Source organism: Micromys minutus, assembly GCF_963924665.1.
Source record: "Micromys minutus genome assembly, chromosome: 18".
Lineage (NCBI taxonomy): Eukaryota > Metazoa > Chordata > Mammalia > Rodentia > Muridae > Micromys > Micromys minutus.
The window spans coordinates 24,291,842-24,363,930 of NC_137953.1; the positions used below are offsets into that span (position 1 = coordinate 24,291,842).

At 37.3% G+C, this 72,089-nt stretch overlaps 3 protein-coding genes and 1 pseudogene across 4 annotated transcripts; 2 read left to right on the top strand and 2 right to left on the bottom strand.

The window, feature by feature from the left end:
• Positions 1-1,918: 1,918 nt before the first annotated feature.
• Positions 1,919-2,830, bottom strand: LOC308432224 (putative vomeronasal receptor-like protein 4; the record flags this gene model as incomplete). Its single annotated transcript, XM_080931994.1, has 1 exon — positions 1,919-2,830. The coding sequence occupies one exon, from the start codon at positions 2,828-2,830 to the stop codon at positions 1,919-1,921; it is 912 nt and encodes a 303-aa protein (XP_080788120.1).
• Positions 2,831-20,416: 17,586 nt separating this feature from the next.
• On the bottom strand, positions 20,417-21,361 carry LOC308432576 (vomeronasal type-1 receptor 90-like; the record flags this gene model as incomplete). Its single annotated transcript, XM_080932367.1, has 1 exon — positions 20,417-21,361. One exon carries the CDS (start codon positions 21,359-21,361, stop codon positions 20,417-20,419), a length of 945 nt encoding a protein of 314 aa, XP_080788493.1.
• Positions 21,362-57,451: 36,090 nt separating this feature from the next.
• Positions 57,452-58,397, top strand: LOC308432577 (vomeronasal type-1 receptor 90-like; annotated as a pseudogene). Its single transcript has one exon. The product of its transcript is annotated as a vomeronasal type-1 receptor 90-like (transcript).
• Positions 58,398-68,338: 9,941 nt separating this feature from the next.
• On the top strand, positions 68,339-69,250 carry LOC308432226 (vomeronasal type-1 receptor 90-like; the record flags this gene model as incomplete). The annotated part of the gene is made up of 1 exon (XM_080931996.1): positions 68,339-69,250. The coding sequence occupies one exon, from the start codon at positions 68,339-68,341 to the stop codon at positions 69,248-69,250; it is 912 nt and encodes a 303-aa protein (XP_080788122.1).
• Between the last annotated feature and the right edge of the window lie 2,839 nt (positions 69,251-72,089).

Below are 72,089 nucleotides of genomic sequence, written 5' to 3' on the forward strand. Positions count from 1 at the left end.
TGAGGGAGAAGGTGGTGCAGATAGAGAGGTTGTCTTGCATTTGAAGTCATTCTCAATGTTCAGTGACTCATAATGGTCTGTAAGCAAAAGGTCCCATCCAAAGAGGAACATCATTATGTGAACAAAGGTGAGTTGACAGGAGATCACATCTGCAGGCTTAGGTGTGTGACCTAGGATTATGATAATATAGAAAAAAGAATAAAGATATTTGCTAGAACTCCAAATCCAGCTTGTAAATAAAGAACATTCTTGAATGAAGACATAAGTGCAGAATGCATTCATCTTAACAACATAGTGAAAGTTTATTTTCATATATCTTAAAAAGTAATACAATATACATCAAGATTCTGGTACACTGAAAACTATGTCCATACCACCATTCTATTATTCTATTTTCCATACTAATTGTTGATTAGCCTATCCCTTTACTTTTGAGGTTCTAGACAGTACATCATAACCTACATATGTATATGCCTCCCATGCATCTCTCATATTTATAGGATATTATAGATAATAAATGAATACATGCACACATATTATACAGAATTTACAATTTGTGAACCTGAAGCACCTAAATCTCATGCAGGGGAAATCCAATCCTGTTCATTTACATTACCTCATTTTATACATAGCACTTAAAACAGTGGTTTTAAGCAAAGAATATTATTCACATTTGTACAACTGAATAAAACACATATTGATTTTGAAAGCAGTCACAAGAAATATACATAAAAATTGAGGTGATTCTCTATTTGCAGATGATATATGACAGTACACTTAAGTAACTCAAAAATTTCCACCAGAGAAGTTATAGAGCTGATAACCAACTTCAGCAAAGTGGCGGGTTATAAAATTAACTCAAACAAATCAGAAGCCTTCCTCTACTCAAAGGGTAAGTATCAAACAATGCAAAAGTATCAAACAGAAAAGAGTAGGTGAGTTGGAAACCTAATCAGAATGTATTGTAATGTCAAATTAATGGAAGATGGTGGTAAACACTTGTGATCCCAGAGATGGAGAGGAATCTCTGAGACTACCATCTTGGTCCCAGTAGCAGAGAGAGATATCCTAACAAGAGACTGTATTAATAACATATGAATAACAATGGCCAACATTGTCTCCTGGACTTCACACACACACACACACACACACACACACACACACATATACATACATACATACATACATACATACATACATACATATAGATACACAATAAACACATTGTACAATAATCACATGTATATAAAAAATTTTATTTGTCACTAAAATTTTAATAAGAAGATAAAATGAAGTACAAATAAACAATCACATGAAATTTTCCTAAAAGACTTATTAAATAACTTTAGTAAAAATGAAAACTTAAAAATTCTCATTTTTTGTGGATTCACATAAATTATTATTAAAGGAAAAATAAAGTTACAACATAGTACTTAAATTATTTTTGATGAATGAGTATAAATTTAAAATAAATGCTTAAAATTGTATATCAGTGACAATCATCTTCTGAGTAACCTTGGCATCAAAGTAATATTATATAAAGTAAAAAGGAAAAGAGAATTCATGTGAAAATATTAACTTATTCCATACAATTAACTTAAGAAAATACTACTACTTGGCAACAGAAATGTTGTAAGAATGCACATGTGTAATAGCTTAAGTTTTATTTAAATCATATGATGAAACTTGCTTTGCTACTCAAGCCATAAACGTTTAAAGAAACTTTATTTTGAAAAAAACAACTAGAGCTGCACGGGATGAATTTTTATAAGCAGCAGTAAGTCCAGTTCCAGGGGATCCCATAACACCTCACTCGGTGGGTACCAGGGGATTGCCCACATTCATGCAGTCTGGCACAACACTTGTATGTCTAAATAAGAAATGAATAAATAGCTTTTAAACAAGAGAAAAATCGCTTTTAAAAATATTTATGGTAGCATTTTGGCTGCATGTTTTTCAGCATAATGATTATTCTGTTATCAATGCTGATTTGTACCAAAGGAGTAATTGTGGGATAGGCATTCATCACAAACTTCTGAACTGTCAGAATGACTGGGTCATACATCCATAACAGTACTGAGGTCATTGTGATGGCGAGGTCCACCCAGTACATGAGCACAAAGAAAACCACCAGCAGCAAGACAGTCTGGGTGGCCCTTTTTTCAGGGGAGGCTCTCAACTGGCTGATGCTATGAAGATGCTTGCATTGCTTCTGATGTCTGAACAAGATAATCACCATGTATACACTTGTGCTCAGCATGATACCTACAAGAAACATATCTCTGGAAGTTGCCACTGTTAAAATAAGTGCACTGATGATGTAGTGCATAGGAGAGACTGAACAGTATTTATTGACCTTCATCTGGTTGGTCCCACTTACATTGGTGTAAGAATCAACATAGAAGATCCGGTTACTACTGAAAGATATGTTGAAAGACCATATACATAATAAAACATATATTTTGTATTGTTTTAGTTTTTGTTTAAATTTTACCAACAGTGAGGTATTGGGACTGATAGTGACAGCCTGGAACACACTTAGGAGGCTGGTGATGCAGATAGAGAGGCCTCTCATCACCCTGTTTATGTAATACTTTGCTTTACATTTGAAGTCATTCTCAATATTCAGTGTCTCAAATATGTCTGTAAGCCAAATGTCCCCTCCAGTGAGGATCATCATTATGTGAACAAAGGTCAGTTGACAGTAGATCAGGTCCATGGGCTTAGGTCTGTGACCTAGGATTATGTAAATGTAGAAACAAAGAAGAAATGTATTGGCTAGGACTCCAAGCCCAGCTTGAAAATAAAGGACATTCTTGAATGAGAACATGAGTGGAGAGTGTGTTCATCATAAGAGCATAGTGGAAGTTTATTTGTATCTGAAAAAATGATAGAGCATACATAATGTGTGTGATACAGTGACTATATTATTATTCTATTTTCTAAGCTAACTCTTGAATAGCCTGTGTCTTTAACTGTTGATCTTCCAGACTGTACATCATAACTTACATTTCTATATGGTCCATGTGTCTTATGTATATGTAGAAATTATAGATAATAAACACAATTACAATCATATCTGTACAGAATGCTTACATTGTGGCTTTGTATTGTACCCAAGTCTCATGCATCAGAATTTAAATCCTACTGATTTAATTGCCAATTTTATCATTAAAACCTAAAACACTAGGGATAAACACAGAATATTAATAATATTTTACAACTGTAAAAGTTACATTAATTTGAAATACTATTCATAGAAAAAATCTGAAAAACAGGCTATTCATTCTCATACTCTAATTTTACTATGCTTTAGTTTGTAGCTAAACATATTTTGACTTGTAATTCTAGTGTAATCACAGAGATAATTTGTGATAATCCCACTATTTTAATCAGCAAAAAATCTTTCTCAATTAATCGATTTTATTTTCCTTTTTCCAAGAAATCTTGCTTCCCAAGAATCTGATTTAAAGAGAAAGATATAGCTAGAGAACTTTAGTTTACTTTCCACATTTTATGACCAATAATTATGGCTCTAAATGGCCCTAGGCCTCTCCTACTATAGGTTCCTTCCCAGCACCTTTTCTGAAACTTCGTATTTAGAGAACTAACCTCCAGTTACTAAGACAAAGTGGATTTTTCATTTCTTTTTGGAGGTACAGTGTAATTAGTTAATAGAATGAGTAGTTATGGATTTTCAGAAGTCCATGTTGATATTTTGCCTACCTACCTTTTTCTTCCGCATTTATTCCCATCCACACTCTGAAAAGCCTCCCTTTTCCTAGTTCACTGATGAGATCATTTGTGCACTGATGTTCTGATCTCTGTTGCTTCCATCCTACCCATACATGGTCAGTGTTCCTCTTTTACTTTCCTGTTTTCTGTGGTTACTGTAGATTACATTCATCTCTACCACAGGAGAGAACTTGGGATGCTACGACAAACACTATTATCAATGCAGAATGACAAACATGAACTCATTGAAGATAACCAGATAAAGATCCAGTTTGTATGTTTCTGCTTCACAATATATCCCTTTCAATGTAGTGGAAAACAGGGTCCCCAGTGTTACCATACATCATCAGAACCTTAACATTTCCCACAGTGTCACTCAACAGTTGTACATTTACTGCCTATGTTAAGTCATTTGACCTGATGACCAGGATCATTGTATTATTTAATTAAGTTAATTCATTATTTTAAATCAGCTTGTCATAGAAAAATAAAAAACAACCACTCTGAATCAGATTCTTGTGAGAAAAAAGTGTCTAATTAAATTTTGGAGTTTATGCACATGTTCCACATTCATGCATATTTGGAAATAATTCAGAAGTTAGAGCCTGAGAACATCCTATAAGTTTTCTATAAATATGACACTATAAGTCACAATTTAATTTTTACATTATTTTGTTCCTTAAAAGCTTAATCGAGTAAAGGAATGGATTCATTTCAATTGTTGAAGCCAAACACCTTATTCTCTCACCAACAGACATTTACAGTAGCTGCAAAGTGGTGTCCTGTTTATAAAAGCTCCAGAATATGGGATGGAAATATACCTCAGTGGTCCAGAGCATGATTTGCTTTTTAAAAAACCTGGGTTAATATAAGTAGAAAAATATCTAGACATATATAAAATTAGATTAAAAAATAAAACTCCAGGAAACTACATAATTCAAACCTTGGTCTGCAAAGTAAAAAACCTATAACCCCATTCTAATATTAAACTTACAAATGGACAAACCATATACATATAATAATTTATAATTAATTATACTTATAATCACAAATATTAAAATTAATATAAAATGATAATATAATAAGGTAAAAGATAGTTAATAAATTTTTTTTCATATTCCAAAGTGATGTACTTTAAACTCTCTACTTCATATCCACTGCTTTGTAAAGGTACATACATAAGTACAGAAAATAACACACCTTCTAATTCATAAATTGATATCATTATTTGAGGCTCACAGGAGCTGAGGTTGGCTTAAAAAAAAAAGACCATAGATATCACAGTTAAAAACTGTTTGCTAACAGGTTTATATACTGAAAAAAAATACCTTTTACTTAAAAATTGCAATTTTGGCTGTCCACGTTAAAGTTGCAATATTTAATTCTAAAGACTAAAACCCAAAGTATATCCATAAAAATTTATAACAGTTGAAAACCACCCCATTGAATTGTCCCAGACCAAAAGTCTAATTATTTTATAGCCATATCTCTGAATTCTGAAGAAACATGTAAGACAGGAAAAAAGAAGGAGAAAGAGAGACAGAGACACAAATATAAAGAGACAGAGAGAGGCAAAGGCAGAGGCAGAGACAGAGACAGAGGACACTTCATGTATAGGTCTCTGTTCTACTGTGACCATCATTTTGCCTCTTTCTTATCAATATTTGATTTTAGAACAGTATTTAATGTATATACTGTGATCTTTGTATCCCGTTTTTGAATATTTAATAATATAGGGAACTTTATGGGAAATCATTGCAATAGATTAAACCAATCAATATAAAATATTTAAAATTATATGAGGTTAAGTAAATTTTATGCATTATTATGTCATCAATTGATACTTTCCTAAGAAGTCACCTGTATATAAAAATTTAACACACTAGAAATTACTGATGAACACTGTATTAGTTAACTTTGTTTTATATTTGTAGCTTAAGTCTCATATAATAAATGCATACTGTCAGTTAACTTGAGACGAGAGTAAAGTAGTAAAATACAAAATACAATTCAAATGCATCGATATTATAAATCAATCCCTGAAAAAACAATGAACAGTGGTAATTTGGTTTTCACACTCTAAGTCAACTCATATTTTGTGTTAAAAGGATAGAAAACTAACACAGATAGTTACACCTAGGTGGATTGGTGATTTTAGAATTATGAGAACACAAACTCAGTGCAATCCTCTGTCACATAGGCTCCTTAAAGATTGAGATGGAGTTACTTTTTAAATGTATGTCAGTGTACATCCATTACAAAAAGCAATGTGTGTTGTGATATTTTGATTTAATATATAATATTCACCAATCATCTTCAGCCTATTAGCATTTCTATCTATCATTTTGCTAGAACCTGTATACTATTATATATAAAAGATATCAAATTGGGTGAAACCTGTGGGTTTTTTTATTAATCATTATAGTGACATTTTTATGTCTGAAAGCATCTCTGGTTTACTTATGAGTTAATATAGCACAAAAGTAAAATTATTAGCAGAAAATTCTCTAATCATCACAGAATCTTGCGTCATTCTACCACGTACTGCTCTCAATGTAATGAAGAGGATTTAAACACTCACCATATGGGCCTCCCATAAACACCATTGTAGACTGAGACCCTAAGAAGTAGTTATAAAGAAGAAATGTCATCAGCTCATCTCCCTTTAGACCCACAGTTATCATGTCATCTGGAGAAGGCACATTTGATCTTGAGGTTGTGACAAAATGGTACCATCAAATGGAAGAGTGAAATTTCCTAATTCCAGGAGACAAGCAAACTTGGAACAGCTGAGCTCTAGGTATCCCATGTGTGAACTATTCTCTCCAGACCATATATGTCTTGGCAGATTAACTGATCTCAGTCCTTGTGAAGAAAACAAAACTAAGAATAGGGGTATTCTATTTTTTTAAGGTGGAAAAACAATTTAGATTCTCCATGGTATCCACCCTGCTTCCAAAGAATTTCTGGTGACATCCATACTCACCTAAGACTGACTTCAGTGTCTCTCCTAGAAATTAACAGCTTTTTTTGCAAAAAGTAGGTAATGTCACCTCCTCCAAATAGACTAAGGGTAATGTTTTTTCTAACAGAGCACATGGACAGGAGTGAATAAACTGCATTACCATCGGGAATTGGGCTGTGGATATGGAAATTCAGATGAGCTGACAGAGTGTATGCCTAGAAAATATTGTTTATGTGAAAAACCATGAAATAAACCAAATTTTCAAATTGTAGGTAAGGTGACAGAGAATAATCCCAAGTCAATGGTAAACACAAGAAATTCAATAAAGTCATAGAAGAAAACTGCCCCAAAGGTACAACCATATGATTTAGAAAGCCCACAAAATACAAAAAAAAATGAGCTAAGAGCACAACAAAAATTTTCATTCATCTTATAGTTAAAACCCTAGTATATAAAAGAATCAACAAACCAAAAAAAAAGAGAGATTCAAAAGCACTAAGAGAAAATGTAAGTCACAAATAAATGAAACCTAACAAATAGAAAAGTGAATTTCTTTAATTATGGCAAAACATTGGATTAAAAACAGCTGATTTTGATCCCCTACCAGGAAGAGCAGAGTGAGAACAGGTTCTGACTAGCCAGGGGGAAGAGAGATCTCAGAAGAACACACAGAAAGTGTGTGCCTGCCCGGCTTGATCCAGGGACGCAGGGACCCAGAAACCCAGCATCAGGCACTCTGTTCCTAGCCAGCAGCTTTTGGGGAGCACAACAGGCACTTGTACCATCCGCCACCAGAAACAGCAGAGATCCAGTGACACAGGCCAGGTACAAGGGAAAGGCAAAAACCAATCACTGACAACAAGATGACAAAAGAAAAGCAAAAGAACGTATCCCAGGGAAACCAATAAAATGTGGCAACACTAGAACCCAACTCTCCCATCACAACAAACAGCAGAATGCCAAACTCTACAGAAAAATAAGACTCAGACCTGAAATCCTACCTCAAGATGATGATAGAGATCCTTAAACAAGAACGAGAGGAAAAACATAACGAATTAGAAGTTTTTAAAGAAGAAACAAGAAAAACACTCAAAAAACTAGAGGAAAATAGAACCAAAGAGATGAAGGAATGGAGGAAGGAATTTAAAATGGAAGTGGACACAATAAAGAAAACACTAAAAGAGACAATGCTAGAGGTAGAAATCCTAAAAAAGGAATCAGGAGTTACAGATGCAAACATTTCCAACAGACTACAAGAGATGGAAGAGATAATCTCGGGGCCAAAGACAACATTGAAAACATAGACAAAACAGTCAGAGAAGATGCAAAAACCAAAAAGCCCCTAACCCAAAATGTCCAGGAGATCCAGGACACAATGAGAAGACCAAACCTAAAGATAATAGGAATACAAGAGGGCGAAGAATATCAACTAAGAGGTACAGTAAATATTTTCAACCAAATTGTAGAAGAAAACTTTCCTACCCTTAAGAATGAGATGACCACGAGCATAAAAGAAGCCTACGGAAATCCAAATAGATTGGACCAGAAAAGAAATTCCTCCCGACACATAATAGTCAAAACACCAAGTGCCCAAAGCAAAGAAAGAATACTAAAAGCAGTATACAAAAAAGGTCATGTAACATATAAAGGCAGACTAAATCGAATCACACCCGATTTCTCAACAGAGACTATGAGAGCTAGAAGAGCCTGGACAGATATCATGCAGACCCTAAAAGAGCACAAGTGTCAGCCTAAGCTGCTATACCCAAGCAAAACTATCAATCACCTTAGATGATGAGACGAAGATATTCCAAGACAAAACTAAATTCATACAATATATAACCACAAACCCAGCACTACAAAGAATTACAGTTGGAAAACCCAATACAATGAGGGGAACCACGTCATAGTAAAAACAAGAAAATTCCTAAGCTATAAAACCTTAAGAAGAAAGACGTATAGGCACAATTCAACCTACAAAAGCAATAATAGCAGGAAACAGCAACCACTATTCCTGGATATCTATTAGCATAAATGGACTCAACACCCCAATAAAAAAGATATAGACTATCAGACTTGATACATAAACAAAATCCAACATTTTGCTGCATACATGGAACTCATCTCAGAGAAAAAACAGACACTATCTCAGAGTAAAAGGTTGTGAGAAAACCTTCCAAGGAAATGGCCCCAAGAAGAAAGCTGGTGTGGCCATTTTAATATCGAATAAAGAAGAATTTCAAACAAAAGTTATCAAAAAAAAGGGGGGAAGGACACTTTTTACTCATTACAGGGGAAATCTGTCAGCAGGAACTCTCAATCCTTAACATATATGCTCCAAATACAAAAGCACCCATATTCTTAAAAGAAACCCTACTAAACCTCAGAAAATACATTTTACCCCACACAATAATAGTGGAAGACGTTAATATGCTACTCTCACCAATGGACAGATCATGGAAACAGAAACTGAGCTATGAAACTGTAAAACTAGCAGAGACTATGAACCAACTGGAATTAATAGATATCTACAGAACATATCATCCTAAACAAAAGAATACACCATTTTCTCAGCACCTCATGGTGCCTTCTCAAGAACTGAACACAAAATTGGACACAGAATGAGGTTCAATCAATATAAGAGGATGGAAATACTACCATGCATCCTTTCAGAACACCATGGTCTATAAAGCTTGTTTTTAATAACAACAAAGACAACAAAAAACCCATATACACATGGAAACTAAACAATGCTCTATTAAACCATTGCAGTATCAAAAAAGAAACAAAGATGAGAAAGTAGGGAAAACCTTATAACACATAGGCAAAGGAGAAAATTTTCTGAACAAAACACCAATGGCTCAAGCTCTAAGGTCAAAGATTAACAAATGGGACTTAATGAGATTGCAAAGTTTCTGTAAGGCTAAGGACATTGTCAAGGAAACAAAATGGCAGCCAACAGAATGGGAAAAGATCTTTACCAACTCCACATCAGATAGAGGCCTAATATCCAAGGTATACAAAGAAGACACCAGAGAATCAAACAACCCTATTAAAAAATGGGGTACAGAGCTAAACAAAACATTCTCAATTGAGGAATATCGAATGGCTGAGAAACATCATAGGAAGTGCTCGACATCCTTAGCCATCAGGGAAATGCAAATCAAAACAACCCTGAGATTCCACCTAACATCAGTCAGATTGGCCAAGATCCAAAACTCAGATGACAGCAGAGGCTGGCGAGGCTGCGGAGAAAAAGGAACACTTCTCCACCCTTGGAGGGGTTGCAAGCTAATACAACCACTCTGGAAATCTGTCTGGCGATACCTGAGAAAATTGGACATAGTACTACCTGAAGACCCAGTTATTCCACTTCTGGGCATTTGCCCCAGAGACACTCCAATATACAACAAAAATACATGCACCACAATGTTCATAGAAGCTCTATTTATAATAGCCAGAAGCTGGAAAGAACACAGATGTCCTTCAGTAGATGAATGGATACAAAAATTGTGGTATATTTACACAATGGAGTAGTACTCAGCCATCAGAAGCAATGACTTAACCAAATTCTTAAGAAAATGGTGCAATCTAGAAAATATCATCCTGAGTGCGATAACCCTGTCACAAAAGAACAGACATAATATGCAGTCACTAATAGTGGGATGCTAACCCCAGAGGCTCGGACTGCCCCAGAAACAACTCACAGACTGTGTGAAGTTCAAGAAAGAAACAAAACAAAACAAAAATAAAGAAATGTCATACTCAATCCTTACACACCAAGAAAACGTTGACTAATTCCGGGTTACACCCTGTTTTACATGTACTTTTTGCTCATTGTAAATAGTAAGACCTTAATGCAGAGTATCAATCCTTAAAAAAAAGAAGAAAAAAAAAGGCAAGCACTGACTCAATTGTATTTGTATACATTTATGCAAAATCGTTTAATATTTTTTCTTTTATTTTTGTTTTTTAAAATAAAGTTTTAAAAAATGTTACAATTATATTCATCCTATATGGCCAATATGCTCATATTCTTCCTTTAAATCTCCCTCCTAAAATTTTATTCATTTTAAAATGATTTTGGCTCCAGCTGCATATGTAGCAGAGGATGGCATTGTGTGGCATCAATAAGAGGAGAATCCTTTGGTCCTGTGAATGCTCATTTTCCCAGAGTAGGGGAATGCCAGGGTGGTGAGGTGATAGTGGATGACTGGAAGTAGAGCATCTTTATGGAAGCAAGGGGAAGGGGGAAAGAGGTTGGGAGGTGATAAAGGGATAACATTTGTATTGTAAATTCATAAAATATTCAATAATAAAATTAAGAAAAACAGCATTGTGATGTGGACAAGAGTCAATGTGAAGGATGGATTGCTTTTCGTTAGGCTGAACTCATACATTGCTTTCTAAAAGGTTTATTTATCATGCTAATTAGTTGATGAATATGCAATCATTGTGCTACTGTTCAGAAGCTGGCAGTTATTAGAGGTCATGTTATCCTGATGCTTTTGCTTTTCAAATGTACATTTTAATTATGATTCTGTTTGTATTTACAGTAACATATTAATCATTTAATGGTAATGTATTTAAAAAGCTTATGATATATTAAAAAAGAGAAATTAAAGATTTTCTACAATTCAATGAAAACAGAAACAAAACATTCCCAAACATGTAAACATTCAATGAAAAAAGGACAGCCTATTCAACAAATGCTGTTGGTCCAACTGGCACTCAGCATGCAGAAGAATGAAAATAGAACTTTTATATCTCCTTGTACAAAGCTCAAGTGCAAGTGGATCAAAGATCTCCACATTAAACTAGGTACACTGAAACTATTAGATGAGAAAGTAGGGAAAACCTTAGAACTCATAGGCACAGGAGAAAATTTCCTGAACAGAACACCAATGGCTCATGCTCTAAAATCGAAGATTGACAAATGGGATTTAATGAGATTTAAAAGTTTCTGTAAGGCTAAAGATACTGTCAAGAAAACAAAATGGCAGCCAACCGAGTGGGAAAAGATATTTACCAACCCCACATCAGATAGAGGCCTAATATCCAAGGTATACAAAGAACTCCAAAAGCTATATGCTAGAGAATTAAACAACCCTATTAAAAAATTGGGTACAGACTTAAACAAAACGTTCTCAATCGAGGAATATCAAATGGCTGAGAAAAATCTAAAGAAGTGCTCAACATCCTTAGCCATCAGGGAAATGCAAATCAAAACAACCCTGAGATTCCACCATACCAGTCAGATTGGCCAAGATCCAAAACTCAGATGACAACAGATGCTGACAAGGATGTGGAGATAGAGGAACACTTCTCCACTGTTGGTGGGGTTGTAAACTGATACACCCACTCTGGAAATCAGTCTGGCGATTCCTCAGAAAAATGGACATAATACTACCTGAAGACCCAGTTATTCCACTTCTGGGCATTTACCCCAGAGACACTTCAATATACAACAAAGATGCATGCACCACAGTGTTCATTGCAGCTCTATTTATAATAGCCAGAAGCTGTAAATAACCCAGATGTTCTTCAGTAGATGAATGGATACAAAAATTGTCGTACATTTACACAATGGAGTACTACTCAGCTATCAGAAACAATAACTTAACGAAATTCTGAAGAAAATGGATGCATCTAGAGAATATCATCCTGAGTAAGCTAAACCAGTCACAAAAGAACAGACATAATATACAGTCACTGATAATGGGATACTAACCCCAGAAAGCTCTGAATACCTCAGAAACATCTCACAGACTGTGTGCAGGTCAACAAAAAAAAAAGAATATATTTTAATTAAAATAGAACTGTATCACATCCCCCTTTCCTGCCTACCGCCCCTCCCAGTTTCTCTCCTATCCACTCAAATTAATAGCCTCTTTTCTTATATTATTGTTACATGTATACATATGTGTATGTATATGTACCCACAAATACTTAATTACAACCTTAAAAAATGTATTCATAAACTTTCATGCAAAAATGCTGAAAATTTGTACATTTATCTTTGTTTTATAAAATAAAAAATATAAAAAGTTATGGTACACATAAACAAAAGGAAATGGATGCATATAGAGAATATCATCCTGAGTGAGATAACCCAGTCACAAAAGAACAGGCATAATATGCAGTCACTGATAATGGGATACTAACTCCAGAAAACTCTGAACACCCCAGAAACAACTCACAGACTGTGTGATGTTCAACAAAAAAAAGAACATATTTTAATTAAAATAGAACTGCATCACACCCCCATGTCCTCCATACAGCCCCTCTTAGTCTCTCTTCTATAGCCCCAAATTAATAGCCTCTTTTCCGATATTATTGTTACATATATACATATGTGTATATATATGTACCCACAAATACGTAATTACAACCTTAAAAAATGTATTCAAAAAATGAATAAATAAATAAATAAATAAAATAATTTTTATTGAAATAAAAAAACAGCCGATTTCTCAAGGTAAACTTTCAAAGCCAAAAAAATCTGTCGCAATAAATACCAAGTTTTTAATGGCAGCAAATCTATAATGATATGCCCACCAATGCTACTCATAGAAATAAAAAGAGAACCGGTTTTTACAACATAGCCTAAAAATTTGTATGTTCCACAGACAAAACCTAAAGTAATACAAGAAGCATACAGTTTGGGCTGAAAAGAAGAATTAACACAGCAGAGAGACAGAGGAAAAATATGAGACGATAGTCATCAAAACAAAAATGACCACTAAGATCACAACACCAAAAATAAACAATATGATAGCAAACAGATTTGAGTAATAATTCAAACATGAATGGCCTCAATTCTCCACTAAAAAGAAGAAGAGTGAGTGAATGGATCAAAAAACAAAAAAAAAAAAAAAAAAACAGCTGTCTGCTGCCTACAAGAAACACACCTTAATATTAAAAGGCAGGCTCCAGCTTTGAGTTAAATGATAGGCAAGAGTACTCATATCAGGTGGTGAAAGCAAGAACTGATATGCAAACATCTGCCAAACTAAATCACATTCCCAGAGGAATTACAGAAATCAATGGCAGCATCAAGGGTTAAAGATGTATATAGGTACTGATTACCCCTACATTCTGATATATATAAAATTTGGCTGGTATAAAACACAAGTGGAGAACTCCAGAATGGAGCATTTATTCATGAAGAATGACAGTTGACTATGATTAAACCAGTGTGGAAGTTTCTAAAATTGCACTTTTTATACAGGATATTTTTTTTTCTCAAGCAGATTAATGTATTTTCTGTTACCTGTAAGCAGATAGTGACCTCACAAATGCTTGTAAAATATACATGTCAATATAACCCAACAAAAGCAATGTATTTTCATTTGGCAATGCCAGGGGTAAATCTTTACATTTCTACCTCAAATTATACTAATTTTCCTGTTCTGTATAACGCAACAGTTTAAAGTGATCATAGTCTCCTGTATCTTCATCAAGATATTATTCTGGTTCACTATATTGATGGCAGTATAATGCTTGGTTCACGTAAGCATACAGTTGCAAACTTTTGTGTCCTGTTCACAAAACATATGCACATTAGAAGACTAATTCTTACCAAACTTCAAGGACTTTTCTACCTCAGTGAAATTTCTAGGAGTCTAGCGATGTAGTTCATGTGAAAATATCCTTCCTAAAGTATAAGGTAATTAGCTCCACCTCGTCTCTCTGCATAACAGAAAAGAAATAGAATGCTAACTAGCCTGATATAGATTCTGGAGACAGCATATTCGTCACTTCAATAATTTACTCTAGCCTTTATACCAAAAGTAAGTTGGAAAACTGCTAGTTTCAAATAATACTGCAATAAGATAAGATGCTTTGACAAGTCCATACTATGTTGAAGGCTGTCTCATAAGGGCCAAAATTCAAGCAGACCCAATTTATCTGAGATTTCAGTAGCAGATAAGGATCATGTTTGGAGTCTTAGAAGACTCTATATGTGTGGGGCGCTGCCTGCACATTCTCCATTACAAGATGGCGCTGACATCCTGCTGGAGTTAGCAGTAAACAAGTCATGTGCGCACATGCTGGGTAACTTTCTACTCCTTGAGCTCTGCCTCTCCCGTGGCGTCATAGGGCCTGATGAGTTTCAACCAATCAGGGGGCTCCACGTCCAAGGCAAGGACTGATCCCTTTATAAGGGGACGGGCTAGATAGTTCGGGTTCTTCTTCTTCTTCTTCTTCTTCTTCTTCTTCTTGTTCTTCTTCTTCTTCTTCTTCTTCTTCTTCTTCTTCTTCTTCTTCTTCTTCTTCTTCATCTTCTTCATCTTCTTCGTCTTCTTCCTGTTCTTCGTCTTCTTCGTCACGTGCAGCAAGTGCTGGCTCTCGAGAGCATTAAAGTTTACCGCAGAAGAATCCTATTTCGTGTGCCCCGTCGTTCTTGCAGTCGAGACGGTTGCACGGGACATCTGGTGCCTGAACCCAGGAACTCGACCACTCCATCGTCTGCACCAGCGAAGGCCCCCTGTCTCCGGGCAGGGAGGATCCAGAACTGTGGGGAGATAAGTTCGGCAAGGTATGTCTGACCCTGGATCTTTCTTTAAATTTGGTTTAAATCTTCCACGGCCTGGGAAAGGTCTGTAGAGGCTCTGGTCTTTGTCAGTGCAGTTTTTATTCTTTTCCTCTTAGTTTCCCATTGTGTCCATTGGGGCTAGGGTTAGTTTTGTGCTTACTAGCCTTTCAGTTTCACTTTGAGCCGCAACGTAAATAAGCTTCGGGTATTACATCGCTGTGATGGGCTCTTCACACTCGACCGTTACAGCCCTGCAGTCAATTCTTAAGCAGAGAGATCTAAAATTGCCCACCCGAATCTTACAGCATTTTGTAAAAGAGGTAGAGTCTGCTGCCCCTTGGTTTGCGGTCTCTGGGTCTCTCTCACCAGCCTCATGGAAAAAAATTGGGTAGAGATTTAGACTGTGTGCTGACTGCCAGAGACCTCGGGCCTGGGACCATGGCCATTTGGACGATGGTACAAAATTGTTTAAAAGATGAGAGTTGTAGGTCCGCTATCGCTGCAGGGCAAGAGACATTGAGTGAAGTCCAGGATAGACTATCAGAAGCTGAACAGAGCGAGAGGATGGGTGCGCGCAGGAAAATATATTCCCCCCCCCCTAAGGAAAAAGGACCTCCAGGTACGCTATACAGCGGGAGAGTTGTTACCCACAAACCTTCATTTTCATTCCCTTATGCCCTCTAATATTAAGAAAAGGGGAGTCAGCTTGTACCCTGTAGAGGACCTTGAGGCTCTTAACATTGATAGCCCCGAGACTTCAGATGATGATGAGCAAGAAGGCTTAGACCCAAAAGAAGAAGCAGAGTTAGATGAAGAAGCTGCTAGATATGAAGAAGAGAGGTATCACCCTGATGAGCGGCACAGACCTCTGCGTGCGCCATTAGCCGTTCCAACAGCACCTCCTTTACCAACAGCCCCTCCTCCTTATGAGACACGCGCACCTTTGAAAGCCTTCTCATTCCTCCCAGAGAAAGTAAGGAGACAGGTGCGTCTTGCATTATGCCACAAAAATTTGATGATTTTAAAAGAGGCATTCCCTATATTGTTACAGGCCCTAAAAAGTAAGGGCCTATATATTGCCACAGAAAAGGTCCAGATTTCTGATACCGGTCAATTCCTAGGGTCTGTGGTATTCCCTGATAAGATTGTCCTTCAAAAGCTCGAGATAAGAAGAGATCACCTCCACACTCTTAATGATTTTCAAAAATTACTGGGAGACATCAATTGGCTTAGACCTTTTCTTAAGATTCTTTCTGCTGAACTTAAACCCTTATTTGATATTCTAGAAGGAGATCCTCATGTCTCCTCACCTAGAAGTTTGACCCCGCAAGCAGAAAGAGCGTTATAGTTGGTAGAAGAAGCTATACAAGATGCACAATTGGCTCACATAGATTATGATAAACCTTTTTCATTATGTGTTTTTAAAACGAACAGACTCCCTACTGCTGTGCTTTGGCAACAAGGACCATTATTGTGGGTACATCCTAATGCCTCACCAGCTAAAATAATTGACTGGTATCCAGATGCTGTGGCACAATTGGCGCTGAGGGGACTAAAATCTGCCATCACACATTTTGGCAGTGAACCACATTTGCTAATTGTTCCCTATAATGCCATACAAGTTTCTACTCTTGCTGCCACTTCGAATGATTGGGCTATCTTAGTCACCTCCTTTTCGGGGAAAAATAGATAATCATTACCCAAAATATCCAATTTTACAGTTTGCTTTAACCCAACCTGTAGTTTTTCCTAAAGTAATGTCCTGTAGTCCCCTAAAAGAAGGGTTAGTGATTTATACTGACAGTTCTAAGACCGGACTGGGGGCTTTTGTGGTTAATGGACAGGTCTATTCGAGGCAGTATATAAAAGCCTCTCCACAGGTGGTAGAATGTCTAGTGGTTCTTGAGGTCTTACAACGTTTCTCAGAACCTATAAATATAGTGTCTGATTTATCTTATGTTGTTAATGCTGTCAATCTGCTTGAGGCGGTTGGCATTATTAAACCGTCTAGCAGAGTTGCCTCAATTTTTGCCCAAATTCAAAACTGCCTTCTAGTCAGAAGATCACCCTTTTATATTACTCACATTAGAGCTCATTCTGGATTGCCAGGACCTATGACTCAAGGCAATGATTTGGCAGACAGAGCTACAAAAATGATTGCTATAGCCATGTCTTCGCCTCTAGAGGCTGCTAAAAGTTTTCACAAAGACTTTCATGTAACTTCTGAAACTCTGCGACGACACTTTTCCATTTCCCGAAAACAGGCTCGCGATATTGTTGTCAATTGCCAAAATTGCAGTCAGTTTCTGCCTGCGCCCCACTCTGGAGTTAATCCTCGGGGCATCCAACCTCTTCAAATATGGCAAATAGATGTTACCCATTTCTCCTCCTTTGGTAAGCTGCAATATGTACATGTATCCATTGACACCTTTTCGGGTATAATTGCAGCCACTCCCTTATCTGAAGAAAAGGCCTCACATGCCATCCAACATTGTTTGGAGGCTTGGAGTGCATGGGGTAAACCAAAGTTCTTAAAGGCAGATAATGGACCTGCTTATACCTCACAAAAATTTCAACAATTTTGTAGCCAGATGGCTGTGACTCATCTTACAGGCTTGCCATATAATCCACAAGGACAAGGTATTGTGGAACATGCTCACCGCACCCTTAAATCATATCTAATAAAACAAAAAGGGGGAAATTATGCAGGCTTTGCCCCCTGTGCCTGGACCGCAGTATCCATGGCACTATTCACCTTAAATTTTTTAAATCTTGATGACCATGACCATACGGCGGCTGAAAGGCATTGCCTACCTATGGACAAACCAAGAGAGATGGTGAAATGGAAAGATGTCATAACTAATAAATGGAAAGGCTCCATTTATTAGTGCTGGCTCTCGAGAGCATTAAAGTTTACCGCAGAAGAATCCTATTTTGTGTGCCGCGTCGTTCTTGCAGGCGAGATGGTTGCGCGGGACATATATGTGAATCACAATGGAAGCCCTTGGAATTTGGGAATAAATGTCTACCAACATCTGGCGGCCAAAGGCTTCATTTGAGAGAGAGCACTTGGCAGGTTGTTGAACCTTAGAAGAATCCAAACATTTAACAGTGGGCCAGCATAATAGAACATTACTCAGCCATTAAATTAATGACATTTTCAGACAAAAGAATAAAATTTAAAAACCGCATTCTGAGGTATATAGCATAGTCTTACAAAAACAAACATAGTATATGTTATTGCTTACATATGACTTTTATTTATTAAGTCATTCATAATCAAGTCATAATCCATATAACCATAAAGAGAAGAGAGGGAGTATGGAAAGAATAAGGAAAGGAGAGGGAGGATGATCAGAAGACAAACCTATTCTACCTAGTGACCACCCTCCATCTTTAAAAATAAAACAGCCTTAATACTTGACCTACAGCTGAACCCATGCTGTACACAAGTACCAGGAAGGGTCTCAGGTCTTCTCCTTGGCCCATATCCCATGTTTACTCCGTAACTACTACTGGCATCAGTTAATCAAAAATTAGCCTGATGGTTTCAGATGCACTTTCAGTCAGGATCTGGTTAGGGAAAACCCAAGTCCAAGCTTGTAATAAAGTGACCCTCTTACAATTACATCAAAACAGGCTTCCTGGTAGTCTTCTGTCACATTATTACATCTCTCTGGGGAAAATGGAAGAGAGAGTTATGGATTGATAGGTGTCGGGGCTGAGACAAGAGTATCAAACTGAGATAAGGGGAAGTAGAAACCCTAATCAGAATCTACTATGTGAAATAAAATATTTCCAATAAAAGAATGTTGAAGTGATGGATATGGGGTAAACATTTGTGATCCCACAGCTGGAGAGGTAGAGACAAAAAAATCCCTGAGACTATTATCTTGGTAGAGATCACAGGTATATATGTCACACCAAGAAACCAGATAAATGAGAGATTAAGTACAACAGCAAACATTATCTTGGGCCACCACATATACAAACACATGTCCTACATGTGTGCACACACATATATAAATGCATACAGATACACCATAAACACATTGTACAACATGCATGTGTATATAAAAATTTTATTTTCCAATCTTATTATAATAGGTGCATTAAATTAAGTACAAATAAACAGGCACAGGACATTTTCATAAAAGACTAATTAAGTAATTGTGGAAAAACTAAAACCTAAAATTCATGTTGTTTTATGGATCCAGAAAAATTACAATTATGGAGAAAATAATCATAAGAGAAAATACTTAAATTATTTTTCATGAGTTAAAGTAAATAAAAATCAAAAGAAAGCTTAAAAGTCAGTAGCAACAAAAAATCATATTTTAAGTAAACTCAGCATCAAAGGAATATTTATTATATAAGGTAAAAAGAACAAGAATTCACATGGAAATATCAATGTATTAAATACAATGAACTTAACAACTCTTTACTACTTGACCGTAAAAATGTCAAAAAATATATAAGTGTAATAGCACACATTTTATTTAAAATTGTATGAAGAATCATTTTCTAGAAGAAAATAAAATGCTTTTATTAAAGCTATGCTTAGATACTTGTTGTCCTGAATAAAACAAATGAATTCTTAAACACAAACAGCGTATATCAAATAACCAACAAAATTTGATAAGTCATCATTATTTCTGTACCTTGGAATCTAATACATGAAGATTCTAGGCCTATAGACAATGGGTCAATATTTCCTTTAATCTAAAATGCTTCCTCAACATTTTTATATTGGGTCGAGATTAATAGAGTAGAAAATATATTTGTTAGAACAGAAATCTAAAAGGTGTTTTTTCTTTCATTATAGAGAAATAAAATTCAGAGTATGTGTCTCAATAGAAGGGAGCAGAATAAGGCTTTCTTCATCTGAAGTCTGTCCAGGATCGAAGCATACAGTTGCTTTAGTTGTTTGGTCTTATTTTTTACAAAAGATATAAGTCCAGTAACAGTGAAATCCAATCTTCTTTGCAACTTGAACAATTAAGGTTTAAAAAGAATCGGTATTTTTAAAACTGAATAACTGGGGCTGCAGAGGATGATTCTTTTAAACCAGATGTAAATCCAATTCTAGGGGATTCCATGGTAACCTCAGGGAGCTTAGGGGAATGCACACACACATGCCCTTTATCAGAACACTTGTACATTAATTTAAAAATTCATTAATAGCTTTTTTTAAAAGAGTAAAAACACCTTTCAAAAAATACATGATGGCATTTTGACTGCATATTTTTCAGCATAAAGATTATTCTGTTATCAATGCTGATTTGTACCAAGGGAGTGATTGTGGGATAGGCATTCATCACAAACTTTTGAACAATCAGGATAACTGGGTTATACATCCATAAAAGGAAAGACGTTGTCGAGATGGTGAAGTCTACCCAATACATTAACACAAAGAACACTACCAGCAGCAAAATGGTCTTGGTGGCCCTTTTCTCAGGGGATGCTCTCAGATGGCTGATGCTATGAAGATGCTTGCATTGCCTCTGATGTCTGAACAAGATAATCATCATGTATAAACTTGTGCTCAGCATGACTCCTACAAGAAACACATCTCTGGCAGTTGTCACTGTTAAAATCAGTCCACTGATGATGGAGTTCATGGGTAAGAGTGAGCAGTATTTAGTGGCCCTCATTTGATTGAGCTCACTCACATTGGTAAACGCACCAACATAGAAGATTCGGTTACTACTGAAGGACAAATTGAAAGACCACATACATAAGAGAGTATATATCATATATTTTTTGAGGTTTTGTTTAAATTTTGCCAACAAAGAGGTACTGGGACTGATAGTGACAGCCTGAAACACACTCAGGAGGCAGGTGATGCAGATGGAGAGACCTCTCATTGCCCTGCTGATGTAGAACGTTGCCTTACATTTGATGTCATTCTCAGTGTTCAGTGTCTCAAATAAGTCTACAAGCCAAATGTCCCCTCCACTGAGGAACATTATGATGTGAACGAAAGTCAGTTGACAGTAGATCAGGTCTGTTGCTTTAGGTCTGTGACCTAGGATTGTGAAAATATAGAAACAAAGAAGAAACATATTGGATAGGACTCCAAGACCAGCTTGGAAATAAAAGACATTTTTGAGTGTGAACATAAGTGGAGAGTGTATTCATCATAAAAGCATAGTGGGTGTTTATTTCATATCTGAAAAAAAATAAAAAAGCATAAGTAATATGTGTGATACACTGACTAGATTGTCATTTTACTTTCCATATTATTCTTGAATAGCATGTCTCATTAACTCTTAATTTTCAGATAGTACATCACAGCTTAAATTACTATGTCTTCCATGAATCTGCTGTATATATAGAAAATTATATGTAATAAATAAGATTACAATCATATCTTCACAGAATGTTCACCATATGGCCCTGTATTATATTTGAGTCTCATGCCTTAGAAATCCAATCTTGTTTAATTAATTGCCTCATTTCATAGTTAGTGCCTAAACAGTAGTGATAAGCACAGAATGTTAATCACATTCTTACAACAAAATAAATTATACATAAATCTGGAAAATATTCTCTAAAGAAATCCAAGATATTAGGTGATTCATTCTTATATTCTATAATTTTACTGTGCTCTAGTTTGAAATCATCCATGCTTCAATTCATAATTCAAAAGAAATTACAGTGATAATTTATTATAATCTTATTGGTTTAATCAGCAAAATGTCTTTCTCACTCCATTTGCATTTATGTTCCTTTTTCCTGAATATCTTACATGCCCAAAATTTGAATTAAAGAAATAGATACAGTTGAAAGCCATTAATTTACTTTGAACACGTTATGACCATTAATTGTTTTTCTAAATGGCACTAGGCCTCTCCCACATTAGATTTCATCCCATCACCTACTGTGAAAATTCTGGTTTCATAAAAACCTCAGCTCTAAGATAAATAGTCTTTTCCATTCAGTTTTGGAGGTGCAGTATAATTAGTTAATAGAATGTGTAGTTATGGCATTTCATAAATCCATCTTGATATTTTACCTACATACCTCTTTCTTCTGTATTTATTCCCATCCACACACTGAGAAGCCACACTTTTCCTAGTTCACTGATGAGATCATTTGTAACCTGATATTCTTCTCTTTGTTGCTTCCATCCCACCCCTATACAGATAATGCTCCTCTTTTCCTTTCTTGGTTTCTGTAATTTCTATATGCTATATACATCTCCCCCAAAATACAAAATGTTGGACATTAAGAAAAACATTATTATCTACACAGAATAATTTGAACTCACCAAAGATGACCAGATAGTGATTCTGTTTGTATATTTCTATTTCAAAACATATTCCTTCCCATGTAGTGGAAAACAAGGTCCTCAGTGTTAGCATACATTATTCAGAATCCACACACTTTTCACACTTTCACTCAACAGTTTTATGTTTAGTGCCTATGTTAGTTATATGATCTGATAGCCATGATTAATTTATTATTGAATTAACTTAATTCATTAGATTAAACCAGCTTGTCATAGAGAAATCAAAAATGACTACAATGAATCAGAACCAGAAAGAAATGCAGAGATGGAAATGAAGAAGAACATGAGAAAATGAAGGTTCAGGGCCAGGCTCAAAGTGTAATCCAGTTCAAAGTGAGACCTAAAGGCCTGACATTACAGGCTATGGAGCTCTCACAAGAAGGGGCCTATTATGACTGCCTGCAAAAGAACCAATGAGCAGCTGAAAGAGACAGATACAGATATTTGCACTCAACCAGTAAATATAAGCTGCTGCTCTCTTTGCTTGAATTAAGGAAAAGCTGGCAGAAGCTGAGGAGGAGGGTGACCCTGTAGAAGGACCAGCAGTCTCAATTAACCTAGATACGTCTCTCAGACCATGGATCACAAACCAGGCAGCATACACTAGCTGATATGAGGCCCCCAGTACATGTACAGTTTGTGTTAAGTCAGAGGAAATGCACCTAACCCTCAAGAGACTAGGCATCAGAGACTTTAGAGATCAGCTGGAATGTGTTGGGTCAAGTAATCCCTGTGGACATGGGGAGACAGGTATGGGATTTGGAGTGGTCAGAGAGTAGACTGAGAGAGAGAAAAAAAACAGTAGTGTAAAAATAAATAAATAAACAAACAAACAAGATACAGTGAACCAAATAGAAAAGTGATTGGGAAGAGCCTCAAATACATAGGCATAGGGAAAATTTTCCTGAACACAACACCAGTGCCTTCTAATCTAGTATCAAAAATCAACAACTAGAAGCTCATAAAATTGTAAAGCTTCTGTAAGGCAAAAGATACTGACAATAGGACAAAAAACTGTATCCAACTGATTTGGAAAAGAACATTACAAATCCTAAATCTGTTAGAGGGTTAATATCTAATATATACAAAGATCTCAAGAAGTTAGACTCCAGAGAATCTAATGACCCTATTCAAATCAAAATTATCATTTTCATTTAAAGCTTTGCCACTTTTATTATGTAACATAAAGGCTGTGTTACTGCTCAGAGAGTACATAAAGTGAGTATGTGACTTTCAGATGATAAGTGAAATTGTAGGCTGATGTACTGTCTCCTGTCAGCCACACAAACACATTTTTAGAAATCCCCAAAAGAGAAGAAGTGTGGCATCAAAATTATTTTCATAGAGTTTTTATAAAATATAGAATGCCATCAAGAAAACTTAATGGTTTTCAATAAAGTAGTAATTCATACCACCATCCTGATAGTATATGAAATTTTTAATGTATGAATTCTTATTTGGATATTAAAATTAGCACAGGCATAACAGGAAACACACAGATGTTGAGCAGAATATTATAATCTCAGTTGAAAGTCAGTTTGTTAAGATGAGGCAGCAGGAGGAGGAATGTCACTGCAGAAACTGTTGGGAAACAGTCATACCCAAAGTTCATCACAGGTTCCATGACCACTGATGTGAGTTTGGCAAAGATATGAATGTTAACTGGAAATCTGTCTGAGTGTTTGTGTCTGTGTATGTGTGCATGATTGATTGTGTGTGTGTGTGAGATCTCTGCACAAGGCAGGAGAAAGAAGAGAGATGAAGAGGAGGAGGGCAAAGAACAAGAGAGAGATATATATATAGAGAGAGATTAACAGAGGTGGGTGACAAGAGTGAGGGAGGAACGGAGAAGAGAAGAAAGGAAGGAAGGAGGGAGGGAAGGAGGGAGGGAGGAATGGACAAACAGAAGAAGAAGGAGAGAGAGGTTACTGGATTATGATGTCTTAGAAGAGATCACAGGTATAGTGTGTCCTGGTGCAGCTACTGCTTATTACTAATTAGTATGTTTAGATCACTTTAGTGAAAACTAAGAATCACATTCAACTTGTTTATAAAATGAAGCAAACATAAAGAAAAATGAAGGTATGTCCTCTGTTTTCTGCATTACCTGGTCAGATTAACCATTGTCCGGCCTACTGCACTAGTGCAGACATTTAAAAGTAAATAATTCAAAACAAACTGAAAATTCTGTAATCCTTGCAAACATAAACTCATGTTTCTGACAACTGTTTTTTAGGCAATGATACTCTGGCCCAGGGAGTTAATGAGGGTTACTGGCATTAATTTGTTCCATTTCAATGACTATAATGTTATAAATTTACATTCTCAGGGACAGACAGCAGGCAGGCAGGGAAAAGATCTTAACCAAGTTCTGACTGACTTTAATCAAATCTACAATTTGCCTGCCTTAGTTTTCAAAGTGCTGGAATCATAGGTGTCTGCCACCACATCTGCCTGAATATTTCATTTTAATCTCCTCCTAAAATTAGAAACTGATACTCCAGGAAAATTAAAATTGACTTCTGATATTGATACCTAAGCTTAACTTACCTGGCAGTTTGTGTGTGTGTGTGTGTGTGTGTGTGTGTGTGTGTGTGTGTGTGTGTGTAACTGTCAAAAGACACCTTAGTGATTAGACTTTAAATAATTTCATACTATTCAAGAATTGTAAATATATTTCTCACTGCTAAAGAAAAGCTTACTCAATATTATTCAACCTCACTGCTACAAGGTTCAATTTTAAAAACCTGGAATAAGAAAAGGAATCATTTTAATAAAATAACAAAAACTTTTACTGAAAATCATACTTCTAAAAAGAGAACAAATATTTAACAAAAAAATAAAATTTCCAAATATTTCAAAGTGACTACGGACAGCAAAATGTCTGATTTTATAAAAAGGTTTTTATAAAAAAATCATTACTATAGACTAAATAAATCTATGCAAAGCATTTAAAATTTGTGTGAGGCTAAGAGTGTTTTATTTTTTTAAATGTCATTAACTGAAACCTTACTAAGAAGTCATCAGTATATGCAAATCTAACACACAAGAAAATTACCTAAAAAACCTACATTAACAACAATCTTTGTTGTATATTCATGGTTTGAGTTTTATTTAATAAATGCATATAGTCAGTAACGTGAGAAAAGTGTAAAATAAAAAACACAAAACACAATCAGAAAGCATCAATATTATAAACAGACCACTGCAAAATAAAAAGGGGCTGTAATTTGGTTTTCACCCTCTACGACACCTCCAGTGTTGTGTTACAGGGATAGAAATTTAACACAGTTGGCCGTACTGAGGTGGACCCAGGATATTAGAATTCTTAGAACACATATTCAATGCAATCCTTTGTCACATAGGCTCCTTAAATGTTGAGGTGTAATTACTTATAAAAAGTAATGGGTGTCAAGATATTTTCATTTCTTGAAACGTATCTTCTATTGCCTATTGGCTTTTCCTATTGATCCTTTGTCTAGGCCCTGTCTAGTGTCATATATAGAAGAGATTAAAATTAGTAAAGTCAGTGTACTTTTATTAATCATTACACTGACAATCATGTGTCTGCAAGCATATCTGGTTTACTTATGAGTTAATATAGCTTAAAAGTAAAATTGTATACAGAAAATTCTCTACTCATTTATTACAGAATCCTGCTTCATCCTGCCCCCTACTGCTCTCAATAGAATGGAGAGAATACACATTTTAAAAAATAAAAACAAAAAAAAAAAAGAAAACAAAGAACCACTCACCTTCTGAGCCTCCCAAAAACTTCCTTGTAGACTGAGGCCTTAAGAAGTAGTTATAAGGAAGAAATGCCATCAACACATCTCCCTCTAGACCCACAGTTACCATGTTATCTGAAGTGGGCACTTCTGACATTGACATTGTTACAAAGTGATACCATCAAATGGAAAAGTAAACTTCCTTAATTTTAGGTGAATAGTAGAGTGGAAACATTTGAGCTCTGGCTTCCCCACGTGTGAGATATTCTCTGCAGACCATAACTGGGTATGTGTTCATTAACTAAATTTAGTCCTTGTGAACAAAAAAAGAAAGAAAGAATAATAATACCCAATTTAAAACAAATAGAAAAACAATTTAGATGCCCCAAGGTATTTATCTTGTTTCCAAAGCTCTTGTCTTACACTTCATACATAAGTGACATTGGCTTTATCATTTCACCAGGAAATCAACAGCACCTTTGGGAAAATTTGGAAAATGTCACCTCCTCCAAACATTCCAATGGTAAGATATTTTTCTCACAGAGCACACAACCTGGAGGTAATATGACTGGATTTTCAACAGAAATTGGGCTGTCGGGTTGTAAAGTTAGCTCAGTTTGCAGTGAGTATACATAGAAAATACTATATATGTGGGACAACATTAAAAAGAGCAAATATTCAAATTATAGGCACAGGTGAAAGAGAATTCCAAGTGAATGCCAAACCAAAAAAAAAATTAAACTCCCCAAAAAACATAGCCATAAAATTTCAGAAGACCACATGACGCAAAAAAAAAAGCCCACCAAGCATCTTATCCTCAAAACACTAAGTATACAAAACAAAGATCAACATCAACAAAAAAGGTGAGATGAAATGCTCAGAAAAACACAAGACAAAAATAAATGAAACTCATCAAATACAAAGGTAAATTTCCCTAATTTTAGGGAAACATGGGAATCGAAACAACTGATTCCTCGAGGTAAACTTTCAAAGCTGGTTGTGCCTATAGCAATACATACCAAATTTTAATGACAACCAATCTAAAATGATACACCACAAATAAAACTCCAGTGAATGAGGGAAGAACAGTTTTCCACAAAATATACAACCTAAACATTTTATATTCAACTTTATTTATAATAGTAAGGCACTGGAAAAGACCCAGATAACCCTCAACAAAGAAATGAAAACAAAAAAAAAAGTTGTATATTTATACAGAGGAGTACTATTCAGCTATTAAAAGTAAACAGTTCATGAAAGTATTAGGCAAATGGTTGGAACTAGAAAATATCATCCTGAGTGAGGTAACCAATCACAAAAGAACACACATGGTATGTACTCACTGATAGGTGGATATTAGGCAAAAAGTTGGAAATACCTATGACACTACTCACAGACCATATGAAGCTTAAGAGGAAGGAAGACCTGAGTATGGATACTTCAGTATTTCTTAACAGAGGAAACTAAATACTGACAGTAGTTGGAGGGTGGGAGTAACGTGGGATGAGGAGAGGAGAGGAAAACAAGGTCAGGATCAGGTGTGGGATGAAAGGGGGATGATAGAGAGGGTCAGTAATTGGAACAGAGTTGTGTAGCAATGGGGGATCATGAACTGGGGGAAGCCAGATGCCAGGAAAATACGAAGTTCCCAGGACCCAACTGGAATGAGATTAGCTTGAATGCCCAATAAAGGGCAAGAACCTGTAGAGACCATATCCAAAAATGAGGCAAGGCCCTGGTTGGGGAATGGAACCACACACTCATCTCCAAATTTTTAACTCAGAAATACTCCTGCCCAATTGAAATAAGAGGACAAAGGGTTGAGCAGAGATGGAAGGAAAGGCCATCTAGAGAATGCTCACCTGGCAATCCATCCCATATACAGTAACAAAACCCAGATAATATTGCAGATACCAAGAAGTACATGCTGACAAGAGCCTGATATAACTGTCCCTGAGAGGCTCTGCTAGAATTGGACAAATACATAGGTGAATGATCATAGCCAACCACTGGACTGAGAATGGGGTTCCTAATGAAGGAGTTAGAGAAAGGACTGAAGGAGCTAAAGGGGTTTGCAACCCCATAGGAAAAACAATATCAACCAACAATCCAGACCCACCAGAACTCCCAGGGACTAAACCACCAACCTAAGAGTACATATGGAGAAACCCACAGCTCCAGCAGCTTATGTAGAAGAGAATGAACTTATTGTGCATCACCTGAAGAAGAGGGCCTTGTTCTTGTGAAGGCTTGATGCCCCAGTGTAGGGGAATGCCAGCGCAGGAAGGCTGGAGGGAGTGGGTGGCTGGGTGGCTGGGAGACTGGGGGGCTCTGTGGGGGAGCATCCTCATAGAGGCAGGGGCAAGGTGGATGAGATAGGGGATTCTACTGGGGAAACCAGAAACGAGGACAATATTTAAAAAGTAAATAAAGAAAATAACAAATAGTAAATTATATGAGAAGATAATTTTTGCAATTTCACTAATATCAGAAAGAAGACAGAGATGTCAATATTCTCCAAAACTAATCAATATACTCCTTGAAGTCTTAATAGAGCAATAAAATAACTGAGAAGGTTGAGGAGACACAAAGAAGAAAGTAGTCACTGTCTGTATTTATGCCTGATCTGATAGAGTCCTGTCTATTTCTGGTTATCAACCAGACTACATCTGCAATTTAATTTAAATTTAAATGACTGGGTACATCTATGTGTGAGATTATCTTAATTACATCATTTGAAATGGAGGTCCAATTTCTATTCTTGATGTTTGAGGCAGGATGATCCACCATTATTCTGGATCACTCCTTCTACTGGAAGCTTATTTAAAGAGTATGGAAAGAAGAAGGAAGCTTGCATTTTCATTGTCTGTTTGCTCTTGTTCTTGCTAGCAAGTCAAACTGGCATTAGAGCCTACTGCTTCAGGAGTCTTGCATATACTGAAACTACATGAGACACCCAGCCTCATAAGCTGAAAAACTGCTGGGTTGTTGGACATTCAGATGGTACATGACCATGGTTAATTTACCTGAACCACATCCTGTAAGCCATTCTAATAATTATCCTCTATATTTAGGTAGATATTCATTCTATTGGTTCTGTTTCTCTAGACAACCCTGACTAATACAGGTAGTATACTATTCTGAGGTTCGAATGAGAACTCTTCCATAACCACTTGTAGGAGACTCATGGTGGCAGTGATCAAAGCAAAAGCATGAGAAATTTTGTTGTCCCAACATGTTGGGGTCACCAGCTTCAAGAGGTAGATGACCCTTTGCAGATTCTAACAGAAGATTATATACCTTGCAAACAACTAGGGCAGATTTTGAACAATTGGGGCAGAATTTTAACAATGGTAACTAGGCTGGGTACTAGGCACTTTTAGTGGAACAAAACATCCTTCAAACCCAATCAGTGTACCTTTCAGGACTCTAAAACGGGGGTCAGTTGGGAGTCACAGGAGGCTTAGTTTGATAGTTTGACTTGCAGCTGTTCCAAGAAATAAACTAGCCTTTTCCTTTCCTGGAAAGGAGGGGCCCTTGTGCTTGGTGGTTTGTGGTATAATGTTATCATTGGCCTTAGACTGATCCCCATCTTTGGTTATTTCCCTTCCCCCTTTTCTTTTAGAATAGCTTTGATCTTGAAACTCATGTTCTTGATTTCCTGTTTCAAGATGCATACATTATTGCCTTAAAATCATCAACTGAACTGGATTCATACATTCTCTTAGAGAAGCTACTAAGCAGTTTAAAATACAGGGGCCAAATGTTAAAAGGAGAAGTAAAATTATTAAGGGTCGTAGCAAGGTGGAATGCAAGGTGGTAAATGAGAGGGGGCTATTAATCCAGAACTAAAAGCATCCTTGGTCCCATTCTCTTTCTCTATTTCTCTAGGCAGGTCCTTCTCTAATTTTAGTAATTGAATCTTTAACTACTCCTGAGTGGTCCATGTGAGAACAGCATTCTTCCCGCAAGGCTGCACAGAGACCAACTTGATAGAGAAGTAAGAGGTCTAGACCATGTTGGTTCTACAAGACTACCTCAGAGAGTGAGGCCAATGATTCTTGTAAATGGGAGATGGAACTCCCAATTCTTTCAATATCTGCATCTATAGCTATTCTCAGTTCTTGATATCTCTGTCCCTGGAGTACTAAAGAGGTGGTCCCAGTGGCCATACCTTCGGCTCCCAGACCTAGCCCTAGTAGCAAACACAGTTATAGCCACAAGCTTTCTTTTGACTAAATGGTCTCCATCCCACCTATTTAACATTTCTACAAAAGTGCCTTGGAATTAACAATCCTAGACCACAGAAATCTATTGTCTGGTTCAATACTTGCTCCACAGGGCCTGTGGAGCAATCTCACCATCCATTCTGGGGTGGAATAATATATGAAGCTCAGTAACTTGAGGAATAGATAGACACAAATACACAAAGACCAGTAGGAAATGGGACCTGCCCCAGGCAGAGCCTAGGCCCTCACCACCTGCAAGGTAAGACTTATACCCAAATTGAGCCCATCTGCAGAAAGATGATGTATTTAATAGGGTGATATCTGAGGAAGTAAAAGCAATGACTTCACAATAATGGGGTGTTACATTATAGCAGAGACAGCAAAAATTAGTGACCCTAGGATTACATTTATTCAGCATGTGTAAGGTTTTCTTGATGAGATCAGTCAAGGGGGCTGGTTCAAGTGGATATTAGGTCAGAGTCCCTAAAACATGGAGGGCTATTTTATGACCTGACTGTGTCACCAGAAAAGGGGGATTCCAGAAGTTTTGGTGGCACAATGGCCATATCTTGTTTCCCACTGAAGTAGTGGGAACTTCTATCCTGAGCCAGACAGTGAAAAGGAGCCCATCATAAACCTAGCCTTTATAGTCTAAGCCCCCAGGTTTTCCCCTTGAACCAGATAACATTACCTAGCTACAGGTTCAGTGAGGCCTACAAGGAGGAAGTTGCATGCCCAAAATTGACAGGTAGTTAGATCTGGTTTGCAGTTACTGGATTTAATGAGATTTCTCCTGACTTATATCAGGTCCCAAGAGGAAGATGGGCCCAGTAAGATCCCCAGTAATCTCTCATCCTTAACTACCAGAATAGAAGTAGTTAGTCTCCCCAACCCCTCACACACACACACACACACACACACACACACACACACACACACACGTGCTGAACACTTCTGGTAGGCTTGTCCTGGAAACAGACATATAATTGGGTATCATAAAAGGGACACTGTGTGTTATTGGGTCAGCTGCAGCCAATCCCCGAATCTCCCACCCCCTGGTTTGTCCTTGGTATATTTAAGAGCACACACAGGTAGTCCATGTAAGTTTTTCTCATTGGCCATAGGTATATCCCAAGAGTCTAGTCACAAAGCCAATTGACACAAAACAAAGACAAGCAAGGCCACCATGTGTAAGAAGCATGATCCTCGGCCACAGTGAATTCCTCATCAATCATGAGGGTCGAGGGCACACTCCAGGTCAGTTTGGCTGGCTGGTGGGGGCTTACCCCTTTCGACTCAGCTGAAAGCAGAATCAGGATCACAATGATACTTGGTAGGAGGTGTTCCATTTCTCATAGGCCACTGAGTGAAATTGATCTTCAGAAGGTTGTCTGTGCAGGAAATGCTACTAGTACCATTCCAGGAAGGATGACCAACTGGCTGCAAGTGGGAAAAGGATTTTCATGAGAGGCTTGTATCCAGGCTGCAACTCTATCCATCTTTATGGCCATAGGCATGGTTAGAAGGAATATGTAGGGGCCTTTCCACCAAGGTTCTAAAGACTGAGACTGCTGCTGGCAGACATATACAGCATCTACACTTGGAAACTGATGGGATACTCCCAAAGTCCCTGAACCATAAACAGTAGACAAATTGGACCACATTTCTCTCTGAACTATCTGAAAGGCTATTAGCCTTTTTGTGAGTTCGTGGTCATCTCAGATGATAATCTCAAGATCAGGTCTAAAAACTACTAACAAGGTGGGCACAACCCCAGTAGGGAATTTTAAAGGGGGTCAACATTAGCTAGTGAGGGCTGTTACAAGTTTACAGAGATAAGGGCTAAGCAGGGAAAAGGGAAGGAGTACTACCCAGTCACCAGCAGTATCCCAGATCAAGTTCATCAAAGTCTCTTGTAGAATTGTATTCATCTTTTCTACCTCTCCTGAACTCTAGAGGCAACATGCAAAACGGAGTTTCCAATTAAACCCCAAAACCTTAGCAAGCCCCTGAATTACCTGAAATACAAATGCAGTGCTATTGTCTGATCCAATTAACTTAGGTGTACCAAACCTGGGGAAAATCTCTTTTAGTATTTTCTTTGCCACCACCATGGAAGTCTCCTGTTTGATGGTAAAGGCCTCCACCCATCCTGAAAAGGTATCTACAAAAAGTAGTAAAAATTTGTAACCTTATTACACAGGCTTGACCTCGGTAAAGTCTAATTCCCAAAAGACTCCTGTTCTTCTTCCCCTAGGTCTTTTTATTTCCCTACCTGGTGAGGCAGACATTTACTAGTTGACAAACCTGACATCTATTAATTATTCTGACAGGTGTCTCAGGTTTATCATAAACACTCAAAGCCTTTGACTGCTTGCAATAATTTCTTGGCACCCAGATGGATCCATCAATACATCTGGGCAAGAATGTCTACTGCTTGGGCCAGAGGCAAAATATTTTTTTTCTTTTGTGTCTTCCATTGTCCATATTTTTAAAGTTAATAACTATTTGGATAATCAGAGATTTGAACTACGTCCTATAGGGAACACCGTACAAGGGTCCAGTTGATTATACCCACACACACACCACCCTTTTATTTGTCTTTATTAGGTCAATCATAACCATGGCTGGGTCTTTAGTAGCAACTTCTTTGGCCATTTTATCCACGAAGTTGTTTTCACTAGCTATGAAAGTCTCTCCTTTTCGGTGGCCTCACAATGAATGATGCTCACCTTTAGTGGCTTAAGGAGAGCCTCCAAAAATGCTTTGATCACAGCTTTGTTCTTAATTTTCATGCTAATGGATGTCAGGAGCACCCTCTGCTGGTATACTGACCCATGCACCAGAGTGGTGTCAAAAGCATACCTTCCTTCAGTTTAAATGTTGCTGTTTTTTTTTTTTTTTTTTTTTTTTTTTTTATTCAATTCTCAGATCTAAGGCCTTGGTAAGTGCAATCTGTTCCCCTTTCCGAGATGACGATCCAGGGGTAATGGTTCTGCCCAGAGCACTTATTACTCATCTATCACAGCATCTCTGGCCTTGTACTGCCCATCTAGGAGAGAACTGCTGCTTTCATTGAACCAGGTAACATGGCCTCAGGCAGTGGCTGGTCATAGAAATCTTTCTTTCACCCCTGTTCCTCTGCCAGGACCTGCAGACAGCCATGGGCAGGTATATCAGGATCAGGGTCAGGTAATAGAGGAGTGGGGTTGAGGGTCACCAGAGGTTTGAGAATGACTCTATCCAAGTTCAGCAACAAAGTCTGGTAGTGAGTCATATGGGCATTTATGAGATGCCTGTCATGGGTCTGGCATACTACACTCTCAAGGGCATGTGGGAGCTGTCACAGTCAAATCCTGTCTCAAGGTCAGCTTATTTGCATTCTTGACCAGGAATGCCATGACTGCTATTATCCTCAGAGAGATAGGCCATCCAGAAACTACCTGGTCCAGTTTCTTTGACAGGTTAGCAATGGGGTGTTTCCATGAGTCAGCAACTCCTTAGGCATTCATTGGTTCTCAGCCACAAAGGGATGAAAAGGCGTAATAACACCAGACAGCCCAAGTGCAGGTGTTTCCAAAAGAGCCCTCTTAATGGCATCAAATGCCTTTGTTCTCTCTCACCCCAGTAAAAGCATTTTTCAGTCTCTCTCAAGGGACAGAGATGGGTCTGCTAGCTTTGCAAACTCAGGAGTCCAAAACATAAAAAAGCCAGCCTTCCCTAAAAATTCTCAAACATGTTTGTGGATCTTTAGGGCACAGATATGAAGGATGGTTTCTTTCCTAGATTTTGATAACCAGCACCTCCCATCCTCTAACAGGTATCTTATCTTTGACAGATTTGAGCTTTCTTGGCCAAAGCTCAGTAACATATTGTATTATGTTATATATTCACATAGCACTATCATCAGCTGCTTAGTACCCCTGAGACAGTCTTCCTCATTCTCTGCTGGAATTAAAGTGTCATCTACATAATGCAGAAGGGTCACCTAAGTGTTAGACTCATGATTGATGGCAAGGTAACAATGTAGGGTCTCACCAAACAGGGTTGGAGAGTTCTTTAAGCCCTCGGCAGCCTGGTCCAGGTGAGCTGTCTTGTGAGCTCACTCTCAAGATCTTACCATTCAAAAGCAAAGTACTCCTGGCTTTGAACAGTCAATGTTAATCATAAGAAGTCTTCTTTAAGATCTAAAACTGTGTACCAGGTCCTGGTATGTGGAATGAGCTCAGTAGGGTATAATAATTAGGTACTATGGTGTATATGTGGCTGTTCTCCAATTTGCCTCACATAGTCCTGTACCCAGCAATAATCCTGGATGCCAGGTTTCTTGGTAGGCAGGAGAAGCATGGGCCATTCTGACCAGAGATCTCCTCAGAATACCCAAGTCCAGGAGCCTGTTAATTTGAGGTCTTATCTCCTCCCAATCTTCCTGAGACATGGGATACTGGCACATGGATATCAGGATAGCAATGGCCTTCAGCTCTACATGAAGGAGAGACTAGTTAGTAGTTTTCCCATTGTGTGAGGTTTCAGCCCAGGCCTAGAGTTTCTTTAGGAGGCTTCCAGTCCAAGTTTTAGGATGTCTCCTTGATATTCTCCAAGAGTTTTATTCATCTTCGAATCTTATGATTAGAACCTATATAGGTTCACCCTTGGACTCTGTGATGGTAGATCCCTTTAGGCTGAAGGGGATCTGAATGCCCATTTTAGTAAAAAAAATGTCTCAACCAAGCAGAGGGTAAGGACATTCAGGTATGATCATAAAAAAAAAATCAGCCTACACCTAGATCAACAAATATTCAGGTAGTCCAGGAATGTTGTTTAATCTCAGTGGCACTGGGACCTAATACTTTTTCTTGGCGAGGGCATGTCAGTTTGTTGGAGGACTGGGGGCTCTTCCCATGTATCCACCAGAAATTGGGTTGGTTTGCCTTGTACTTATAGAGTTACCCTGTTTTCAGGGGGGGGTTGTGAACCCCATCATTCCTAGTTACTCTCTTCTCCCAGAGTAAAGACTCCTGCTGTCTGTGAGCCATATTACTTCATTCTTGCCTTGTCTCCCTGGTTTTTCTTATTGGAACAATATTTATCCAAGTGGTCACATTCTTTGCAATAGGCACACTGATATTTCTCAAGTGGAGTTCTGTCTCCTTGTTTGTGGTTGAGGCTCAGGTACCCTCCTGTTTTCTCTAACCAGTGCTGGTATTATATTTTTTAAGTTCTTATATTGACACTTTACTTTTTGCAGTTCTATTTCCTTGCCTTCTTTCTGTTTCCATTACTTCTTTCGTCCTCTGTTTCTCTCTTATTGGAAACATTCTCCGCTACCTGTACTAGCTCTCACAAAGACATATGTTGTATGCTTTCTAGTTTCTGGAGCTTTCTCTTTATGATTTAGAAATGCCATAATTAGTGTGGACTTATGGTGCTTAGCACAAGGATCCTAGGGTGTGTAATGGGGGAAAGCTCCCATAAGCCAGTCAGGGGAGGCTGAAAGAGTCTCATCAGGGCCTTTCCTTACTACTGGTACCCTAGTCAGAATGGTAGTTCACTTCCCTGTATTCTTGATACCTGCCAACAGAGCCTGGCTGGAGACCTTTAGGCTCTCCTTACTTGATGCCTCAGTGTAGTCCAAGTTAGGCTTCCTGAGGGGAAATCCGTCATCTATGTCAACAGGGTTCAGCTTTAGAACCCCTTTATTCCCTGGGACATTAATTTTGGTTTTTATGAAAATTTGTTTTTTAGCTGTGGTAAAAGAAGAACTTGCAAAACCTGCTGAAAGTCATCCCAAGTAGGCTGGTGTATGAAAAGAATGGACTCTATTAAATTAGTGAAGCCCTTGAGGTTATCTGAAAAGGGTAGATGCTGGGTTTTCTAGTTATAGAGGTCACAGGTGGAAAAAGACATGGCCTGTTTCCCAGTTGTGAATGCAGGGCCAATGGTCTGGAGGGGATGGGCCAGTGTAGTATCAGGAGACACAACTCAAGGTCTTCCTGTTCCCATGACAGGACCGACAGCCTCCTCTAAGGCAAAGGTGCGTAGGGTCCAGAAGCCGGTAGAGCCTCAGCTTACCACAGCTTGTGGCTCCCACAGTGCACTCTGAACAAGAGCAGCGAGATATGGTGGAGGGGCATCTGTAGGCTTTGTTTCCTGGAGAACCGTCTTCTTCCAGGCGAAGGCTTAGACTGTCTTAAAAGTCAGAACCGTTCTAGAAGGAGAAGGGCAGTACCAAGCAGGAAGGTTAGTTATAAATTTTTTCCAGACACTTATGTAGGAGATTTGGTCTGGGTGACTGGCAGATCCAGATTCAAGTCCCAGGATCTTATGTTTGACTGCCATTGTTATAGGAAGATTGAATGTCCCCTCCTGGAGCCAACTAAACCAAAAGCTGGCCATTTAGATGTGCACAGGGTCTAGAGTTTCACTTTCTTTATATCTACTTATTTTTATTCTTAATTTTTGAGCACATCCCTTGACCCCATCCCAATGCTCTAGGACAAGATACACAAGGATGGTAGAAATTTTCTGCCCTGTGTCCAAAAAATTTGTTACTGCAAGTCTAAGAACACAAAGAGAAAAAAGAACAAACAAGAAGAACTGGCACACAGACTAATTGCCATGTTCATGGGCAGAATACATATAGACTAGTCCATGTCACAGATGAAATGATATGAAGAAGGTGACACAAGGAGGACACAGACAATTTACTTCTGACACAAACAGAATAACTCACACAATTTGACTCTGCCACAAGTGAAATGCACACAGGTACTTTCCCTGCTTAGGTAAAATACACACAACTCTGGTAACATTGCTGACTTAAGCAAGAACCCAAGGTCCTAGTGAGCTAATGCCTGAACCTGAGTCTGTGAGGTTGAATCAAACTCCAAGCCCCTCCATAGTAACTGTGACTCTCCATGAGCCTTCCTGACAAAGACTGCAATGATGAACAAAACAGAAAACAACACAAACCAAATAAAATTACAGATATTGTACTGGCTGGTATTTTGTCAACTTGACGCAAGCTGGAGTTATCACAGAGAAAGGAGCTTCAATTGAGAAGATGTCTCCATGAGATCCAGCTGTAAGGCATTATCTCAACTAGTAATCAAGGGGGAGGACTCAGCCCATTGTGGGTGGTGCCATTTCTGGGCTAGTAGACCTGGGTCCTATAAGAAAGCAAGCTGAGCAAGCCAGGGGAAGCAAGCCAGTAAGCAACATCCCTCCATGGCCTCTGCATCAACTACTGCTTCCTGGCCTGCTTGGGTTCCAGTCCTGACTTCCTTTGGTGATGAACAGCAATGTGAACAGTGTAAACTAAATAAACCCTTTCCTCCCCAACTTGGTTCTTGGTCATGATGTTTTGTGCAGGAATAGAAACCCTGACTAAAATAATGACCAAGGAAACTCTTATAAGAACAACATTTAATTGGGGCTGGCTTCCATGTTCAGAGGTTCAGTCCACGATCATCAAGGTAGGAACATGGCAACATTCAGGCAGGCACAGTACGAGTTTCCTGTATGCAGCAAAATGCTGGGTTTTCTTTATGTATCCAGTCTGATAGCCTATGTCTTTTTATTGGGGAATTAAGTCCACTTATGTTAACAGATATCAAGGAATAGTGGTTGCTGTTTCGTGCTATTTTTGCTAATGGAGGTTGAATTTTGCCTGTATTTCTTTCTACTTTTTATTTTCTTGCTTAGGGGTTTTCTTGTTTTTTATTGGATGTAGTTCTCCCTCATTTTATTGGGTTTTCCCCCTATAATTCATTGTAGTGATGTGTTTGTTGTCAGATATTGTGTAAATTTAGTTTTGTCTTGGAATATCTTAGTCTCTCCATCTATGGTGATTGATAGTTTTGCTGGGTATAGCAGCTTTAGCTGGGACCTATGCTCTTTTAGGGTCTGCATGATGTCTGTCCAGGCTCTTCTAGCTTTCATAGCCTCTGTTGAGAAATCGGGTGTGATTCTGATTGGTCAGCCTTTATATATTACATGACCCTTTTCCCTTACTGATTTTAATTTTTTTTTTTTTTTTTACTTTGGACAGTTGGTGTTTTGACTATTATGTGTTGGGAAGAATTTCTTTTCTGCTCTAATCTATTTGAAGTTCAGTAGGCTTGGTTTGTGCTCATGGTCATCTCATTCTTAAGGGTACGGAAGTTTTCTTCTACTATTTTGTTGAAGATATTTACTGTGCCTTTTAGTTGATATTCTTCGCTCTCTTCTATTCCTATTATCCTTAGATTTGGTCTTCTCATTGTGTCCTGTATCTCCTGGACATGTTGGGTTAGGAGCATTTTTGTTTTTGCATCTTTTTTGACTGTTTGGTCTATGTTTTCAATGTCGTATTTGGCCCCCGAGATTCTTTCTTCCATCTCTTGTAGTCTATTTGCATCTGTGACTCCTGATTTCTTTTTTAGGTTTTCTACCTCTAGGGTTTTCTCTTTTAGTGTTTTATTTATTGTGTCCTTTTCCATTTTAAATTTCTTCTTCCAGAACTTCATCTCTTTGGTTCTGTTTTCCTCTAGTTCTTTGAGTTCTCTGAGTGTTTTTCTTGTTTCCTCTTTAAAAGCTTCTAATTCTTTATGCTTTTCCTCCCGTTCTTCTTTAAGGATCTCTATCATCATCTTGAGGTATGATAATAGATCTATGTCTTCTTTTTCTGGAGTGTTTGACATGCCCTTTGCTGTGATGGGAGAGCTGGGTACTGGCGTTGACAGGTTATCTTGGTTCCCCTAGGTTATGTTCTTTCCCTTTCCTCTTGCCATCTTTTGTCAGTCTTGTGTCCCTGGATCACCATTGGATCACCGCTGGCTCACCGCTGTTCCTGGTGGGGGATGTTCTGAGTTTGCATTCTGCAGTCAGTGTTGTCTGACTTGGAATAGCTCAATGCTGGGTTACTGATTCCCTGAACCAAGCTGGGGCGGGGAGGGGGAACCAGGGACTGCTCTTATAGCTCCTAGTCGAAATGCCCCTGCTAGTCGAAATACCTCGTCACCAGTCCTGGATCCCTGGAACACCACCAAATGACAGCTGGTTCACCACTGTTCCTGTAGAGTTTTTAGGAGATGCACACTCATTCTTTATTATGTTCTTTTCCCAGATTTAAATATTGGAAGTCTTCTGTATTCTTTGATAAAGCCTACTTGGCCTTTACCATCCAGAACTATTAGATTTGATTTACAGCTATGCCAATTCCATTGAGCATTTCGAGATCATGTAGCAGTGTTGAACCTTGGCTGAGCCTGGTGAAGAAACCTGAAGTGTCTCAGAGCATCAGATATGCACTTCCTCTTCTTCCTCCAACAATCAAGCTTGCATCTGTATTTCTTGAAATAAAACCCAGATGATTGTTTTAATGTGTTCTTAAATTTGGTTTGCAAGACTTTTATTGAGTATTTCTGCATTGATGTTTATGAGAGAAATAGGTCTGAAGTTCTCTTTTTTGAATTGTCTTTGTGTAGTTTAGGTCTGAGAGTAATTGTGGCTATGAAAAACAAGTTTTTCTGTGTTCCTTTTGTTTCTACTTTCTGAAATATTTTGGAGAGTATAAGTATTATTTCTTTTATAAAAGTCTGATAGAAATCTCCACTAAACTCATCTGGTCCTGGGTTTTTTTTTTTTTTTTTTTTTTTTTTTTTTTTTTTTGGATGGGAGGCTTTTGATGACTGCTTCTATTTCTTTACATGTTATGGGACAATTTAGATAATATACCTGATCCTCATTTAGCTTTGGTATCTGGTATCTGTCCAGAAATTTATTCATTTCCTCCAGATTTTCCAATTTTGTTGAGTATAGAACTTTGTAGTAGGATCTGATAATTTCTTAAATTTCCTCAGGTGCTGTTGTTATATCTGCCCTTTCATTTCTGATTTTCATAATTTCAATACTGTCTCTGTGGCATATAGTTTGTCTGGCTAATGGTCTATTTCTCAAAGAACCAGTTCCTGGTTTTGTTTCTTCTTTCTGTACTTCTTTTTGTTTCTACTTGATTGATTTCATCTCTGAATTTGATTCTTTCTTGCCTTCAACTCCTCTTGGGTGTATCTGCTTCTTTTTCTTCTAAAGATTTCATGTGTTATTAGTGTACGTTTTCTCCAGTTTCTCTTTGGAGGCACTCAAAGTTATATGTTTTACTCTTAGCAATGCTTTCATTGTATCACATAAGGTTGGCTATGTTGTACTTTCATTTTCATTCAATTCTAAAAAGTTTTCAATTTCCTTTTTTATTTCTCTCTTGACCAAGTTATCATTCAGTGGAGAATTTGCAGCTTTCATGTGCACATAAGATATTGTTGTTCTTATTGTTATTGATGACCAGCCCTAGTCAACCATGTTCTGATAGAATGAATGGGTTTATTTAAATGTTATTGTATCTGTTGAGGTCTGTTTTGTGATGGACTGTATGGTCAGTTTTGGAGGTACCATGAGATTCTGAGAAGAAGGTATATTCACTTTTTTAAAGTGAAATGTCCTATAGATATCTGTCTTACTCAGGGTTTTTAATTCTTGTACAAACATCATGACCAAGAAGCAAGCTGGGCAGGAAAGGGTTTATTCAGTTTACACTTCTATATCACTATTAATCAGCAAAGGAAATCTAGACTGGAACCCAAGCAGGCCAGGAAGCAGGAGCTGATGCAGAGGCCATGGAGGGATGTTGCTTACTGGCTTGCTTCCTCTGGATTGCTCAGCTTGTTTTATTATAGAACACAGGTCTACCAGCCCAGGGATCCCACCACCCACAATGGGCTAGGTCATACCCCCTTGCTTACTAGTTGAGAAAATGCCTAACAGCTGGATATCATGGAGGCATCTTCACAACTGAAGTTCCTTTCTCTGTGATAATTCCAGCTTGTGTCAAGTTGACAAAAACCAGCCAGTACAATATCTGTAATTTTATTTGGTCTGTGTTCTGTGTTCTGTGTGGTTCACCATTGCAGGCTTTTTCAGGAAGGCTCATGGGGAGTCACAATTACTATGAAGGGGCTTGGAGTTTGATTCAACCTCACAGACTCAGGTTCAGGCATTAGCTCACTAGGACCATGGCTCTTGCTTAAGTCAGCAATGCAACCAGAACTGTGTGTATTTTACCTAAGAAAGGAAAGTACCTGTGTGCATTTCACTTGTGGCAGAGGCAAATTGTGTGAGTTATTCTGTTTGTGTCAGGAATGAATTGTCTGTCTCCTCCTTGTGTTTCTTCATATCATTTCATATGTGGCATGACTAGTCTATATGTATTCTGCCCATGAACAGGGCAATTATTCTGTGTGTCACTTCTTCTTCTTTGTTGTTTTTTTTCTTTGTGTTCTTAGACTTGCAATAACAAAATTTATGGACTTGAGGATGTCAGTCCTGCCATGAGGACAGGAAGCCCTTGAGTTGTGTCTCCTGATACTACATTGGCCCTTCCCCTGCAGGCCTTTGGCCCTGCATCCACAACCTGGAATCAGGCCATGTGCTATTGGTAGTTTTCCACTTCTGACTTCTATAACTGGAAAACCCAGAATCCACCATTTTCAGATAAACTCAAGAGCTTCACAAATTTGATAGAGCCCATTATTTTCATACACCAGCCTACTTGCCATGACTTTCAGCAGGCTTTACAAGTTCTTCTTTTACCACTGCAAAAAAAAATTCACCTAGAAGCCAGAAAGAATGCCCCAGGGAATAATGGTGTTCTAACTCTGAGTCCTGTTGACATAGATAAAGGTTTTCCCCTCTGGAAACCTAACTCAGACTACAATGAGGCATCACAAAAGGAGAGCCTAAAGGTTTCCCACCAAGCTCTGTAGGCAGGTCTCAAGGATGCAGGAAAGTGACCTACCATTCTCACTAAGGTACGAGTAGGAAGGCAAGGCCCTAATGTGTCTCTTTCAGCTTCCCCCGAGGGGCTTATGGAAGCTTTCCTACATTACACACCCTAGGATCTTCATGCTAAGCACCATAAGTCCACAGTGATTATGGCATTTCTATATCATAAAGAGAAAGCTCCAGAAACTAGAAAGCATACAAGATACATCTATGAGAGAGCTAGTACATGTAGCTGAGAAAGTTTCCAATAAGAGAGAAAAAGAAGACAAAAGAAAGAATGGAAACAGAAAGAATGTGAGGAAAGGGAACTTCAAAGAGAAAAGTGCCAAGATAAGAACTTGAAAAAAATCATGACAGCACTGGTTAGAGAAAACAGGAGGGTACCTGAACCTCAACCACAAGTAAGGAGACAGAACTCCACTTGAGAAATATCAGTGTGGTTATTGCAAAGAATGGGACCACTGGGATAAATATTTTTCCAATAAGAAAACGCAGGGAGAAAAGGCAAGAAAGAGAAATATGGCTCACAGACATGAAGAGACTTGACTCTGGGAGAAGAGAGTAACTAGGAAGGATGGAGTTCACAACCCCTTCCTGAACACAGAGTAACTTCGGAAGTACAGGGAAAACCAACCCAATTTCTGGTGGATACATGGGGACAGCTCTCTGTCCTCCACCAAGAAGACCAGCCCTCGCCAAGAAAAAGTTTTGTGTCCAAGTGCCACAGAGATTTAACAACATTCCAGGACTACCTGAATATTTGTTGATCTAGGTGTAGGCTGATTTTTTTATGGTCATACCTGAATGTCCTTACCCTCTGCTTGGCTGAGACATTTTTTTTTTACTAAAATGGGTATTCAGATCCCCTACCTCCTAAAGGATCTACCATCACAGGTTCCAAGGGGAACCTATATATTCTAATCATAAGATTGGAAGATGAATAAAAACTCTTGGAGAATATCAAGGAGACACCCCAAAACTTGGACTGGAAGCCTCCTAAAGTAACTTTAGGCTGGGGCTGAGACATCACACAATGGGAAGACTACTAATTAGTCCCTCTTTCATGTAGAGCTGAAGGCCATTGCTATTCTGATATCCATGTGCCAGTATCCCATGTCTCAGGAAGATTGGGAGGGGATCAGACCTCATATTAACAGGCTCCTGGACTTGGGGATTCTGAGGAGATCTCTGGTCAGAATGGCCCATGCTTCTCCTGCTGTCAGAAACCTGGCTTCCAGGATTATTGCTGGGTACAGGACTATGTGAGGCAAATTGGAGAACAGCCACATATACCCCACAGTAACTAATTATTATACCCTACTGAGCTCATTACCACCTACCAGGACCTGGTACACAGTTTTAGATCTTAAAGAAGCCTTCTTCTGACTAACCTTGACTGTCCAAAGCCAGGAGTACTTTGCTTTTGAATGGAAAGATCTTGAGAGTGAGATAACAAGACAGCTCACCTGGACCAGACTGCCAAGGGCTTAAAGACCTCTCCAACCCTGTTGGATGAGATCCTAAATTGTGAACTTGCCATCAATCATGAGTGTAGTACTTAGGTGACCCTTCTGCATTATGTAGATGACACTATAATTCCAGTAGAGACTGAGGAAGTCTATCTCAGCAGCACTAAACAGCCGATGATAGCACTATGTGAATTGGGTTACTGAGCCTTTGCCAAGAAAGCTCAAATATGTCAATCTATGTTGAGATACCTTGAGTACCTGTTAGAGGATGGGAGGTGCTGGTTATCAAAATCTAGGAAAGAAACCATCCTTTATATCCCTGCCCTAAAGATCCCCAAACAAGTGTGAGATTTTTTAGGGAAGGCTGGCTTTTTATGGTTTGGATTCCTGGGTTTGCCAAGCCAGCAGACCCTTCCCTGCCCTTTGACTGAGACTGAACAATGCTTTTACTGGGGTGAGAGAGAACAAAGGACTTTGATGCCATGAAGAGGGCTCTTTTGGAAACACCTGCACTTGGGCTGTCTGATGTTATTAAGCCTTTTCATCCCTTCGTGGCCAAGAACCAATGAATTCCTAAGGAGTTGCTGACTCATGGAAACACCCCATTGCTAACCTGTCAAAGAAATTGGACCAGGTAGTTTCTGGATGGCCTATCTCTCTGAGGATAATAGCAGTCATGGCATTCCTGGTCAAGAATGCAGATAAGCTGACCTTGAGACAGGATTTGACTGTGACAGCTCCCACATGCCCTTGAGAGTGTAGTATGCCAGCCCCATGACAGGCATCTCATAAATGCCCATATGACTCACTACCAGACTTTGTTGCTGAACTTGGATAGAGTCATTCTCAAACCTCTAGTGACCCTCAAGCCCACTCCTCTATTACCTGACCCTGATCCTGATATACCTGCCCATGGCTGTCTGCAGGTCCTGGCAGAAGAACAGGGGTGGCAGAAAGATTTCTATGACCAGCCATGGCTGGAGGCCATGTTACCTGGTTAGATTACGATAGCAGTTCTCTCCTAGATGGGCAGCACAAGGCCAGAGATGCTGTGATAGATGAATAATAAATGCTCTGGGCAGAACCATTGTCCCCAGATCATCATCCCAGAAAGAGGAACAGATTGCACTTAACAAGGCCTTAGATTTGAGAATTGAAAAAAAAAGATCAACATTTAAACTGGAGGAAGGTCGGCTTTTGACACCACTTGGGTGCATGAGGCAATATTCCAGCAGAGGGTGCTCCTGACATCCATCAGCAAGAAAATTAAGAACAAAGCTGAGATCAAAGCATTTTTGGAGGCTCTCCTTAAGCCACTAAAGGTGAGCATCATACATTGCGGTACCACGGAAAAGGAGAGAAAAAAACTTTGTGGATAAAATGGCCAAAAAGGTTGGGACTAAAGGCCCAGCCAGGATTATGGTTTAACTAATAAAGACAAATAAAAGGGTGGTGTTGGGGGAGTGTAAACAACTGGACTATGGGCTGGCCCCTTGTACTATGCTCCCCACAGGAAGTAGTTCAAATCTCTGATTATCCAAATAACTATTAATTGTAAAAATATGGACAATGGACGACACAAAAGAAAAAATTATTTTGCCTCTGGCCCAAGCAGTAGACATTCTTGCCCAGATGCAGTGATGGATTCATCTGGGTTCCAAGAAATTATTGCAAGCAGTCAAAGGCTTTTGAGTGTTTATGATAAACCTGAGACACCTGTCAGAATAATTAATATATGTCATGTTTGTCAACAAGTAAATGTCTGCTACAACAGGTAGGGAAATAAAAAAGTTCTAGGGGAAGCAGACCCAGGAGTCTTTAGGAAAGTAGATTTTACAGAGGTCAAGCCTGCATAATATGGTTACAAATTTTTACTACTTTTTTGTAGATACCATTTCAGGATGGGTGGAGGCCTTTACCACCTAACAGGAGACTTCCATGGTGGTGGCAAGGAAATACTAGAAGAAATTTTTCCCAGGTTTGGAACACCTAAGGTAATGGGATCAGACAATAGCACTGCATTTGTATTTCAGGTAATTCATGGACTTGCTAAGGTCTTGGGGTTTAATTAGAAACTCCGTTGTGCATATTGCCCCTAGAGGTCAGGAGAGGTAGAATAGTTGAATACAGCTCTACAAGAGACTTTGACAGAATTGAGCTGGGATACTGCTGGTGACTGGTTAGTACTCCTTCCCTTGTCCTTGCTTAGCCCTTATCTCTGTAAACTTGTAACAGCCCTCACCAGATAAAATTGACCCTCTTTGAAATTCTCTACTGAGCTTGTGCCCACCCTGTTAATAGGTTTTAGATCTGATGTTGAGATTACCATCCGAGACCACCAAGAACTCTCAAAATGGCTAATAGCCTTTCAGATAGTTCAGAGAGAAATGTGGTCCAATTTGTCTATTCTTTATGGTCCAGGGACTATGGGAGTTTCCAAGTGTAGATGCTGTATATGTCTGCCAGCAGCAGTCTCAGTCTTTAGAACCTTGGTGGAAAGGCCCCTACATAGTCCTCATAACCATGCCTATGGCCATAAATGTGGATAGAGTTGCAGCCTGGATACAAGCCTCTCATGAAATTTCTGTTCCCACATGCAGTCAGTTGGTCATCCTTCCTGGAATGGTACTAGGAGCATTTCCTGCACAGACAACCTTCTGAAGATCAATTTCACTCAATGGCCTATAAGAAATAGAACACCTCCTATCAAGAATCATTGAGATCCCAGTACTGCTTTCAGTCAAGGGGAAGTCCAAAAGGGCAATCCCCCATCAGCCAGCCAAGCTGACCAGGAGTAAGCCCTCAACCCTCATGATTGATGGGGAGTTCTCTGTGACTGAGAATCAACCCCCCTTACACATGGTGGCCTTGCTTGCCTTTGGTTTGTGTCAATTGGCTTTTTGACTAGACTCTTGGGATATACCTATGGGCAATGAGACAAACTTAAATGGCCTACATGTATATACTCTTAAATATACCAAGGACAATATAGGGGAAGGGATTTTCAGGGATTGGGTGCAGCTGACCCAACAACACACAGTGTCCCCTTCATAATACCCCAGTCTATGTCTGTTCCCATGACAACCCTACCAGAAGTGTTCAGCACTAATGTTTATGGGGGATTGGGGAGCCCAACTACTTCTACTCTGGTAGTTAAGGATGAGAGATTACTGGAGATCTTACTGGGGCCCATCCTCCTATTGGGACCTGATTAAAGTCAGGAGAAAACTCATCAAGGCCAGTAACTGCAAACCAGATCTAACTCCCTGTCAATTCTGGACATGCAACCTCCTCTTTGTAGGCCTCACTGAACCTGTAGCTAGCTAATACTATCTGTCTCAAGGGGAAAACCTGGGGCCTTAGACTATAAAGTACAATTTGATGATGGACCCCTTTCACTGTCTGGCTCAGTATAGAAGTTCCCACTTCTTCAGTGGGACCCAAGAAAGATATGGCCATTGCACCACCAAAACTTCTGGAATCTCCCTTCCCTGGTGACACAGTCAGCACATAAAATAGCCTTCTATGTTTTAGGGACTCTGGCCTAAAGTCCACTTGAACCAGCCCCCGTGATTGATCTCATCAAGAAAACCTTTCACATGCTGAATAAATGTAATTCAGGGTCACTAAATTTTGCTGTCCCTGTTATAATATAGCACCCCATTATTGTGAAGTCATCGTTTTTACTTCCTCAGATATCACCCTGTTAAATACATCATCTTTCTGCAGATGGGCTCAATTTGGGTATAAGTCTTACCTTACAGGTGGTGAGGGCCTAGACTCTGCCTGGGGCAGGTCCCATTGTCATACTGGTCTTTGTATAACTCTATCTATTCCCCAACTTACTGAGCTTCAGATATTATTCCACCCCAGAATAAACGTGAGCTTGCTCCACAAGCCCTGTGGAGCAAGTATTGAACCAGAAAATAGATTTCTGTGGTCTAGTATTGTTAATCCCAAGTCCCTTCTTAAGAAATGCTAGATAGATGGGATGGAGACCATCCAGTCAAATGAAAGTTTGTGGCTATAACTCTCTTTGCTACTAGGGCTGGGTCTGGGAGCCGAAGGTATGGCCACTGGGACCACCTCTTTATTACTCCAGGGACAGAGATACTAAAAACTGAGAATAGCTATAGATGCAGATATTTAAAGAATTGGGAGTTCCATCTCCCATTTACAAGAATCATTGGCCTCACTCTCTGAGGTAGTCTTGCAGAACCAACATGGTCTAGACCTCTTATTTCTCCATCAAGGAGGTCTTTGTGCAGCCATGCCGGAAGAATGCTGTTCTCACATGCACCACTCAGGAGTAAAGATTCCATTGCAAAAATTAGAGAAGGACTTGCCAAGAGAAATAGAAAAAGAGAAAGGGACCAAGGATGCTTTTAATTCTGGATTAATAGCCCCCTCTCATTTACCACCTTGCATTCAATCTTGCTACGACCCTTAATAATTTTACTTCTCCCTTTAACTTTTGGCCCCTGCATTTTTAAGTGCTTAGTAGCTTCTATTAGAGAATGAAAATATCCAGTTCAGTTGATGATTTTAAGGCAACAATGTATGCATCTTGAAACAGGGAATCAAGAATATGAGTTTCAAGATTAAAGCTATGCTAAAAGAAAAGGGGGAAGTGAAAGAACCAAAGATGGGGGTCAGTCTAAGGCCAGTGATAACATTACACCACAAACCTCCAAGCCCAAGGGCCCCCTGTAAGGAGCAGCTTGGCTACTCTGCCAAAATGGCTCCAACATCTTGCTTGGTTAGAAATAATCCACCTGACTGCACATGTAAATAACCACTTCTGGCACCAAACATGCCAGCACAGCATTATGCTAACAAGGTGGTCCCCACTCCGCCAATCACAGGAAGAAAAGTCACATAATCTAAGTCCAAGAAGGATAAAAGGAGGGTCCTCTCAGCACTCAGGGATCCCGTATCATCATTAAGGTGTTCCTGAATAAAAGTTGTTGAGAAGAATCCAGAGTGTCATGTCTTCCTTGCTGGTCGAGTTGGGCGCTACAGGGCTCCTACTTTCCAGGAAGGGAAAAGGCTAGTTTATTTCTTGGAATAGCTGCAGGTCAAACTATCAAACTAAGCCTCCTGTGACTCCCAAATAAACCCCCTTTTAGAGTCCTGAATGGTACACTGATTGGGTTTGAAGGATGTTTTATTCCACTAAAAGTGCCTAGTACCCTGCCTAGTTACCATTGTTCAAATTCTGCCCCAATTGTTCAAAATCTGCCCTAGTTGTTTGCAAGGTATATAATCCTCTGTTAGAGTCTGCAAAGTGTCATTTAACTCTTGAAGCCAGTGACCCCAACATGTTGGGACAACAAAATTTCTCATGCTTTTGCTTTGATCACTGCCACCATGAGTCTCCTACAAGTGGTTATGGAAGAGTTCTCATTCAAACCTTAGAATAGTATACTACCTGTATTAGTCAGGGTTGTCTAGAGAAACAGAACCAATAGAATGAATCTCTACCTAAATATAGAGGATAATTATTAGAATGGCTTACAGGATGTGGTTCAGGTAAATTAACCACGGTCATGTACCATCTGAATGTCCAACAACCCAGCAGTTGTTCAGCTTATGAGGCTGGGTGTCTCATGTAGTTTCAGTATATGCAAGACTCCTGAAGCAGTAGGCTCTAATGCCAGTTTGACTTGCTAGCAAGAACAAGAGCAAACAGACAATGAAAATGCAAGCTTCCTTCTTCTTTCCATACTCTTTAAATAAGCTTCCAGTAGAAGGAGTGATCCAGAATAATGGTGGATCATCCTGCCTCAAACATCAAGAATAGAAATTGGACCTCCATTTCAAATGATGTAATTAAGATAAACTCACATATAGATGTACCTAGTCACTTAAATTTAAATTAAATTGCCGATGTAGAATGGTTGATAACCAGAAATGGACAGGACTCTATCAGATCAGGTGTAAATTTAGACACTGACTACTTTCTTATTTGTGTCTCCTCAACCTTCTCAGTTATTTTATTGTTCTATTAAGACTTCAAGGAGTATATTGATTAGTTTTGGAGAATATTGACATCTCTGTCTTCTTTCTGATATTAGTGGAATTGTAAAAATTATCTCTTCATTTGAGTTACTATTAATTATGGGCTTGCTGTAAATTTTCTTTATTATCTCTAGGTGTGTCCATAATCTTTCCAGAACTTTTCTAACATAGGTGTGTTAGGTTTTGTATTTTGATAAAAGCCTATTTGCATGTGATTTGATTAGTATGTGATTTCTGTATTTTATCATGTATATAAGAAGGATTATATTATCTAATTTTTATTTCTGTTTTGTTATTTTCTTTATTTACTTTTTAAATGTTATCCCCATTCCTGGTTTCCCCAGTGGAACCCCCCATCTCATCTACAATTTCCCTGCCTCTATGAGGATGCTCCCCCACACAGACCCCAGCTCCCCAGCCACCCAGCCACCTGTTTTCTCCAGCCTTCCTGCACTGTCATTCCCCTACACTGGGGCATCAAGCCTTCAGAAGAACAAGGCCCTCTTCTCCAGGTGATACACAATAAGTTCATTCTCTTCTACATAAGCTGCTGGAGCTGTGGGTTTCTCCATATGTACTCTTAGGTTGGTGGTTTAGTCCCTGGGAGTTTTGGTGGGTCCGGTTGGTTGGTTGATATTGTTTTTTCTATGGGGTTGAAAACCCATTTAGCTCCTTCACTCCTTTCTCTAACTCCTTCATTAGGGACCCTGTTCTCAGTCCAATGGTTGGCTATGATCATTCACCTATGTATTTGTCTGATTCTAGCAGAGCCTCTCAGGGACAGTTATATCAGGCTCTTGTCAGTATGCACTTCTTGGTATCTGCAATATTATCTAGGTTTGGTGACTGTTTGTGGGATGGATCGCCAGGTGGTTATTCTCTAGATAGCCTTTCCTTTCATCTCTGCTCCATCATTTGTCCTCATATTTCCTTTGAACAGGTGTAGTTCTGAGTTAAAATTTGAAGATGTGTGTGTGTCACCATTCCCCAACCAGGGCCTTGCCTCATCTCTGGATATTGTCTCTACAGGTTCTTCTGCTTTCTTGGGCATTCAAGATAATCTCATCCTCTTTGGGTTTTAGAAGCCTCTTGCTTTTCTGGCATCATGGACATTCTAGTGGCTATTCACCATCCCCCATTGATACACAACTCTGTTCAACTTCCTGACCCTCTCTATATCATCCCCTTTTCATCCCATTCCTGATCCTGACATCGTTTTTCTCTCCTCTCCTCCTCCCACAATCCTCCCACCATCCAACTACTGTCAGTATTTTGTTTCCCCTTTTAAGAAATACTGAAGTATCCACACTCAGGTCTTCCTTCCTCTTAAGCTTCATATGGTCTGTGAGTTTTGTCATAGGTATTTCCATCTTTTTCTCCAATATCCACTTATCAGTGAATACTTACCATGTGTGTTCATTTGTGATTGGTTGCCTCACTCACTATGATATTTTTTAGTTCCATCTATTTGCCTAATAATTTCATGAACTGTTTGCTTTTAATAGCTGAATAGTACTCCATTGTGTAAATATACCACATGTTTTGTTCCCATGCCTCTGTTGAGGGTCATCTAGGTCTTTTCCAGCTCCTTACTATTATAAATAAAGCTGAATATAAAATGTTTAGGTTGTATATTTTGTGGAAAACTGTTCTTCCCTCATTCACTGGAGTTTTATTTGTGGTGTATCATTTTAGATTGGTTGTCATTAAAATTTGGTATATATTGCTATAGGCACAACCAGCTTTGAAAGTTTACCTCGAGGAATCAGTTGTTCATATTCCCATGTTTCCCTAAAATTAGGGAAATTTACCTTTGTATTTGATGAGTTTCATTCATTTTTGTGTTGTGTTTTTCTGAGTATTTTCATCTCACCTTTTTGGTTGCTGTTCATCTTTGTTTTGTATACTTAGTGTTTTGAGGATAAGATGCTTGGAAATATTGCTTGGCTTTTTTTGCATTATGGGGGCTTCTGAAATTTTATGGCTATATTTTTGGGGTAGTTTAATTTTTTTTTTTTTTTTTTTTTTTTTTTTTTTTTTTTTTGGTTTGGCATTCACTTGGAATGCTTCTCTTTCACATGTGCCTATAATTTGAATATTTGCTCTTTTCAATGTTGTCCCACATATATAATATTTTCTATGTATACCCACTGCAAACTGAACTAACTTTACAACCCCACCACCCAATTTCTGTTGAAAATACAGTCACATTACCTCCAGGCTGTGTGCTCTGTGAGAAAAACATCTTCCCATAAAGTGTTTGGAAGAGGTAACATTTTCCAAATTTTCCCAAAGGCACTGTTGGTTTCTAGGTCAAATTATAAAGCCAATGTCAGTTATGTATGAAGTATAGCACAAGTGCTTTGGAAACAGGATAAATACCTTGGGGCATCTAAATTGTTTTCCTATTTCTTTTTAATTGGGTATTATTGCTCTTTATTTTGTTTTGTTCACAAAGACTAAATTTAGTTAATCAACACACACCCAGTTATGGCCTGCAGAGAGTATCTCAGTCATGGGGAAACCCAGAGCTCAGATGTGTCCATTATACTGTTCTCCTAAAATTAAAGAAGTTCACTTTTCCATTTGATGGTATCACTTTGTAGCAATGTCAAGGTCAGAAGTGCCTTATCCAGTTCACATAACTGTGGGTCTAGAGGGGGATGTGCTGATAGCATTTCTTCTTTATAACTACTTCTTAGGGCCTCAGTCTACAAGGATGTTTTTGGGAGGCTCAGAAGGTAAGTGGTTCTTTGTTTTCTTTTTGTTTTTGTTTTTATTTTTTAATTTTTATTTTCTTCATTATATTGAGAGCAGTAGGGGGCAGAATGAAGCAGGATTCTGTAATAAATGAGTAGAAAATTTTCTGTATACAATTTTACTTTTGAGATATATTAACTCATAATTAAACCAGATTTGCTTGCAGACACAAGATTGTCAGTGTAATGATTAATAAAAGAACACTTATTTTACTAAGTTTAATCTCTTCTATATATGACAGTAGACAGGGCCTAGACAAAAAAATCAATAGGAAAAGCCAATAGGCAAAATAAGATACTGTTCATGAAATAAAAATATCTTGACACCCATTACTTTTTATAAGTAATTCCACCTCAACGTTTAAGGAGCCTATGTGACAAAGGATTGCACTGAATCTGTGCTCTAAGAATTCTAATATCCTGGGTCCACCTAGGTATGGACAACTGTTATATTTCTATCCCTGTAACACAACACTGGAGGTGTCGTAGAGGGTGAAAACCAAATTACAGCCCCTTATTATTTTGCAGGGGTCTGTTATATTATTGATGCTTTAAAATTGTGTTTTGTACTTTTTATTTTACACATTTCTTAAGATACTAACTATATGTATTTATTAAATAAAACTCAAACCATGAATATGCAACAAATACTGTTGTTAATTAATGTAGTTTTAAGCAATTTTCTTCGGTGTTAGATTTGCATATACTGATGACTTCTTAGTAAAGTTTCAGTTAATGACATTTAAAAAATAAAACACTCTTAGCCTCATACAAGTTTTAAATGTTTTATATAGATTTGTTTAATCTATTTCAATAATTTTTTATAAAAAACTTTTATAAAAACAGACATTTTGTAGTCTGTAGTCACTTTGAAATATTTGGAAATTTCATTTTTTGTTAAATATTTGTTCTCTTTTTAGAAGTATAATTTTCAGTAGGAGTTTTTGTTATTTTATTAAAATGAATTCCTTTTCTTATTTCAGGTTTTTAAAATTGAATCTTGTAGCATTGAGTTTGAATAATATTGAGTAAACCTTTCTTCAGCAGTGAGAAATATATTTAAATTCTTGAATAGTATGAAATTATTTAAAGTCTAAACAATAAGTTATCTTTTAACATTTACACACACACACACACACACACACACACACACACACACAAAACCAAGTAATTTAAATTTAGGTGTCAATATCAGAAGTCAATTTTAATTTTCCTGGAATATCAGTTTGTAATTTTAGGAAGAGATTAAAATGGAATATTCAGGCAGATGTGGAGGCAGAAACCTAGGATTCCAGCACTTTGAAAATTAAGGCAGGCAAATTGTAGGTTTGATTAAAGTCAGTCAGAACTTGGTTAATATCTTTTCTCTCTGGGTCTGTCTCCCTGCCTGCCTGCTCTCGGTCTGTGAGAATGTAAATTTATAACATTATTGTCAATGAAATGGAACAAATTAATGCCAGTAACGCTCGTTAACTCCCTGGGCCAGAGTATCATTGCCTAAAAATCAATTGTCAGAAACATGAGCTTATGTTTACAAGGATTACAGAATTTTCAGTTTCTTTTGAATGATTTACTTTTACCTGTCTGAACTAGTGCAGTAGGCCAGACAATGCTGAATCTGACCAGGCCATGCTGAAAAAAGAGGCCATTCCTTCATTTTTATTTATATTTGCTTCATTTTATAAACATGTTGAATGTGATTCTCAGTTTTCACTAAAGTGATCTAAACATATTAATTAGTAATAAGCAGTAGCTGCACCAGGACACACTATACCTGTGATCTCTTCTAAGACATCATAATCCAGTAACCTCTCTCTCCTTCTTCTTCTGTTTGTCCATTCCTCCCTCCCTCCTTCCTTCCTTTCTTCTCTTCTCTGTTCCTCCCTCACTCTTGTCACCCACTTCTGTTAATCTCTCTCTCTATATATATATATATCTCTCTCTTGTTCTTTGCCCTCCTCCTCTTCATCTCTCTTCTTTCTCCTGCCTTGTGCAGAGATCTCACACACACACACACAATCAATCATGCACACATACACAGACACACACACTCAGACAGATTTCCAGTGAACATTCATATCTTTGCCAAACTCACATCAGTGGTCATGGAACCTGTGATGAACTTTGGGTATGACTGCTTCCCAACAGTCTCTGCAGTGACATTCCTCCTGCTGCTGCCTCATCTTAACAAACTGGCTTTCAACTGAAATTATAATATTCTGCTCAACATCTGTGTGTTTCCTGTTATGCCTGTGCTAATTTTAATATCCAAATAAGAATTTATACACTTAAAATTTTATATACTATCAGTATGGTGGTTTGAATTACTACTTTATTGAAAACTATTAAGAATTCTTGCTGGCACCCTATATTTTATAAAAACTCTATGAAAATAATTTTGATGTCTAGTTCTTTCTCTTTTGGGGATTTCTAAAAATGCCTTTGTATTACTGACAGGAGACAGTACATTAGCCAACAATTTCACTTATCGTCTGAAAGTCACATACTCAATTTATGTACTCTCTGAGCAATCACACAGCTTTTATGTTACATAATAAATGTGGTGAAGCTTAAAATGTAAATGATACTTTTGATTTGAATAGGGTCATTTGATTCTCTGGAGTCTAACTTCTTGAGATATTTGTATATATTAGATATCAACCCTCTAACAGATGTAGATTGGTAATGTTCTTTTCCAAATCAGTTGGATACAGTTTTTTTGTCCTATTGTCAGTATCTTTTGCTTTACAGAAGCTTTACAATTTTAAGAGCTTCTAGCTGTTGATTCTTGATATTAGATTAAAAGGTATTGGTACTGTGTTCAGGAAAATTTTCCCTGTGCCTATGTATTTGAGGCTCTTCCCAATTACTCTTCTATTTGGTTCCGAGTATCTGGTTTGTTTGCTTATTTATTTATTTTTACACTACTGATTTTTTTTCCTTTCTCAGTCTACTCTCTCACCACCCCATCCCATACCTGTTTCCCATTTCAACATGGACTACTTGACTCAACACATGCCAACTGATCTCTAAAGTCTCTGAGACCTATAGTCTCTTGAGGGTTAGGTGCATTTCCTTTGATTGAACACCAACTTTTGCTGTACATGTACTTGGGGCCACATATTAGCTAGTGTATTCTGCCTGGTTTATGATTCATGGTTTGAGAGAGGTATCTAGGTTAATTGAGACTGCTGGTCCTTCTACAGGGTCACCCTCCTCCTCAGCTTCTTCCAGCTTTTCCATAATACAAGCAAAGGGAGCAGAAGCTTCTATTTATTGGGTGAATGCAAATATCTGTATCTGAATCACTCAGCTAATCGTTGGTTCTTTGGCGGGCAGTCATAATAGGGCCCTTCTTGTGAGAGCTCCGTAGCCTGTAATGAAAGGCCTTTAGGTCTCACTTAGAGCTGGATTACACTTTGAGCCTGGCCCTGGACCTTTATTTTCTCAGGTTCTTCTTCATTTCCATCTCTGTATTTCTTTCTGGTTCTGATTCATTGTAGTCATTTTTGATTTCTCTATGAAAAGCTGATTTAATCTAATGAATTAAGTTAATACAATAATAAATTAATCATGGCTATCAGATCATATAACTAAAATAGCCACTAAACATAAAACTGTTGAATGAAAGTGTGAAAAGTGTGTGGATTCTGATAATGTATGTTAACACTGAGGACCTTGTTTTCCACTACACGGGAAGGAATATGTTTTGAAGAAGAAATATACAAACAGAATCACTATCTGGTCATCTTTGCTGGGTTCATGTTATTCCATGTAGATAATAATGTTTCTCTTAGTGTCCCAAATTTTCTCTTTTTGGGGAGATGTATATAGCATATAGAAATTACAGAAACCAAGAAAGGAAAAGAGGAGCATTGTCTGTATAGGGGTGGGATGGAAGCAACAGAGAGCAGAATATCAGTGTACAAATGATCTCATCAGTGAACTAGGAAAAGAGTGGCTTCTCAGAGTGTGGATGGGAATAAATACAGACAAAAGAGGAAGGTAGGTAACATATCAAGATGGATTTATAAAAAACCATAACTACACATTCTATTAACTAATTATACTGCACCTCCAAAACTAAATGAAAAAGACTATTTATCTTAAAGCTAGGGTTTTTTGAAACCTGAATTTTCACAAAAAGTGATGGGATGAAAGATAATGTGGGATAGGCATAGTGCCATTTAAAACAACAATTAATGGTTATACTGTGTGCAAAGTAAATTAATGGCTTCCAACTGTATCTATCCCTTTAATTCAAATTCTGGGCATGTAAGAAATCCAGGAAAAAGGGACATAAATGCAATGGAGTGAGAAAAATATTTTTCTGATTAAACTAATAAGATTACAATAAATTATCACTGTAATTGCATTTGAAGTATAAATTGAAGCAAGGATGATTACAAACTAGAGCACAGTAAAATTATAGAATATGAGAATGAATCACCTAATATATTGGATTTGTTTAGAGAATACTTTCCAGATTTATTTATCATTTCTTTGTTGTAGGAATGTGATTAACATTCTGTGCTTATCACTACTGTTTAGGTACTAACTATGAAATGAGGCAATTAATTAAACAAGATTGGATTTCTAAGGCATGAGACTCAAATGTAATACAGGGCCATATGGTGAACATTCTGTGAATATAAGATTGCAATCTTATTTATTATATATAATTTTCTATATATACAGCAGATTCATGGAAGTCATAGTAATGTAAGCTCTGATGAAAATTAAGAGTTAATGAGACATGTTATTTAAGAAAAATATGGAAAGTGAAATGACAATATAGTCAGTGTATCACACACATTATGTATGCTTTTTTTATTTTTTTTTCAGATATGAAATAAACACCCACTATGATTTTATGATGAATACACTCTCCACTTATGTTCACACTCAAAAATGTCTTTTATTTCCAAGCTGGTCTTGGAGTCCTATCCAATATGTTTCTTCTTTGTTTCTATATTTTCATAATCCTAGGTCACAGACTTAAACCTACAGACCTGATCTACTGTCAACTGACTTTCGTTCACATCATAATATTCCTCAGTGGAGGGGACATTTGGCTTATAGACTTATTTGAGACACTGAACACTAAGAATCACATCAAATGTAAGGCAACTTTTTACATCAGCAGAGCAATGAGAGGCTTCTCCATCTGCATCACCTGCCTCCTGAGTGTGTTCCAGGCTGTCAATATCAGTCCCAATACCTCTTTGCTGGCAAAATTTAAACAAAACTTAAATAAATACATTATATATGCTCTCTTATGTATGTGGTCTTTCAATTTGTCCTTCAGTAGTAACCGAATCTTCTATGTTGGTGCATTTACCAATGTAAGTGAGCCCAATCAAATGAGGGCCACTAAATACTGCTCACTCTTACCCATGAACTCCATCATCAGCAGACTGATTTTAACAGTGACAACTGCCAGAGATGTGTTTCTTGTAGGAGTCATGTTGACCACAAGTACATACATGATGATTATCTTGTTCAGACATCAGAGGCAATGTAAGCATCTTCATAGCATCAGCCAGCTGAGAGCAATCCCCTGAAAAAAGGGCCACCCAGACCGTTTTGCTGCTGATAGTGTTCTTTGTGGTAATGTATTGGGTGGACTACACCATCTCGACAACGTCTTTCCTTTTATGGATGTATAACCCAGTTATCCTGATTGTTCAAAAGTTTGTGATGAATGCCTATCCCACAATCACTCCCTTGGTACAAATCAGCATTGATAACAGAATAATCTTTATGCCGAAAAATAAGCAGTCAAAATGCCATCATGTATTTTTTGAAATTTGTTTTTTCTTTTTTAAAAAAGGCTATTAATGAATTTTTACATTAGTGTACAAGTGTTGTGACAAAGGGCACGTGTGTGTGCATTCCCCTGATCCCATTGAGGTTGCCATATAATCCCCTGGAATTGGACTTACAACTGGTTATAAAGAATGATCCTCCACAGACCCAGGTATTTAGTTTCAAAAATACAGATTCTTTTTAAACATTAATTGTTCAATAGCAAAGCAAGATTGGATTTTACTGTTACTGGAGTTATGTCTTTTGTACAAACTCCTAATAGCTAAGACCAAACAACTAAAGCAATCTATATGCTTCGAGCCTGGACAGACTTCAGATTCAGAAAGTCTTATTCTGCTCCCTTCTATTGAGACACATACTCTGACTTTTTATTTTTCTACAATAAAAGGAAAAACACCTTTTAGATTTCTGTTCTAACAAATATATTTTCTACTCTATTAACCTTGACCCAATATAAAAAATAGGGGAAGCATTTTAGATTAAGGGAAATGTTGAACCACTGTCTACAGGCCTAGAATCTTTATGTATTACATTCCAAGGCACAGAAATAATAATGACTTATCAAATCTTGTTGGTTATTTGATACATGCTTTTTTGTATTTAAGAATTCATTTGTTTTCTTTAGGACAACAAGTATCTAAGCATAGCTTTAATAAAAAACATTTTATTTTCTTATACAAAATGATTCTTCATATGATTTTAAATAAAATGTGTGCTATTACACATATATATTCTTTGGACATTTTTACTGTCAAGTAGTAGAGAGTTCTTAAGTTCATTGTATTTAATAAATTGATATTTCCATGTGAATTCTTGATCTTTTTACCTTATATAATAAATATTCCTTTGATGCTGAGTTTACTTAATACATGATTTTTTGTTAATACTGACTTTTAAGCTCTCTTTTGATTTTTATTTACTTTCACTCATGAAAAATAATTTAAGTATTCTCTCTTAATATTATTTTCTTCAAAGTTGTAATTTTTCTGGATCCATAAAACAACATGAATTTTAAGTTTTATTTTTTCCACAATTATTTAATTAGTCTTTTATGAAAATGTCCTGTGCCTGTTTATTTGTACTTGATTTAATGCACCTATTGTAATAAGATTGGAAAATAAAATTTTTATATACACATACATGTTGTACAATGTGTTTATGGTGTATCTGTATACATTTGTATATGTGAGTGCAAACATGAAGGACGTGTGTTTGTACATATGGTGGCCTGTGATTATGTTGGCTGTTGTATTTCATCTGTCATTTATCTGGTTTCTTGATTTAACATCTATCCCTGTGATCTCTACCAAGATAATAGTCTCAGGGTTTTTCCTGCCTCTACCTCTCCAGCTGTGGGATCACAAATGTTTAGCCTATACCCATCACTTCAACATTCTTTTATTGAAAATATTTTATTTCATATTGTAGATTCTGATTAGGGTTTATACTTCCCCTACTCTCAGTTTGATATCCTTGCCTCAGCCCCCACACCTATCAATTCATAACTCTCTCTTCCATTTTCCCCTTGCAGGTAGTTGTAATAATGTGAGAGAAGATTACCAGGGAGCCCATTTTAATGTAATTGTACGAGGGTCACTTTACTACAAGCATGGTCTTGGGTTTTCCCTAACACAATCCTGACTGAAAATGCATCTGAAACAATCAGATTAATTTTTGATTAACTGATGCCAGTAGTAGTTATGGAGTAAACCTGGGGTGTGGGCCAAGGAGAAGACATGAGACCCTGCCTGGTACTTGTGTACAGCTTGGGTTCAGCTGTAGGTCAAGTATTAAGGCTGTTTTATTTTTAAAGATAGAGGGTGGTCACTAGGTAGAATAGGTTTGGCCTCTGGGCATCCTCCCTCTACTTTCCCTATTCTTTCCATACTCCCTCTATTCTCTTTGAGGTTATATGGATTATGACTTGATTATGAATGACTTAATAAATAAAAGTCGCATGTAAGCAATAACATATACCATGTTTGTTTTTGTAAGACTATGTTATATACCTCAGAATGAGGTTTTTTAAATTTTATTCTTTTATCTGAAAATGTCATTAATTTAATGGCTGAGTGATGTTCTATTATGCTGGCCCACTGTTAAATGTTTGGATTCTTCTAAGGTTCAACAACCTGCCAAGTGCTGTCTCTCAAATGAAGCCTATTGGCCTCCGGATGTTGGTAGACATTTATTCCCAAATTCCAAGAGCTTCCATTGTGTTTCACATATAGGGTCTGCTAAGACTCCAAACATGATCCTTATCTGGTACTGAAATCTCAGATAAATTGAGTCTGTTTGAATTTTGGCTTTTATGAGGCAGCCTTCAACATAGTATGGACTTGTCAAAGCGTCTTATCTTATTTAAGAATTATTCGAAACTAGCAGTTCTCCAACTTACTTTTGTTTTAAAGGCTAGAGTAAAGTATTGAAGTGATGAATGTGCTGTTTCCAGAATCTATATCAGGCCAGTTAGCATTCTATTTCTTTTCTGTTAGTCAAAGAGACGAGGTGGAGCTAATTACCTTATACTTTAGGAAGGATATTTTCACATGAACTACATCGCTAGACTCCTAGAAACTTCACTGAGTTAGAAAAGTCCTTGAAGTTTACTTAGAATTAATTTCTAGTCTTCTTATGTCCATGTGTTTTGTAAACAGGACACAAAAGTTTGCAACTGTATGCTTACGTGAACCAAGCATCACACTGCCATAAATATAGTGAACCAGAATAATATCATGATGAAGATGCAGGAGACTATGATCACTTTAAACTGTTGTGTTATACAGAACAGGAAAATTGGTATAATTTGAGGTAGAAATGTAAAGATTTACCCCTGGCATTGCCAAATTAAAATACATCGCTTTTTTGGGCTGTATTGACATGTGTTTTTACAGCTATTTGTGAGGTCACTATCTGTTTACAGGTATCAGAAAATACATTAATCTGCCTGAGAAAAATTATATCCTGTACAAAAAGTGCAATTGAAGAAACTTCCACACTGGTTTAATCATAGTCAACTCTCATTCTTCATGAATGAATGCTCCTCCCTGGAGTTCTCCACTTGTGTTTTATACCAGCCAAATTATATATATATATATATATATATATATATATATATATATATATATATATATATATATATATATATATATATAAACAGAATGTAGGGGTAATCAGTACCTATATACGTCTTTAATCCTTGATGCTGCCATTGATTTCTGTAATTCCTCTGGGAATATGATTTAGTTTGGCAGATGTTTGAATATCAGTTCTTGCTTTCTCCACCTGATATGAGTACTCTTGCCCATCATTTAACTCAAAGCTGGTATCTGCCTTTTAAAATTAAGGTGTGTTTCTTGTAGGCAGCAGACAGCGGGTTTGTTTGTTTGTTTGTTTGTTTGTTTGTTTGTTTGTTTGTTTTTTAATCCATTCATTCACTCTTCTTCTTTTTAGTGGAGAATTGAGGCCATTCATGTTTGAATTATTATTCAAATGTGTTTGCTATCATGTTTAGTTTTGGTGTTGTGATCTTAGTGGTCATTTTTGTTTTGATGACTATGGTCTCATATTTTTCCTCTGTCCCTCTGCTGTGTTAATTCTTCTCTTCAGCCCAAACTGAATGCTTCTTGTATTACTTTAGGTTTTGTCTGTGGAACATACAAATTTTAGGTTATGTTGTGAAAAACTGTTCTCCTTTCATTCATATGAATAGCCTTGGTGGGCATATCATTATAGACTTGCTATCATTAAAAACTTGGTATTTATTGCTCCAGGCTCTTCTGGCTTTAAGAGTTTACCCTGAGAAATCAGCTGTTGTTAATCCAATGTTTTGCCATAATTAGGGAAATTCACCTTTCTATTTGTTAGGTTTCATGTATTTGAGACTTACATTTTCTCTTAGTACTTTCAATTCTCCGTTTTTTTTTTTTTTTTCTTTTAGTTTGGTTGATCCTTTATATACTTAGTGTTTTAACTATAAGATGAATGAAAATTTTTGTTGTGGTCTTGGATAATTTTTTTTGTATTTTGTGGGCTTTTTAAATCATATGGTTGTGCCTTTTGGGGCACTTTTCTTCAATGACTTTATTGAATTTCTTGTGTTTACCATTGACTTGAGATTATTCTCTGTCACCTTATCCACCATTTGAAAATTTGGTTTATTTCAGGTTTTCCACATAAACAAAATTTTCTAGGCATACACTATGTCAGCTCAGCTGAATTTCCATCTTCACAGCTCAATTCAAAATGATGATACAGTTTTATTTACTCCTGTCTGTGTGCTCTGTTAGAAAAAAATCATGTTTGAAGGAGGTGACATTACCTACTGTTTGCAAATAGCTGTTAATTTCTAGGTGAGACACTGAAGCCACTCTTAGGTGGGTATAGAGGTCACCACGAATTCTTTGGAAGCAGGGTGGATACCTTGGAGAATCTAAATTGTTTTTCCACCTTTAAAAAATAGAATACCATTATTCTTAGTTTTGTTTTCTTCACAAGCAATGGGATCAGTTAATCTTCCCAGACATATATGGCCTGGAGTGTATAGTTCACACATGGGAAACCTAGAGCTCAGCTGTTCCAACTGCACTTTTCTCCTGGAATTAGGAAAGTTCACTCTTCCATTTGATGGTACCATTTTGTCACAACCTCAAGATCAAATGTGCCTTCTCCAGATGACATGATAACTGTGGGTCTAGAGGGAGATGAGCTGATGACATTTTTTCTTTATAACTACTTCTTAGGGCCTCAGTCTACAAGGATGTTTATGGGAGGCCCATATGGTGAGTGTTTAAATTCTCTTCATTACATTGAGAGCAGTAGGTGTTAGAATGAGGTAGGGTTCTGTAATGATTAGATAATTTTCTGCTAACAATTTTACTTTTGTGCTATATTAACTCATAAGTAAACCAGAGATGCTTTCAGACATAAAAATGTCAGTATAATGATTAATTTAAAGAAAAACCACAGGTTTCACTCAGTTTGATATCTTTTATATATATAATAGTAGATAGGGCTTAGCAAAATGATAGATAGAAATGCTAATAGGCTGAAGATGATTGGTGAATATTATATATTAAATCAAAGTATCATGACACACAATGCTTTTTGTAATGGATGTACAATGACATACATTTAAAAAGTAACTCCATCTCAATCTTTAAGGAGCCTATGTTACAGAGGATTGCACTGAGTTTGTGCTCTCAGAATTGTAAGATTACTGATTCACCTAGGTGTAACTAGCTGTGTTAGTTTTCTATCCTTGTAACAAAACATACCAGGTGGCTTAGAGCGTGAAAACCAAATGACCACTGTTCATTGTTTTTCAGGGATTGACTTATAATATTGAGGCATTTGAATTGTATTTTGTATTTTACTATTTTACTCTTTTCTCAAGTTAACTGACAGTATGCATTTATTATATTAAACTTAAGCTACAATATAAAACAAAGTTAACTAATATAGTGTTCATCAGTAATTTCTAGTATGTTAAATTTGTATATACAAGTGAATTCTTAGGAAAGTATCAATTGATGACATAATAAAGCATAAAATTCTCTTAGCCTGATATGATTTTAAATATTTTATATTGATTGGTTGAATCTATTGCAATGATTTCACATAAAGTTCCCTATATTGTTAAGTATTCAGAAATGGGATACAAAGATCACAGTATATGCATTAAAAACTGTTCTAAAATCAAATATTGTGGTAAAAAAGAAGTGAAATGATGGTCATGGCAGAACAGAGACCTATACATGAAGAGTCCTCTGTCTGTGCCTAACTCTATGCCTCGGTCTCTGTCTCTGCCTATCTCTGTCTCTGTCTCTTTGTCTCTTTATATTTGTCTCTCTGTCTCTCTTTCTCATTCTCCTTTCCTGTCTTACATGTTTCTTCAGAATTCAGACATATGGCTATAAAATAATTAGCCTTTTTTTTTTAGAAGTTGCTTTTGGTTATATTGTTTACCACAGCAGGAAAAAAGCAAACTTAGACACATCAAACCCAGTTAAAAGCAAACAAACAAACAAACAAAAACCAATTCTCATTTAAGCAAGAGCATTCTGACTGGGACTTTGTGACTGTTCTTTAACTATTGTTGGGTAATTAAGTGACCAAAGTAGAAAAATTGAATAGATTATAAACAGATTATGTTCAACTTCAGAAGGAAGTAGAGAAATACCTCTGAAACAGTAAAATTTTCATCTCTCATGAAATTGGCATGAATATAAAGTATTAACAGGCACCCAGTTTTAATGAAGACAGGCAGAAAATGGTACTACTTTTGTATACCACTGGTGGGTGTATAAATGAATGTCATTTTATGGGACTTTATAACACCTATCAAATGTAAAATCTGCATATCCTTTGACCCACGTTCCCTACATCTTAGAGTCAATCTTTCTTAGTCTTTTTGGGCTGCTGCAATTTATAAACAACAAAAATTCATTGCTCAAAGTCTGGATGTTAAGTTCAAGATGAAATAATAGCAGATGCGGTATTGGGGAGGGTTAGTACTCTGCCTCAGAGAGCATGCCCTTTGCTGTTCTTTCATGTGATGAGATGGATAGAGTGTGTCCTCATTTGGTGAAGGGGGCAGAAGGGACCAGGCTATTCTCGTGGACTGTTTTTTAAGAAGACTGAAATCAGGGTTTGCCTTCTTGGCTTACCACTCTCCTAAAGGTGCAGCTTCTGAGGATTACGTTGTAGATTAGATTCCAACACACAAATTCTGAGGAAGCTCTATAATTCTGATTGGCACCATCTTTAAAATACTGCAGGAAACATATAATTAACTACATGGACAACAGGATTATGAAATTTTGTGTGTGTTATATGCATGTATATTTACTTGTGTGTATATGTAGACAGGGATTGCATAGAGGATCTTTCTCTATCATTCTTCATTTTTAAATTTAGAGACTGGGTCTCTCACTGAACCCAGAACTCACAGGTTGTCTAGACTAGCTAGCCAGCAAGCCTGTGAGATCCTCCTATCTCTATCTTTTTTTTTAAACGACTTTATTTTGCAAAACAAAGATAAATGTAAAGATTTTAAACATTTTTTTGCTTAAAATTATACATTTTTGTCAGTACTGTTTTTTCAGACATTAAAATAAATTTTACATAAAACCATGTGAATATGTTTTTTAGTCAGTACTTGATTTTTTCAAGGGCTTGACAGTATGCATTGAAAACGTACTAGTTGCAATAAGTGTAAAGTACATGCAAAACAAAACGCAACATGGAAATAGTCAAAGTCTTCTTGTTTTGTGAATATATGTATATTTTTTGTTTTCTTTATTTCTTGGACTTCATACAGTCTGTGAGTTGTTTCTGGGGGAGTGCAAGCCTCTGGGGTTAGCATCCCACTATCAGTGACTGCATATTATGTCTGTTCTTTTGTGACTGGGTTATCTCACTCAGGATGATCTTCTCTAGATGCAGCCATTTTCTTAAGAATTTGGTTAAGTCAAAAGACCTAGAATAGCGAAATCCATCCTCAACAACAAAAAAACATCTACGGGAATCACTATCCCTGACCTCAAGCTATATTACAAGGGAGTTGTGCTGAAATCTACATGGTACTGGTACAGAAATAGGCAAGTGGATCAATGGAATAGAATAGAAGATCCAGAAATGAGCCCTCATGTATATGGTCACCTGATTTTTGACAAAGGATCAGTAAACATTCAATGGAAAAAGGACAGCCTATTCAACAAATGGTGCTGGTCCAACTGGCACTCAACATGCAAAAGAATGAAAATAGACCCGTTCTTATCTCCTTGTACAAAGCTCAAGTGTAAGTGGATAAAAGATCTCCACATTAAACCAGATACACTGGAACTATTAGATGATAAAGTAGGGGAAACCTTAGAACACATAGGCACAGGAGAAAATTTCCTGAACAAAACACCAATGGCTCAAGCTCTAAGGTCAAAGATTAACAAATGGGACTTAATGAGACTGCAAAGTTTCTGTAAGGATAAGGACATCGTCAAGAAAACAAAACGGCAACCAACAGAATGGGAAAAGATCTTTACCAACACCACATCAGATAGAGGCCTAATATCCAAGGTGTACAAGGAACTCAAAAAGCTAGACACCAGAGAATCAAATAACCCTATTAAAAAATGGGGTACAGAGCTAAACAAATCATTTTCAGTTGAGGAACACCGAATGGCCGAAAAACATCTGAGGAAGTGCTCGACATCCTTAGCCATCAGGGAAATGCAAATCAAAACAACCCTAAGTTTCCACCTCACACCAGTCAGATTGGCCAAGATCCAAAACTCAGATGACAGCAGATGCTGGCGAGGCTGCGGAGAAAGAGGAACACTTCTCCACTGTTGGTGGGGTTGCAAGCTAATACAACCACTCTGGAAATCTGTCTGGCGATACCTCAGAAAATTGGATATAGTACTACCTGAAGACCCAGCTATTCCACATCTGGGCATATACCCCAGAGACACTTTAATACACAACAAAGATATATGCACCACAATGTTCTTAGCGGCTCTATTTATAATAGCCAGAAGCTGGAAGGAACCCAGATGTCCTTCAGAAGACGAATGGATACAAAAATTGTGGTACATATACACAATGGAATACTACTCAGCCACTGAGTACAACTGTTCCAGTACAACTGTTGAGCAACATTGTGGGAAATGTTAAGGTTCTGATGATGTATGGTAACACTGGGGACCCTGATTTCCACTATGTGGAAAGAAATATGTTCTGAAAACAACAAAGCAAAAACATAAAAACTGTATTCTTGTCTGGTTATCTTCAATGAGTTCATATTTGCCATACTGCATTGATAATAGTGTTTGTCTTAGCATCCCAAGTTCTCTCTTGGATTGTTGTGAAGATGAATGTAATCAACAGTAACTACAAAAACCAGGAAAGTAAAAGGGGAACACTGACCATATAAGGATGGGATGGAAGCAACAGAGATCAGAACATCAGGGTACGAATGATCTCATCAGTGAACTAGGAAAAGGGTGGCTTCTCAGAGTGTGGATGGGAATAAATGCGGAAGAAAAAGGTAGGTAGGCAAAATATCAACATGAACTTCTGAAAAGCCATAACTACTCATTCTATTAACTAATTACACTGTACCTCCAAAAGGGAATGAAAAATCCACTTTATCTTGGTAACTGGAGGTTAGTTCTCTAAACATGAAGTTTCAGAAAAGGTGCTGGGATGAAACCTATAGTGGGAGAGGCCTAGGGCCATTTAGGGCCATCATTATTGGTCATAAAATGAGGAAAGTAAACTAAAGTTCTCTAGCTATATCTTTCTATTTAAATCAGATTCTTGGGAAGCAAGATTTCTTTAAAAAAGGAAAATAAAATCGATTAATTGAGAAAGTTGTTTTGCTGATTAAAACAGTGGAATTATCATGATTTATATTTGTGATTACACTAGAAGTACGAGACAAAACATGTTTAGCTGCAAACTAGAGCACAGAAAAATTATATTGTATGAGAATGAATAGCCTGTTTTTTTTCAGATTTCTTCTATGAATAGTATTTCACATTAATGTAACATTTATACAGTTGTAAAATATTATTAATATTCTGTGTTTATCCCTAGTGTTTTAGGTGTTAATAATAAAATTGGCAATTAAATCAGTAGGATTTAAATTCTGATGCATGAGACTTGGGTACAATACAAAGCCACAATGTGAGAATTCTGCACAGATATGATTGTAATTGTGTTTATTATCTATAATTTCTACATATACAGAAGGCACATGGACAATATAGAAATGTAAGTTAAGATGTACAGTCTGGAAGATCAACAGTTAAAGACACAGGCTATTCAAGAATTAGCTTAGAAAATAGAATAATAATATAGTAACTGTATCACACACATTATGTATGTTCTATCATTTTTTCAGATACAAATAAACTTCCACTATGCTCTTATGATGAACACACTCTCCACTCATGTTCTCATTCAAGAATGTCCTTTATTTTCAAGCTGGGATTGGAGTCCTAGTCAATACATTTCTTCTTTGTTTCTACATTTACATAATCCTAGGTCACAGACCTAAGCCCATGGACCTGATCTACTGTCAACTGACCTTCATTCACATAATGATGTTCCTCACTGGAGGGGACATTTGGCTTACAGACATATTTGAGACACTGAATATTGATAATGACTTCAAATGTAAAGCAAAGTATTACATAAACAGGGTGATGAGAGGCCTCTCTATCTGCATCACCAGCCTCCTAAGTGTGTTCCAGGCTGTCACTATCAGTCCCAATACCTCACTGTTGGTAAAATTTAAACAAAAACTAAAACAATACAAAATATATGCTTTATTGTGTATATGGTCTTTCAATATATCTTTCAGTAGTAACTGGATCTTTTATGTTGGTGCTTATACCAATGTAAGTGAGACAAACGAGATGAACGTCAATAAATACTGTTCACTCCTACCCATGCACTATATCATCAGTGGTTTGATTTTAACAGTGACAATTTCCAGAGATGTGTTTCTTGTAGGAATCATGCTGAGCACAAGTGTATACATGGTGATGATCTTGTTCAGACATCAGAAGCAATGCAAGCATCTTCATAGCATCAGCCAGTTGAGAGCCTCCCCTGAGAAAAGGGCCACCCAGACTGTCTTGCTGCTTGTGGTTTTCTTTGTGCTCATGTACTGGGTGGACCTCGCCATCACAATGACCTCAGTACTGTTATGGATGTATGACCCAGTCATCCTGACAGTTCAGAAGTTTGTGATGACTGCCTATCCCACAATTACTCCTTTGGTACAAATCAGCATTGATAACAGAATAATCATTATGCTGAAAAACATGCAGTCAAAATGCTACCATAAATATTTTTAAAAGCGATTTTTCTCTTGTATAAAAGCTATTTATTCATTTCTTATTTAGATATACAAGAGTTGTGCCAGACTGCATGAATGTGGGCTATCACCTGGTACCCACCGAGTGAGGTGTTATGGGATCCCCTGGAACTGGACTTACTGCTTCTTATAAACATTCATCCTGTGCAGCTCTAGTTGTTTTTTCCAAAATAAAGTTTTATTAAACTTTTATGGCTTGAGTAGCAAAGCAAGATTCATCATATGATTTAAATAAAACTTAAGCTATTACACATGTGCATTCTTACAACATTTCTGTTGCCAAATAGTAGTACTTTCTTAAGTTAATTGTATAGAATAAGTTGATATTTTCACATGAATTCTCTTTTCCTTTTTACTTTATACAATAATATTACTTTGATGTTGAAGTTACTTAAAAGATGATCATCACTGATGAACAATTTTAAGCTTTGGTTTTAAATTTATGCTCATTCATCAAAAATATTTTAAGTACTATGTTGTAACTTTATTTTTCCTTTAAACATAATTTGTGTGAATCCACAAAAAATGAGAATTTTAATTTAAGTTTCCCTTTTTACTAAAGTTATTTAATGGGTCTTTTAGGAAAATGTAATGTGATTGTTTTTTTGTACTTCATTTTATCTTCTTATTGAAATTTTAGTGACAAATAAAAATTTTATATACATGTGACTATTGTACAATTTGTTTATTGTGTATCCATATGTATTTATGTAGGTGTGTTTGTGTGTGTGTTATTCATATGTTATTAATACAGTCTCTTGATAGCATATCTCTCTCTGCTACTGGGACCAAGATAGTAATCTCAGAAATTCCCCTGTCTCATCCTCTCCATCTCTGGGATCACGAGTGTTTACCACCATCTTCCATTAATTAGACAATACAATACATTCTGATTAGGTTTCCACCCCCTGACACTCTTTTCTGTTTGATACTTTTGCTTCTATTGATACTTTTCCTTTGAGTAAAGGAAGGCTACTGATTTGTTTGAGTAAATTTTATAACCCGCCACTTTGCTGAAGTTGGTTATCAGCTCTATAACTTCTCTGGTGGAATTGTTCGAGTCATTTGAGTGTACTGGCATATCATCTGCAAATAGTGAATCACCTCAATTTTTATGTATATCTCTTGTGACTGCTTTCCAAATCAACATATGTTTTAATCAGTTGTACAAATGTGAACAATATTCTTTGCTTAAAACCACTTTTTAGGTGTTAATTGTAAAAAGAGGTAATGTAAATTAACAGGATTAGAATTCCCCTGCAATAGATTTAGGTGCTTCAGGTTCACAAATTGTAAATTCTGTATAATATATGTGAATGTATTCATTTATCCTCTATAATATTTTTTATATATGGGAGAGCATGCGAGGCATATATGTATGTAGGTTATGATGTACTGTCTGGAACTTCAAAAGTAAAGAGATAGGCTAATCAACAATTAGTATGGAAAATAGAATAATAGAATGATGTTATAGACATAGTTTTCAGTGTACCAGAATCTTGATGTATATTGTATTACTTTTTAAGATATATGAAAATAAACTTTCACTATGTTGTTAATATGAATGCATTCTGCACTTATGTCCTTATTCAAGAATGTTCTTTATTTCTAAGCTGGATTTGGAGTCCTAGCAAATATCTTTCTTCTTTTTTCTATATTTTCACAATCCTAGGTCACACACCTAAGCCTGCAGATGTGATCTTTTGTCAACTCACCTTTGTACACATAATGATGTTCCTCTTTGGATGGGACCTTTTGCTTACAAACCATTATGAGTCACTGAACATTGAGAATGACTTCAAATGCAAGACAGCCTCTCTCTCTGCACCACCTTCTGCCTCCTGAGTGTGTTCTAGATAGTCTTTCTCAGTCTCAATATCTGTTTGTTGGCAAAATTTAAACAAAAACAAAAAAAAAACTTGATTCATGTTTCAATTTGTTCTTCAGTACTAACTGGATGATCTACTATGGTGGTGCTTTTACCAATGTGAGACCAACCAAATGCAGGTTACTAAATCCTGCTCACTGCTACCTATGAACTTCATAATCAGGGGTCCAATTTTTATAATATCAACCTCCAGAGATGTGTATCTTGTAGAAGTCATGCTGCCCACAAGTGCATACATAGTGGTTATCACGTTCAGACATCAGAGGCAATGCAAACATCTTTAAGTGTCAGCCATCAGAGAGAGTCCCCTGAGAAAAGAGCCACCCAGACCATCTTGCTGCTGGTGATTTTCTTTGTGATCATGTACTGGTTGGGTTCTCTAATCTCACTCATCTATGACATGTTGTGGATGTACAACCCAGTCATCCAGACTCATCAGAAATTTATGTTGTATGCCTATCCCACAATTACCCCTTTGGTATAAATCAGTTCTGATAACCGGTTAATAATTATGCTGAAAAAATTCAGCCAAAGAAGCACACCCAGAGTTTTTCTTAAGATTTCTTCTTTAAAAATTTTATTGAATTACTAGTCATTTATATCTGTGAGTGCTATGGGCAGTGTGTATGCAAGATTGTACTTCTGGTTTCCACAGAGGAGAGAGGATGTCATGGCATTCATTAGGCTTAGGCTTATATACATGTGAAACAGCCATTCTGTGCAGCCCCAGGTATATTCTTAATACAGTAATTTTTTTACAAAAAAAATTTAATGGTATAATATTGCAAAGCAATATTTTTATATTATTTAAATAAAATTTGTTACATTACACATAAACATTTACTTTTTTTTATTTCTCTTGTCAATACCTTGGAGTTTTTAAGTTAATTGTATAGAATCAGTTTACATTTTTACATGAGTTCTCTTTCTT